Source organism: Aplidium turbinatum, chromosome 17 (genome assembly GCF_918807975.1).
Source record: "Aplidium turbinatum chromosome 17, kaAplTurb1.1, whole genome shotgun sequence".
In the NCBI taxonomy this organism is placed as follows: Eukaryota; Metazoa; Chordata; class Ascidiacea; order Aplousobranchia; family Polyclinidae; genus Aplidium; species Aplidium turbinatum.
In genome coordinates, this window is record NC_137488.1 from 17,389,594 (window position 1) to 17,448,206 (window position 58,613).

At 37.7% G+C, this 58,613-nt stretch overlaps 1 protein-coding gene across 4 annotated transcripts; it reads right to left on the reverse strand.

Moving 5' to 3' along the window:
* Positions 1-11,452: 11,452 nt before the first annotated feature.
* Positions 11,453-53,993, reverse strand: LOC145786729 (membrane-bound glycerophospholipid O-acyltransferase 1-like). Of its 4 annotated transcripts, none has more exons than XM_082598455.1 (15): positions 53,866-53,993; positions 51,456-51,601; positions 51,111-51,188; positions 24,339-24,443; positions 24,107-24,162; positions 23,205-23,253; positions 22,931-23,051; positions 22,597-22,629; positions 21,716-21,803; positions 20,985-21,086; positions 20,418-20,521; positions 17,201-17,265; positions 16,710-16,845; positions 15,005-15,156; positions 11,453-14,521 (listed from the first exon to the last, which is right to left on the reverse strand). In XM_082598455.1, exons 1-15 carry the CDS (start codon positions 53,935-53,937, stop codon positions 14,326-14,328), a joined length of 1,503 nt encoding a protein of 500 aa, XP_082454581.1. In that variant the 5' UTR covers positions 53,938-53,993; the 3' UTR covers positions 11,453-14,325. The 4 variants fall into 4 exon arrangements, 2 of the variants coding, with proteins under 2 accessions (XP_082454581.1, XP_082454582.1); XR_014291308.1 differs by lacking the exon at positions 11,453-14,521 and adding an exon at positions 16,054-16,132 and having other exon boundaries at positions 15,100-15,156; XR_014291307.1 differs by lacking the exons at positions 11,453-14,521; positions 15,005-15,156 and adding exons at positions 15,403-15,598; positions 16,024-16,132.
* Between the last annotated feature and the right edge of the window lie 4,620 nt (positions 53,994-58,613).

The following is a 58,613-nucleotide window of genomic DNA, read 5'->3' on the forward strand; positions in this document are numbered from 1 at the left end:
TTAGAAGATAGTGTACACGCTCTGGATAACGCATCTGGAACTAGATTGCTCTTACCGGGTCGATGCAAGATGTCGTAATCGAAATTTCCCAATTCGGCACGCCAGAGCTGGATTTTGTTGTTTTTAATTTTACCTAGTCGTTTGGGGTCAAACATGAAGGAAACGGCCCTTTGATCTGTCAGAAGTGTAAACTTGCGGCCATGTAATAAATGGCTCCACTTTCTAACCGCATCCATGATAGCCGAAGCTTCTTTTTCTACAGTTGAATAGTTTGCTTCGCAACGAGAAAATGTTCTAGAGTGAAAGGCAACAGGTTGCCCTCCCTGATTTAAAGTGGCAGCTAAGGTATGCTCCGAAGCGTCGCACTCCACTACAAATGGAATTCCTTCTTTGACACTGGTGAGGCAAGCAGATGCAAGACTCTCACGTAAAGTTTCGAAGCTTTTAATGGCGTCAGAGGGTAGAGGAAAAGAAGATGATAGATTGGATTGTACTAAAGGTCTAACCTTTTCAGAGAAATCGGGTACCCATTTGGCATAGTAAGAAAACATTCCCAAAACCCGTTGTAATTCTGGTTTAGATTTCGGCAAGATAAGTTCGAGCAAGGGTTTAAGGCGTTCGGGGTCAGGTTTGATTTTACGGTGTGAAAGTCTATAACCCAGTAAGTCAATCTCATTACGAGCAAAAACACATTTCGATTCATTAAAAGTTAAGCCCTCGGCTTTAGCTGCAGCAAACAAGGCGTTTAATTTCGCGTCATGATCTGCTCGATCATTGCCACACACAGTTATATTATCAAGATAGGCATAGGTGTCAGTCAAATTATGCTTTTCGATCAGTTTGTCAACAATTCGTTGAAAAAACGACACACCGTTAGTAACACCAAATGGTAAACGCGTGAATTGAAATAATTTTCCTTCGGCTTCAAAAGCCGTAAATGGGCGGTCAGCAGGACAAAGCGAAATTTGATAATAAGCAGATTTTAAATCTAAAGTGCTAAACACAGATCCTTCTGCGATTTTCGCAATTTGATCACTTATTTTAGGAAGCGGATAAGCATCAAGTAACGTAAATCTATTTATAGTTTGTGAATAGTCAACAACCATTCTTGGTTTATGTCGTCCATCTCTTGCAACCAGCACTTGCGCTCGCCAAGGTGAATAAGAAGGTTCGATTATTTTCTCGGACAAAAGTTTGCTTACCTCCTCCCGGATGAATTTACGATCTTCTTGATTGAAATTCCGAGACTTAGTAGCGATGGGCTTGGAGTTAGGTTCCAAACTTTGGAATAAACGAGGAGATTCCATGGTTGAGGCAGATACTCCGCAGTAAGAGTCTCCGATCACTAACTTTCTTTGTGATCCATCAAGCTTGAACACAACTTCTTCATGCTGGTTCAGAAAACCTTGGCCTAGTATGATGTCGGCACAAAGTTTTGGTACTACTCCAAAGACGACGTTGGCATACTTTCTCTCTTGAAGTTTGACGTCAGTACACACTTTCCCCAGCACTTGTGCAGTGAGTTGGTCCGAAGCCATTGAAACTTTAGATGGCTTGCCTTGAGGTTGCAGTTTAATAAATTTTGCAGCTTTGGCACTCATGAAGTTGTCGGATGCACCTGTGTCCAGCAAGCAATCAAAATCCACCCCTTTAATTTGTGTACGTAGTGTGGTTTTGTTTAAGCATTCTGGGACTGTACCAAGAACAGAATACAAGTGAGATTTTTCAACATCATCATGGGCTGTGTTGTCATCGTCAAGTGGGGACTTCTGGCCTGCAAATGGTATTGCAGCTGCTTTCCGAAGGTTGTTTTGGCAAACACCTTGAAAATGACCGATCTTGCCACAAGCATTGCAAAGCTTGTCTTTCGCTGGACAGAAGTATCTGCCACCTGCATGGAGATTACCTCCACAAAAAAACACTTGCGCTTTGTGCATCGGTTAGAAACTGTAGGTTTCATTGTTGTCGTTTTCACATCGCTGCTAGATTGCTTAGAAATGGATGAAGCACGCTGGGGTGAATTAGTTAAATAAGAATTTGAGTGTTTTTTGGCTTGGTCCAGCATTTGAGCTTTTCTAATGGCAGTTGGTAAATCCAATTTTTGCTCTTCAAGTAATCTCTGTCGAATTGTATTGGAGTTGATGCCATTAATAAAAGCATCTCTTGTAATTTCGTCTTTGTAGGTCTCGGCGTCTACGTTTTCGAATTCGCATTCTCTTGCTAGTTGACGTAATGCGTGAATGTATTCATCGATGGTCTCTTCAGGATTTTGAACTCTGGTCATTAATAAATGTCTAGCAAACACAACATTTTTCTTTTTATGATAAGCATTGTCGAGCGCTGTCCTTGCTGCGGCGTAGATCCCTGCATCTGCGATGAAGGCGTAGGTTCTGTGTGAGAGTGAGTTTGCTAGTAACCCCAGCTTGTCGATGTTTTCTTGATTTCCTTCGTTTCTTTCAACCGCAGTTAGAAAAGTTTCAAAAGTTTTTTTCCAGTGATCGTATATTTTCTTTGCTTCGGGATCCTCTGGAAGGATCTCCAGCCTGTTGGGTCGCAGCAATTTGTCCATTAATACAAGTGAATAAAATTGAGATGAAACATTTAATAACCAATTGAGGCTTTTATTCACTGAAATATAGAAATACAAAACAATAAGAACTAAAGACAAACTGATAGCAATAGGTAACGTAGTAGGCATACAACACAAACTTCTACTGTAACATATAGTTTCAAACATAAGACTGCGACGCTCTGGCAAAGCAGTTGAAAGGAAAGGTTGCTTGCGGTGCCAGAGGCATCGCGCTTCTTAATCAAGCAGCAGATGGCATAACTACCAAACACAAATTGCAGACGTTGTCAAGACGTAAATACCGCATTAACTTAAACTTTACTATTTTGTACCAATTCTCAGCAATTCATTTTTTACAATAAAAATACCAAACCAACACAAATTAAAAGAGTAGGTCTTGGTTTATTCATATGTTAACTTTTACATTTATATCTAATCCACAAAACGAGCAATCGTTGTTCAAACGTAACCGCTCGACGAAGCTTTTTTCCAATGCATTTTTCAAGGCGATTCGATCGTGGTTCAGTATAAGTCGCCCACAGTTTCATGTGATCGATGAATACTGCCTCCACCAAATATGCTGTAACTTTCTCATTTCTGCTCGGATTTTAACAATTTTCCTATCGTTGGAAAGCATGATGCCTCACCTACCCGAATGGATTAATTGCCAGTCTCAAGTATGCATTATATTTATGTAGCGCTAACTTAAACTTTACTATTTTGTACCAATTCTTAGCAATTCATTTTTTACAATAAAAATACCAAACCAACACAAATGTCTTCTTTTATTCATCTGTTAACTTTCACGTTTATATCTAAGCCACAAAACGAGCAATCGTTATTCAAACGTAACCGCTCGATGAAGCTTTTTTGACAATTTTACTGACGTTGGAAAACACGATACTGCATCTACCCGAATCAATTAAGTCTCTATGTTTTCTTGTTGCTACTTCCTGGCTGAGATGTTTGGTATTGGCAAAACTCGCTGTTTTAATGCAGTTTTGTTTAAAATTAGGCAATTTTTTTTTAGTCTGAAAGCATCATTCTCAATATCGTGACGTCACACGCGTGCCAAAGGGGGGGGGGGGTTGTAACCTCCAAACCCCCCCCCCCCCCCTTGGCTACGCCACTGGTTGTGATGTAATAAAAGCGTGGGCAAAGTGGCTACTGTGGCTGCTAGGCTAGTTCCTTTTATTATGTACAGTAGAACTTGCATATAATGGACACGTATAGAACGGATAACCGTATAGGCCTACAATGGACTAATTCTCCAGTTCCTTTGAGGAAAACAATGTAAAATACCTCGTTCATAACGGATATCGCATATAACGGACGAATTTCGCTGGTCCCGACTGGTCCGTTAAATGCGAGTTCTAGTGTAGTCATCTGCGGCCATTTTACCTTGACTTCGTCAATACTAGTGACACTTCGCTTATAGTGACACTTTTTCCGCGGTTCCTTCAGGTGTCACTATAGGCGAATTCTACTGTATATCAATAATCGCCTATAAGCAATTTGTGTTGAAAGTGTTGCCACTAAAAATTGCGGAGAAAGGATCGAGTTCACTTTGAACAGTGATACCTATCTCACAAACGGATACGTTTGTTGATCTGCTCTAAAATGATTGGATTTGCTTTCAAAAAGACAACTAGAGAATAGTGGCGTCGCACAGGTAAGTTTGAGAGTTTGCGCCCCTCCAATAAAGTCAGCATTAAACGAATTGTGTCATTTTGTTGTTCTAAAAATAATGTTCCTGTCGCTTTTTTCGATCCCAATCACAGCATAAGCACAGTACCAACTACACAATACGCACAACTCAGGGTTTGGAGGCGGAGCCCCCTGCTGCTGAGAAATGCTTTTAGCGTCTTTGATCAATAACCTTTTTATCGAAAAATGTCACTTGATAAGGGCCCCCACTTTCAGCTCAGCCCAGGGCCCTATAAACCCTTAATCCGGCCCTGGTGACGTCACACGCGTGCCAAAAGGGGGGTTGCAAAGACTTTGTAAATTTTGATGCTGAGGCAACTGCATCATGCCAATTTGGGCAGTTTCATAAATAGACTATGATCAGATAATTTCATATTTTTTGTTGCCCAAATCTAAACGATACAGTTATGTAAATGTGAAAAATTAATGAATTTGTTCATTTTGGGGAAACTGCCTCACGCTAATTTGGGCAGTTGCATAAATAGACTAATCAGTTTCATCAAATAATTTCATGTTTTCAGCTGCCCAAATCAACACGATGCATTTGTGAAAATTAATAAAATTAGCTATGTAGCAAATTTTGCGTTTCAATTTGGGCAGTTTCACAAAAGTATTAGAGACATATTTTGGTGGTGTTACAGACGGTTGTTCGCCTGGTCAAACGTCATGTAGAAACCGTTCGGGTCTACTGAATATTACGTCATGGAAATTCCTAAAACATGAGCCAAAATTGCACCATCGTCCGTAAGACTCGTGTCAGACCGGTTTAAACCTGTTTCAGTTTGAGACCTGTTTGGACATGAAATATTGCGTCACGAACTGCTCTCGTGCCTTTGAGTTATCACAAATTTTTCTGATTCATTCTCGAAGTTGTTTGTTGGAAGTCGGTCGCACATTTAACTGGTTTATTTGGTGCTTGCTAGCTGGACAAACTCTCCGTCTTTTATCCAAGTAATCTGTATTGTAGTGACAGTTTTTAGGTGTACGGCGTTGCACCAGTCATTTCGATAGCCGCGGGCTAATTTTACTGAAATACACTTTTGAATAGACGTTTCGAAAGTGTGTTTATTTTTGGGTCATTGCATGCAGACGAACGGATTTGGGAATCTTACGTTACAATTTTCCCACGAAGAGATTATGGTTTACCGCTGTGACCATAAAAAATAAAAGACGAGTTCTTGTCAGTTGGTAGGTCAAGAAGAAATTAAAGCAAGAAAAATAAAAAAACGATTTGTTAGCTGGTAGGCCAAGAAGCACTTGAAGGCATAAAAATAAACGACGTGTTTGTTGTCAGCTAGTGCAGAAGAACTACTTAGAAGTACAAGAAATAATAAAAGAAGATTTGTTGGTTGGTAGTCTACACTCTTACAGAAGCAAAGAAAAGACAATTCTTCTCAGTTTGGTACAGAAGAAAAATAACTTTGACATTCATTGGCAAGAAAGAAGATTAAAAGACAATCCATCTGTGCTTGTAGATTCAAGTGGAAGAATCCAAGCAAGTTTTGTGGACTTTAGGACTTCATACTCGTACAGCTACGGTATCGTGCATTTAAATTCTTTTTTGTATTTTTTACGGTCTTGGCAGTTAAGTTTTTTATAACTACTGTAGCCTAATAATTTTGTGTGTTTGTATAACTTCATTTTTTTAATTGTTAATTTAGCCCCAACATTTAATATGTCTACACTCGGTGGCGACAAGGACTCGACCGCCGTAGACTCGACTGAGTTTAAGCCTGATGATGTTCTTTGCGGTCGGGCAGGCCATTCTGGGGAGGGACCCAATAACGATGAGGCTAAGTCAGTTCGAGAGGCCCGGCATCTTAGACGGGATATTTTGACCCAAATTGGGGAACTTTCTGTAGCCCTAGGTTCTTTGAGTGATAAGCAGGAACTGTTAATTTTTAGATCTAAGTTATCTACTTTAGAAGAGGAATTGCTGCATTTCCATGCTCTTTTGACTAAAATCTTTAACTCTGCAATCTTGGCAGAACTTCGTGATAGGGTAGATCCCGAATTTAACTCGTTAAAAAATAACTTTGAACAAAAAGAAAGTGAGTTCTCAGATATGTTGGATGCTGACATACATCCTGAGGATAGCGCCTCAAATGTAAGCACTAGGATGTCTGAGAGCTCGTCACGGATAGTTACACAAATTAACCTACAGTTAAAACGAGAGGAGCTCCAGATACAAGCTGAGGCTGCTGCGAGAGCTGCAGAGGCTGCCGCGAGAGCTGAGGCCGAAGCGAGAGCAGCTGAGGCCGCCGCGAAAGCCGAAGCTAGAGCTGCTGAGTTCGCACTCAAAGACGCTCAGTTGAGAGCTGAACAACGAAAAGAGGTAGTTTTAGCTGAATATCGATCAGAGGCGGGCTCCCGGCGTAGCTCTAAGAAGAGCTCTTCTAGGCATTCCAGAAATGAACATCAATCGCAGTTTAATTTACATAACCTTTTCCAAACGCCCGTTCAACCTGTGAGTGGACCAGGGCAATCCACACGTTTTCCAGCTGTTTCAGGAGGTCTTGGCTAAGGGTCTTCCGAATGCTGTAGAGCCAAGGTCTGTGAATTACAACCGAACTCCTCCCCCAGAGCGTGCAGGTCACGGGGCCGCCATTAGCAGTAATGCTTTGCCCCCTTCAAAGTTTTCTGCGCCGCTAGTTGTGGATCGCCCAGCTACACGTAATTTGGGTGGTTGTGAGAGGCGTATCGCGTCTCCTGATTTTAACGTGTGTGAGGATCGTGATCGGGCTGTGCATGTGACTGAGCCCACTCAGCCCCTTAAGGGATATAGCTTGTCTTCTCCCGCTAAATCGAGTTCTCAACAGCAGGATTGCTTTTTTGAATACCAAAATAGTAGGACGTTTTTCGATAAGGCGGCCTTGATTGGTTACGATGGTAATAATATGCCATTTATCTTCTTTAAAAATCGTGTTACGGCCTTAATGGCAGCTTCGCCCTTTAAGGGGACTCGTTTGACTTTGTTACAAGCAGCTTGTGTTAGGACAGCTGCGCAAACGATTGCTAATTTGGTTTCTGACACCCCTGGCTTGTCAGAGGAAGACAGGATAGAAATGTCGTTAGCTCGCTTGTCCCAGCGTTTTGGGGTTCGTGGAGGTCTTTTTGCAGAACCGGAAAGTAGAAAGTATCGCTATGGTAGCAAATTGACTTCGACCTCTTCCAGTGATCTGAAAGAGTTTAAAGATGAATTGTCGCAGTGTTTGCTTTATGCGCAAGCTTATGGTCAGCGTGATAAATTAGAAGGACGTTTTGTTTTGGATTTGGCTAAGCGACTCCCGTTTGACGCTAAGCAGCGTTATCTTGACTTTTTAGGTGATCAGTATGGTGGCACTGATGAGCCTACTTTTCAGAGTTTGTTTGAATTTGTAGTACGGGAGGAAACGCGTAAGTCGACTGATTTTAGCATTATGCTTATGGGCGATTCTGGTGAGTCGCAGCATTTTAAGAAGTTTGGCAAAGGAAAATTGCCTTCATGTCCGGTTAGGCAGACGTCCGTAAAACCCCACGATGATGTGATTTCAGGGAGTTTGCAGTACTCGACTGTTGTTGGCGCACCGCGCGGTGGTGAAGCCAGACGTAAAAACCTACCGGCATGCATTTGTTGTTCGTCACGTGGTCAAGTTGAATATCATTTTTTGTCTAATTGTAAAGAATTTTTGCGCTTGACACCTAAAGATCGGAGAGATGTCATTGTGAAAGCTGGAAAAAAGAGCGTGTTGGCGCAAACAATTCAAGCATTTGCCAGTTCAGTTCAGAAATAAAAACAACTGAACTGGCAAATGCTTGAATTGTTTGCGCCAGCATATAGTTAGGGATTGCGTTCATGCAAATAACTGTCGTAAGTGTGGGCCTAACAACGATAGGAAACACTATGTTCTTCTGCATGATTTTTATGTGACGTCACGTGATTCTCTGGATTCGGTTGGGAAAGATGATGCTCGTGCCAGAGTTCCTGTGCGTAATGTTAAGATTGGAAATGTTAAAGCAGCCTTTAACCGCGTTACTGCTGCTCGTGTTTTGAATCCAATGACTGGCAAATCGAAGTTGGTGTATTGTCAGCATGATCCTGGTTCGCAGTTGACGTTTGTTTCGAGTGATTTGGTGTGTGAACTTGATCTTAAACCGTACGATAAAGCGTCGTTTAAAATGGATACCCTGGCTGGTCAGAAAGCTACTTGTGCTGACCTTGTCAAACTCAACATCCAGTCGTTAGAGACAGATGAACTGTTTTGTGATATAACCTCGGTGGTTAACCCAGCTTGGGCTGATGATGTTAAAACTTTACCGCATAAACAAGATTTAAATGGTTTCCGTCATTTTCATGACGTGAATATGTTTCATTTGAATGATTGTAGTACTGTAGATGTACTGATTGGCAACGACAACGCTTATTTGATGTGTGCAAAAAAAGAGCGTGTTGGTGAAAATCGTAGTGAACCACATGCTTTGCTCACTCCTCTCGGCTGGTTGGCTTGTGGTGGTAAGTCACCCTTAGATGAAAGCGTTGCTAAAGTGTGCAGAGTGCAGACGTCTTCAGAGTCGGATGTCATCTCTGGCTTTCAGCGTAAAATTGAGTCTCGTGATATGGAAATAGCAGACCTGAATAAAGTCATTCAGGATTTGACGTTGCAAAATGAAACCTGTGAATTGTCTCGCAATGATAATTTGGCTAGAGAACTTGTCGAACCGAATATTGAGTTGAAAGATGGTCGATTTGAGATACCTGTTCCGTTGAAGGAAGATATTGATCTACCTAACAATTTTGTGTTGGCGTCAGATAGAGCTGCTGCTTTAAGAAAGAAAGCTTTAAAACAACCTGAACTTCGTGATTTCCTTACTGACACCATGAAAGATCTTAAATCAAATGGCTATATTGAGCGTACTGGTGAAGCAGGAAATGTCAAGGGATTTGAATGGTATTTACCATACTTTGTTACGTCACAATTAAAAAAGCGCATTGTTTACGATGGCAAGTCTGAATTTCGAGGAACTTGTGTTAATGATGTAATGTTTTCGGGTCCTGACTTGTTAAACCCTCTGGTAGATGTCTTGGCTAGATTTCGGCTTGGTAGATTTGGTCTCATGGCTGATGTGACTAGATGCTTCTTTCAAATAAAGTTACCCGAGTTGATAGAATCAGCTGAATTTCACAACGCCCTGAGACAGAGAGAGATAAACTGGGAATTTTTACCTCCGTATGCTCCGGCGCAAGGTGGCGCCTGGGAGGCAATGGTTAAACAATTTAAAATCGCATTTTTTCACATTTTGGACTCTTCAATTCGTAAGCCCAAATTTATTGAACTGCTTACATACACAGGCAGTGCCGTTCGGATCGTGAACGAACGCCCTTTGGTACCTTTGAGTGACGACCCTAGGGATTTTACTGTCATCACCCCTGCCTCACTTTTGACCCCATACTTAGACCCATACTGTGCTGTTGGGCAACCACATGATCGTGACCAATTAAGAAGGGATTATCGGTTCAATTTGTCACTTTCTCAGCAGTTTTGGAGTAAATGGATCGATTTTTACTTGCCAGGTCTTCAGGGCCGGAAAAAATGGCTAAAAATGGCCGAGAATTTGGAGCCTGGTCAACTTGTAGTGGTAGGTTCTCTCCAGGACATTGGTAAACGTGGGAAGTATCAACTTGGGAGGGTGCATGAGGTAGTTCCACAAATTAGGAAAGGGAAGCCTGTGGTTCGTAGAGCTAAAGTTGCCGTCTGCAACTATGATGAGAGTACGGGAAAGTGAAAGTTGACTATGTGTTGAGGGATATTTCGTGCCTCGCCCCCGTAAAGAACACCTAAGTGTTAGGGTTTGAGCCTGGTTTTGTCTGCGGTGGCCGACACTTGTCTGAGCCCAGAACAATCGGTTATTATCGCAACCATGGTATATAGCGTCATTTTTTTGCGTGTACCTAATACCTATGGTACCAATTTCATGTATCGTCGTGTTTATTCTTATTGCTGTTCATTCTTTGCATGCCCTTTGTATTTGCGTATTAACTTAAACGTGAGTGATTCAAACAATTTGTGTATCATGTGTTTTTATTCATTGGCTCACAATTGTCGTCAATTCTTTTTTAGTTATGCCATGTCAGACTGTCATAACTAGGGGTCGCTATGTTACAGACGGTTGTTCGCCTGGTCAAACGTCATGTAGAAACCGTTCGGGTCTACTGAATATTACGTCATGGAAATTCCTAAAACATGAGCCAAAATTGCACCATCGTCCGTAAGACTCGTGTCAGACCGGTTTAAACCTGTTTCAGTTTGAGACCTGTTTGGACATGAAATATTGCGTCACGAACTGCTCTCGTGCCTTTGAGTTATCACAAATTTTTCTGATTCATTCTCGAAGTTGTTTGTTGGAAGTCGGTCGCACATTTAACTGGTTTATTTGGTGCTTGCTAGCTGGACAAACTCTCCGTCTTTTATCCAAGTAATCTGTATTGTAGTGACAGTTTTTAGGTGTACGGCGTTGCACCAGTCATTTCGATAGCCGCGGGCTAATTTTACTGGAATACACTTTTGAATAGACGTTTCGAAAGTGTGTTTATTTTTGGGTCATTGCATGCAGACGAACGGATTTGGGAATCTTACGTTACAATTTTCCCACGAAGAGATTATGGTTTACCGCTGTGACCAGGTGGCTGCCCAAATTGGCATGATGCAGTTGGTTAAATGCATTTCGTACTACAGTTTGATCACCATGCAATACAATACATCAATACAGGTGTGCCAAATGAAAAGTTTGCGGCACATTTCTTGTGCAAATAAGAGGCTGTAGCCTACCGTACTTAGTTTGATAGGTAAAAGATATTAATTTATAGTTTTTCTTAATTCATGCAATTTTGTAGCTTTTCATATAGCAATTTTTGCCGTAATAATTGCAAGATTTTGGCCGAATTCGCGACGTTTTGAAACAACAGGGGGGCGGCTGCCCCCACTGCCCCCCTGGCTCGTACGGCTATTGTGTACCGTACTTTGATTTAGTCGCAGTTGGTTATATTTGGGCAAAAATTCTTTTGCACCCCCAAAAAATATGCTTCCCGTACACCTATGCACACAGCAATCTGAAAGAACAGGAAAAAAACTTGAAGGCGAAACAAAACTGTCAATAATTTTACAACGCCTGAGCTGAGACTATTTTCATAATACACGATTACACACAATACATAAGTCGTCTTTGAGAACATGAGGTTGCGTAACATACACAGTTGAATACACAGAAGTCATGATGGAAACGAACACAATCTTTTGCTTCATTGCAAAGTTTAGAAATCAAAACCGATTAAAATAATTATCACCAATCAAAATAATGTCATGCGTTGCTACAAATGGCGCTTTAGAAGTGCGAAGGTGAACCTTCGTTCAAAAACAATACACACAAACTTGCAAGCTAGATTAACATCAGTTAGGCAAAACACGTGTTGGGATGAAACTGTACATTACCAAACAGCAGGGACGTTGTACTATTATCGTGACGTCATAGAAAAGCACGACGCGTCAGAAATCGAAGTTTTAGTTTCAACATTCTGCAAAGGTTGCTACGGCGGGGAAAGGTGGTCGTAGACCCAATCAGTTTTTTTTATATTGATTCAACGTCTGTAAACGTGAAACCAATGCACTGATTTGCTGCCTGGGAAATGATCTCAGTAATCGTTCACAAACTGACTGTCGCACAATAGGCAAAGTTGCGGCTGCACGTTGTACAGGGTGACCCAAAAAGATTCGTACCCATGAAAATTTCAATTGTGACTTGGATTGAAAAGCTATTTATTTCAAATTACAACCACACATTATTCAGTTTATGGAAGACCATTGACCAGAGTTTTAGCTTTTTCTGTCAATTTTTAGTCAATTTATGGCTTTCCCAAGATGTGTTCCAAATGTGAAAAAATCGAATAAAACATGGATACGAATCTTTTTGGGTCACCCTGTATATGGCTAATTTTCGTTTCGCTTGATTTAACAACGGAAAAGGGAACACACAAGGCAAAGGAAATGAATGCAGCGCAGACTACGCAAACAATATTGGTATCGCTTAGTCAGCTAACTGTAATGAAATAACAATAAAGCAACAAATTACAGACGTTTTAATGCTGCGTTGTTTTCGTTCGAAGATTAAAATTCTACAACGCAAGATGCTTCTGATGATGGCCTTCTTTAAAACCATTATTTTTCTGTAAAATACGTCACTAAACATACTTGCAACATAAAATCACCAAACTACTAAAAACGTCAACATACAATTCAACTGCAACAGTACAGTACCAATAAAGGTGTTTAAAATCAATGTTCTCAAAACTTATCGATCTCAAGAGGGTCTAGATACGTTTTTATCAACCCTGTAGTTATACGGGTCTGCTACTATTCGGTGAGTCCGCTTCGGTGAGTCCGATTCGGTTAGTCCGATTCGGTGAGTTCCTAACCTCTAACCCTAACCCTTAACCCCTAACCCTAAAACGGCAATGATAATTAGGCTACGGTACCCGACAATTTAAAAAAAAAAAATTGAAAACATCCCCCGTTAAGGAATCGGACTCACCGAATCGGACTCACCGAATCGGACTCACCGAAACGGGCCATTCCGTAGTTATACAGTAGTACAAAGCAAAAATACGCATGTTCATAATAGTCATTTCAGTGGTGACAGAAAACATAATTGGCAGATGGTCGATAAACATCGAAAGATAGTAATTAATCAGAACATGGTTAGAATTCAAACAATCAATTTTATTTTTGTTCAGTTGAAACCCCGAGTTAAAAGTGAAAGCACAAATTATTTCGATGTGAGGATGTCACAAGATTGTGTTTACGGAATGAGATAAACAAGTATTTCTGATGTCTGAGAACGTTGAAAAGATGTAGGTTGTTTGGTTTGTTGGTTGTTTAATGAATGAAGAAAATGTGTTGCAGAATTGAAACTTGTTACCTCAGCACAACAAATGTATCAACATGGGTGATACAACGTCCAATAACTACTCTTTAACCTTTTGATTTGAATAAAAAAACTGCCCTGCGAGAACCGAAAATAAATCAAGACGGTATCTTATCAACGAAAAGACTTTTTTACACCAAAACAGCAGACAATTAAATCTCAATCTGCAGTACTAGTACTCGTACATATTTATATTGGAAAGGCAAATGTGAAGAAAAAAAAACTTGCATTTTTGCACGTAACAGTGCAATCGGTATCTAAAACCAGGGCTGTGGCGTCCGAAAGATTTAGCGGTTCTGAAGTTGGTTTAAAAAACAAGCTTAAGGAAGGTACTTACATCATAGTAGAGTGTTGTGCTCTACAATACATTGCCCGGTTAATAGTTTCGTGTAACTCGTTCCCATTTGGTCGTCAAAAATACCTTATTGTTCACAAATTCGTTTATCCAAATACTTCGCTAACCCACAGTAACAAACCAAGTTGTCAGGATAGGGCGAGTCCGATTGTATTTCATCATTATTTGATCAGCCACTCAGCACAGACGTCAAGGGCAAGTATAGTAAAACATCTTGATTCGATACTTTTGTACGATAAATGTTAGATTAACATCAAAAGGTTGATTATGATACGTTGGAAGATCATGATTTCAAAGCAAAAAAAAAACGGTAACCTAGAGAGTAAAAAACGACTGATTTACGGTTGTCTAGGAAGTTCCCAGTGAACGAAGGCAGGTTAACGTGTGTAATGTGTACTCTGTAAGTGTCATTTTGCTTATGATTGCATTGTAAACACACCTTGTAACTTGAAGTATTTCTGCATAATTCGATGGTGAACGACATTTGAAAACGCATAGAAATTGTAAAACCAATCGTAGTTTGAACAGAAACCTATTGTGATCTGTCAGTGCTACTGGGAAACTGGGCAAAAACGTGGCGTAAAAAACTGATTGCAAAATGTATGGACGACAGCTGTCAAGTTTTACAAGATTTTGCATTGGGAAAAAGGATGTGGTGTACCTTCAATAATTCCTGCATGGATGAAAACAGCACAGTGCCATGTCGCGCAAGCTTAATATAGTCAGTATTATACTGTGATTAGCGGTGTCGCACTGTACTTTGATTGCCTCGTAAGGATTTCTTATAAAATTCTGTGATTCCTTCATGCTTTCCTTTAGCTTCGGCCACATTGTTCGCTTCGGGTTGTTTCAAGGGAGCGGATTTTTCTGAACTTCGGCTTGGAACAAGAAAGTACAGTAGGATTGGAACAACATGCCCCACAAACCACACAGACCTGGAAGGGAAAATGGTGGCACTGGTTATAGCTGAATTATCACTTGATTGAATAAATGTGCTTTCAAACACTGCAAATCAAAATCAGCCAATGTTCTAAAAATTAGAGTCGCAAAACAAAAAAGTAAGTAACAACGTCGATTGTCGGTGTTGGCAGTGGAATGGTATCGGTAACATGTAAAGTTAGATACTCCGTGACAGTCACGTTCATGCAATGCTAAATAGTCTTTTTTGAACGTATGTGCAAATAAAACACATTTGTCAAGACAAAAACGAGTGTTCAAAACGACAAGGTACGAAAGAAGATGAAATATTTATTGCACTGGCATGTGCAAACTGGCAAATATATCCTTTTTACATCGTTTCAACATTGGCAACTATGCATGGATGAATAATGCCTTGCAAAAAAGACAATGATAACTACAGACGTTGAATCAATGTAAAAATGACGGCTTTTGCTGTCTTGGAAAAGGAATTGGCTTACTTGTAAAGCCGCATGGAACCAGTCCACTCCAGAAGAATGAACGATATGCTAGCGTATGACACAGCCAGCTGGGTAACCACCAAAGTGAAGATCTCGTAGAAATAGCGCTTGGTTGTTGATGTTTGGAAGAATGGTCGGATGGCGCGACGGACCTGGTAAGCAAAGCAATTACTTTTTTCCCTTTATTTTAACCTGGCGAAAGAGACGTTCACACAAGGGAAAGGTGTTTGATTAAACTACTGTACGTTTGTTCATGAGTCGTGCAATATTGTAAACAATACAAACATTCAAAGAATGAAAAGACACAACCAGCTGCGGAGTTTTAGCTCTTTCCGCCTTGAAAAAGCGTTCGTACATCCTTCCTGTCAAACACGACGGAAATCAGTCACCAAGCCGCATATGGTTCTGAAGACAGCAATGCAAGCAACTGAGGCCACCAAATACCGTTCGATATCTATTTCAAGAAACACTGCAAGTAATCCTCGTTCTAATTAACAGAGTGGTCGGCTCCAGCTCGTGTCCGAACATTGATTTGGTCTTCAAATCGAATTTGGTTCTGGATGGTGATGTCGCATGTGGCTTTGGAGGGCCAGTCTATGAATTAACACAGCACAAAGCTAGTAACAAGCCCTTCCTACCACAGCACGAGGTTCAGTAATTACCTCGGGAATCGTTACCTTGGAGAGCAAGTCTTGCAGTTTTTATATCGTTTCATCATCTGACGACGTAGATAGTGAATTAGGTATGTAGCGCATAACTGCATATCGCAAAAAAAAAACAAATAAAAAAACAAACTACATGACCATATCAATAATTAATTCAACTGACAATGATTCGAGATACTGGGAAATTATGCAACTTGATGCTCAGATAGCCCGGGGTGTTTGAGATGATATTGATAGAAGTCTTACGCTTTTCACACCCGTCAAAAACTACAGGTCGTCCAATACATTCGGGTTTAACTATACTTCAATTGCTTTTGAAATAAAAACAGAATTGACACTGTTTGCAATATGTACCCTGTTTAAACAGTTTTGCATGTGACGTACAATTAGAAATCTGGAGTTGTTGCTTTCCCAGTTGTTGCTGCCAGTTGCTGGAACTGTTTGCCTATTTGTGTGAAAGAAGCTGAAAATTTAAATGAATTCAAAGCTCGCTTGAAAACGTTCTATTTCAATGAACATTATGACTGAAAGTACCGTATTAATTATCACAATTGTCATGTACAGCGCCCAGGAGCATAGTTTGACTGTGAATGTGGCGCTATATAAATATTGTTATTATTATTATTATTAAATCACAGCTAGCTACACAAGCCAACTTGTCTAGCAACAACATTATCGTTTGGCAAAACCGGATTTAATAGCCACAAAACAAATTGAACGTTGCATTGACAAGCAAGAACAGTAATTGTCCCGTAACAGAAGTCATTTTCATAATATTTTAGAAATTTTAAAGCATAAACAAAAGCCAACTAAAGTTGGCACTCACAAAACAACAAGGATAAAAACGGTAATCACAGAAACCAACAAAACAGTACTTAATCAAATAAATATGCAGACTAACGTCATTTCAACGCACAAGGTGGTTGGTGTTCACTCAAATGTAAACCATACAAAATTTACCCCTTTCACATTAATTTATCGTCCGTAGACGTTGAATCAATGTCAAAAAGACGTATTTTGCGAGCTGGATGAGAACTTACTTTCCGCTGAGCGACAGTGAACAAATGAAGTGTAAGGAACATGATGTAATATCCGGGGAAAAATCCATGCCATACGGCGGACAGCATAAAGCTGGCTAAAGTGCGGTACTTTGGATCAAGACGGTCATATGACACACTGCAAATAAAATCACACTCATCTAAGCATGAGCCTCGGAATGATATAGCTTTCGCACAGTTTGTCTCTTACCTCAGTTTAATAAAAGTTAAACATTAAATAAGACGACAGGTTAAAAAACGTTTTGGTTCCATGAAAACTAAGTTTGTTCACCTGCCATTACTTCGAATTAAACACTCACTTTTTCCAAAATATTTTTTGTACCAAGTTTCTTTTGGAACCTCATATTAATTTTGATAAATTGTGATAAATTTTGTAAAAAGAAAATTGCTCCTAAAGTCCATGTAAGCAAAGTAAAAGGTAAATTCATTCGTCAAAGTAGCGTAATGCAAATCCACCAGGTCGAGTAGCTTACTGTCGTATCCACTGCATACTCATGATGTTCCAATTGTCGAGGTAGAGTTTCAATCCAGTTGCAAACTGTAAAAGTCAAAGATGTCCAGCTAAAAATGACATCGCTACAATACCACAGCGACATATCGCTATCAAACTTGAATAAACGCCAAAGATAATTGTGAACCTTTAGAGAGTCAGGTAAATGGAAGTATCAGGTTCAAAAAGGGACCAATATACTAGTGCATTATTAGGTAGTATTTATTCAGACTGTGAAAAACCCTGACTAAAGTGGTATTAAACCTTCTTGAAACGACATATACGTACAAACAAGAAACCACACGGCATTTAACATAATCCATTAAAATTGAACATAAACTATAAACTACAAACGTTTTCGGCCATACACACGATAGCCCTTATCAAGTAACAAAAAAAAATAACTGCTTATCATATCTACAATGAAAATGAATAAATGATCTAAACACTGAATTGAAAAACGAAATGCAAAATGAAACGGCAGAGCATAGGAGAAAGGCACATCACATGGCGCTTAAATTACGAGAGGCAAAGACGCATCAAGAAAAGACGTTGAGTAAATAAGAAGCGCCTGAGGCAAACAACTGTGTATTGAGGCGAGGATTGTATGATTTTATTAGCAAAGCCTCGTGGATTTTAGTGTCGAATTCGGTGAAACATTTACGCACAATTCTAAACGACTCCAAGGATGGTTTGTTATTAGAACATGTCTGGCAATCGAATATGTGATCTTTAATGGCACTTTGCTTGTTCAAATTAGTTAAATCTAAGTGCTCCCTCACTCTCGTGGCCAAATGCCGCGTAGACATACCGATGTATGTACAATTCGCGTCATGCGAACAAGTGAACTTGTACACGACATTTGAACACAAGTAGGAGGGAGTCCTAGATTTAAGCTGAAAATAATAACCAACTTTACATGTTTTATACACGAGAATAATATCACTGTTGAACTTCCATTTAATAAAACTAGACATATTATTCACAAAACATTTGGATTCTTTACCAATAAAAGGGACAGTGAGAATGTTTTTTAATTCACGTTCACGCTCCTCCGTCTGAGAGTCAGTAGAAATAGACTGAACTCGATGCAAAATACCTAAAATTAATGTTTTAACTTTAAACGTTTTATACACAGGAACAATATCCAATCCACCCATACTAATAAAATCATGCATTCCTCGCCTCAATACGCAGTTGTTTGCCTCAGGCGCTTCTTATTTACTCAACGTCTTTTCTTGATGCGTCATATGATGCGTCTTTGCCTCTCGTAATTTAAGCGCCATGTGATGTGCCTTTCTCCTATGCTCTGCCGTTTCATTTTGCATTTCGTTTTTCAATTCAGTGTTTAGATCAGTTATTCATTTTAATTGTAGATATGATAAGCAGTTATTTTTTTTGTTACTTGATCAGGGCTAACGTGTGTATGGCCGAAAACGTTTGTAGTTTATAGTTTATGTTCAATTTTAATGGATTATGTTAAATGCCGTGTGGTTTCTTGGTTGTATATGTCTGGTTGAAGAAAGTGATCTCTTTACCAAAATTGTATTCTTGAAACGAATATTCTATATGTAATAAGATAAACAGTTCAAAAGTGACAAAATGACAGCAAATAGCAACATCAAAGCGTAATCTGACGTCGCATACATTTAGGTCGGGCAATTGTTTTGCTAGGATAGCGTTGCTACGAAAACGATGAACATAAAAGACAATTTCGGCGTGCAAACAAGTAATCATTTCAGTGGCTTAAGCTAACAATGGGTTGGCTTGGCCGCTTTAAGCAAAATGCTGGACAATTACCAAGCATGCATATCAGTCCTTTTTACATTGATTTAACGTCAGAAGACGTTGAGTCGATGTAAAAAAGCTCTACTGTATATACTCATGGCATCAATCGAATCTTGACTGATACAACTGAAAAACGAATGCTCAAGTAAATGATCCCAGACAGCAATCTCCGTCATTTTTGCATTGATTCTAGGGATGGGCAAAATAGAATAATTAGCTATTCTAGAATATTCTAGAATACTGAAACCGAATATAGAATACAGATATGTATTCTAGAATAATTGACAGTTTTTACCATCGACACATTTTAATGATTTTTATGACTTTACAAAAACAATGAACATCACAAAAATTGCTTATCGCAGTGTAACTTTCACCAGTCAAACGAGATCTCAACTTGGTGGCAGTTAAACCTGCACTTGAAAAACATCTCTCTGAAGAAGCAGATGTAGCAGGTACACAAAAATATTTTGAAACTAACTGACAGAAACAAGAAAATTGGTTTTTGTTTTGCTTTCCATCAAACAAGGGCGTTTTGAAGAGATGTAGTGAATGCTTTCAACAACGTGAGATATGTATCTATTTCTGAAGCAGGGGAAGCCAAATTTGCTGATTCATCTTCACTACTGCAAGCAGCATCTTCAATCCCACAGCTCAACAAGTCGTCCATGTCAATGTACTGGCATGTACGGTATTACAGGCCCGTAGCCAGCCGGGGGGCCTCGCCCCTCCACCTAAAAATTGTTGCCCCCCTGGCAAAATCCCAACATTCTCGAGCAACAGCTACAATTATAATGATTTTGTCCATTTAAATTTTTTCGGCCCCCCCCCTTGCTCTGCGGCAGTACAGTAAAAGGCTAAGACAAAGCCCCCGTACGTACTTCAGCAGGGAGGGTCGCTAATTCGCACACCCTGTGGTCGACGTTGCCCTGCATACGAGAGTGGGAGCCCACGATGTTAGCGAAGGCAAGTCGACTGTTGTATTCTACCAGAAACAACTTAGGTTTGTGGTACCGAAATAGAGAAAAATCCTAAAAAGCGGATTAAGCTGTTTCGTACTACACTTCCGCAAGACTGTGAGGACTACAAAGCGCTTGACAAGAAAGATCTCTTTAATGCGAACAATGAAACTCGTGCGTTTTCCGACGCCGCATCGCACTGAATCGATAAACAATTCTACTTTCGCTGCAGCGAATTCGTTGCGATCAAACGGACTATTACGAAGTGGATCGTTAAAGCGGTTTCAATTATCCGATTTCATATGCATTTTGAAACCGGTTAGACTCTACAACCGGTTATTCTATATTCGGTATTCTATTTTGCCCATCCCTAAATTTGATTCCACGTCTGCAGACGTGGAATCAATGTAAAAATGACGGATTTTGTTGTCTGGGATGAAGCAGTTCCCAAACCTCAATGTTGAGGACATTGACGTTGGAGACCATGTCCCAGCGAGGACTACCATCAGCATTGCGTCCATTATATCCAATCCCTGCAGCGTTGTGGGTGGCATCAGCTGTTGACGTTAAACTTGGTGATTTATGAGGCAATGCAACATGTTATTGGTGCCAAAAGATGAAAGTACCTTCGCTTTGCCATTCAACCCAAAAGCGTAGTAGAGGATAAAAGATTAAAAACATTATGAGGAAATATTTTGACGATATTTATGAAATCTGACACACTTTTGAGCAGCTAAATGTGCAGGATTGTTCTATGTTTTGCAGGGAACAAGTCCTATTAGGATCGATTCAACAACGTCTGTAGACGCTGAATGAACGTAAAAAGACTGAATGGCTGCCTGTATTGTGTTTACACACGGAGAGAGAAACCGTGCATCCTCAGCAGTATAATGACTGGGCATTGTTTACGTTACTGTACAATTAATTGAAAGGAGACTGTAAACAGTGCACATCACACAATCAACCACCGTTCATGTAAAACCAAAACAATCTCTTCAAAAATGATACAAAGATTCCCACCAAACAACCAGGCTCCATAAAACTTAGTCCGGGCAACCAGCAAGGACAGGTAGAGGTAGCAGATCCGGTACCAGATAGAAGAACTTGCAATGAAAGTTCCATCTGTTGTAGGTTAATACAGTCAGCATGGTGGTGAAACAAACAATTTGTAAAACATTCTCTAACAGCAAAATCCGTCTCTTTTAGATTGATTCAACGTCTGCAGACGTTGAATCAATGCAAAGAAGATCTGATTTGCTGTCTGGGATGTATGTCACTTACATGTGATATGTGGAATTTAAGTAGAACACATTAAAAGACACTTAAAAATTATCGCAACATCAGTTATTATAACCGTCGAGAATGAACGTAACGGTTTCAATAAGACCACTTCTCATGGCCTTTCAACTGCTCCATGATAACAATGTAATGGTCTTGGACCTTTTTTGAAAGGTTGCGTCTCTATTGTTCTGGATTTATTTTTCTCTCGCTCAAAAAAAACAACACTCTCAAATGTCCATAACCATACGATAGTTGCTACTATTTTTCCTCGAAACCTAACGGTTCGTCTCACCATTGTTGGGATCTTTAAAGTTTTTATTCAAATGGAATATGTAGTGTGTGTATGACTGCTTTCATAACTTGCCCGAAACAAACCACTGATTTGGCAAATTGGCATGCGAGAAAAAAACGAAATGGAAGATTGAACACTAAAAAAATGGCGATTGTCAAGGGAAACAAACATCTCGTACCAATGTTTCTGCGACCAGGCAGAAATTTTGATCCGAGCCAGTAGACGGATATGCACAGCATAGCAGAGGCAGCCTTCGATAAAACAACCTGCACAAAATGTATTTCAGCAATGTTGACAGAGAACGATTCAAGTTGTCAACTATACTACCCCAGACAGCAAAACCTGCCATTTTTATGACAGATTTTACAGTCTGGGAAAGTTACAGATTTTGCTGTCTGGGACAGTTCAACCACTGAGATGGCATCGCAAGGACGACAAATATTGCATGACATTGAGGTTCGCAGACCTCATAAGAGCATGCGACAACAAAAACAAACATTTTCTAGCAGTTGCAATCCCGCGAAATATGATGTAAAGCTGGAAACGTGCGACTGTGAGTGAAAACAGTTTTTTTTTGGTTTACTTTCTGTTTATCAAACGAACAGTGCTGCCACTGCAAGTAAAGAAAAAATCCTGATGTACTTATTAAACTTTTCATCATTTATGAAAACTTCTTTAGGATGGTAAGCGGTTGGGCAATACACGTAAAAAAATGTAGTTTTATCGTCGCTCCCGCCACAATTATTCATCAATATCATTTTTTTTAACAATGTTTGAACCCAGCTAAAAATTTCGCAGACGTTGAATAAATGCGAAAATAAATTGACTCTCGCTGTGAAGCAGCAGAAATATTCCAGAAAACAAAATCCATCATTTTTGCATTGATTCAACGTCTGCTCAATGTAAAATGACGGATTTTGCAGCCTGGGATGATGTAATTGGCTAATCACATCATTGTTTATGACTGAGTAAAGGAAGTTTAAAATAGGTCGTCCTTCCAATGCACGAAAACAACAACAAACAAACGACAGCAAAACATAAGCGGCTTGGAAGACGTACCTTAAGTGGGGGACGGGATGAAAGAGTTTGATCCTATCACAAAATAATTATACATAATTATGATATATTAATATATAAAAAATTTCTATCATCACAAAAATAATACAAAACAACTACACATGAAAATGAGTTGATCAAGTTAGCCAATTGAAAATGACATAACAACTGCGTCGTTTTATATATTTTTTTATTGGGTGCTTTTCACTAGAACACCGGGTACAGACAAGTATTGTTATTATATAAATATTATTCCTCCAACACTTGATAGTAGTTCGTGGTGCTTGCCGCACGTGCATCGTGATCGACAGCTAAAGAAAAAGGTAGTTAAACTCACTTCTTTGGTTGACTTCCTGGTCAAATACGGCATGATGTCATTGTAGAATGCAAAGGGCCCACACATTATTCCCAACAGGCTGAACATGTAGGCAAAGTATTCAGAAAACGTTGGAGCCTTCCTGTGGATAAAGTACGGCATGATCGAAATAGCTTTGACGCAATAGAGATTAATAGTTAGCACAAAAAGATTAACAAACAAGACCAAGCGCACAGAATTGCATGATTGGGTTTTTTTATTGGTAAAAGCATAATTTTTGAGCGAAAAACTTCACCTGATAGCATGCTTCATTCGGAGATTGTTGAGCTCCTTCTCTCCGAGACCTAAGCAAGATACGTTAAATTACACCAAGTACTTCACAATTAACGGAGGAAAATTAGTTTGCAAATGGCGAGAATGAAATATCAGATCTTATCATAGTTGTTATTCTTATTTATCTTTGTAACCTCACTCGTACGACAACTGTCATCCTTATTCCTTAGTTGATGTAAAGAATCTTAATGCGTTGACTGAGCGACGGAGGGGTGAGTTCTACACGTGCACCAAAAGGGCGTCAGTTCGATACTTGTCCAGAGTACACAGCTGTGACTTGGCAAGCGCTTAAAGACATACCAAATTGGCTTCCTTGCCTTCACATAACATATGAAAACATTAATCTTCGATACAGCCTAACATGGCCAACAAAAACGCTTCTGTGTGACATTTCCTTTTAGCTAGTTGTTGCTGAGTGGGAGCACTATAAAGTGTTCGCAGTAATTTAAACTTGGAAAAATGGACGCCCGACAGCAATTTTTACATCGTTTTATTGACGGCAGCTGTTAAAACGTTATAAAATACCAATTTTCTGGGAAGGCCGTGCTAAATTGACTATCTGACCGACAAAACAGTGAAACATAACAATGCCAGTTCCAGCGTAACCCAATCAGTGAGCAAAACTTGTCTTCCACAAAGAGATGCTAGGTAAGACGTGATAGACTGTGAATTAAAGTGCTCAATTTCTTGCATTTATAAATAGATGAGAAAAATCACGAAGCCCTTATGCCAGTGATTCTCCGACAATCGTGCGCGATGCATCAGTTTGGGGCGCGGTTGGATGACGTCAAAATAAAAAAGGCGATTCTGTTCACGAACTTCTTCAGTGCTTTGGCTGCCTGACAAATGGGTATGTTGTCTTACCATCTTTCAAGCTGAAAGCGAGCGAAGTGATCCTTTGTGTGATGATCATTATCGGTCTGCAAATGTATATTTAAAAAAAACTAGCAAATTTATAGATAAACCAGAGAAAAATCAGGATAAAGAATAACATTTACAGCACTTTACTTGTTGATTGAAAATTTATCACCAACGATGTTACCACAATGCTTCTTGAAAGTGTATTTTGTTTAACACAAAATCATAAACAACCTACCCAGTAAAATCAACGGAATTCTTTTCACCCACAGAATTGAATTCAATATAAACCACACGAATCTTGCACATGGCAAGGAAAGACATTGAGAAGACAAAGATGAATCTAAAAAGAGCTAGATTTAATTCATTTTGTACATTTATCAATAGGCCTTAGCCACTAAGCAACTAATATCCATTGACTCAATGAGGTATGGCTTTCTGCCGTTTCTGGTTTCACAAAAATATTATTGAATTTGTACTGGCATGGTCACTAAATCGTCTACAAAGCACAAAAAGGCAGTTGTTTCAATTCACAAATACTGTAAATGGACATAAAGCCTATCCAATTGGCTACTTAGTGCTTACTCGTATTTGGTGTGAGTCATCAAATTGTCAAAAGATGTATGGAACTATACTTTCTGATAATTCATTATAAGTGACTTGTTGTTCAATTACTTCAGCTGATTTCCACCACAAGAGTTCCATGTAAGACATGGCATTGAACGAAAACTGATGCACCAAGTGGGGTTAAACCTAGACTATTTCCGATTTGTAATAATATACAGTGGCGGCTCGTCTATAGAAACTGCAGAACTGCAGCACCCCCTGCACATTTCAGATTTTTTTTTTTTTATTAATTTTACGTTTTTTTTTATTTTCTTTATAGATCCTACCGACTAGAAGTTTCATAATTTCTGAATTTTAAAAATTATTATGATTTTTCAAGTTTTATATAAGGAAGCTCTGAACTGCAAGCTCTGCAGTTGCGATTTTATAAAACAAGAACAAACAGGAATAGTGACGTCATATTTGGCTGAGGTTGCTTTGAAACTGCACAACTCCGAACTGCAAATTTTGCAGTTGCCTGTCAGGCTAGCTATTGTTGCAAGTATACTTCATCGTTTTCAAGCAAAATGTTAGGTGGCTGCGACTGATGCTGTTGCATGGTTAGAGTAATGTGCTTTGCTTTCTGCACTAAAAGATAAAGCTTAGACTAGGTTATCATTATCGTTCTTACTTAATTAAATTTAAGCTAGGTTCATTGTTTATTTGCGATAGTAGTTAAGGTAAAAAATCTAGAGGTGTAACTGTAAAAACAACGCAAATTCTTAATTGGCTAGATTTTGTATAAGCATTTTGCTGAGCAGGGTCTGCTATATTTACATAATTCCACATCGCATTGTTATTTTCAGGCTGTGTGTTGATGGTTTATAAGTACTAGTCTACTTGTGCAGCAAGTTGTAGACTGGTAGAAGGATAGGTTATGACATGGGAGGCTGCAACGTGGTGCTGTCAATGTGAACTTTCATATACGAACAGTTAATAAAGTTCATGAACATTTGGAACCCTTAAAATTCTGCCTTGATGAAATACAGTCTACATCAACTACTGATCATACCATTTCAGAAGCAACAGGTATTTTGCATTAACTTACCAATGAAAAATTGCTCTGTTGGTTGCAGCTGTTTCATCAAATAATGCCTCATGTTGAAGTGATTTTCAACTAAATGCAATCTCGAGATATTGATGTGTTGAAAGTACATGAATATGTAAGCAATTTCAAAAGTGCAATTTCTGTGATAAGAAACTCAAAAGTACTGTGAGAATTCTTCAAAAACACTTATGGCTGAAGCGAAGGAGGTGTGTGACTGCATATGCGTTGACATAATGGCTAGATATTCCTTCACCAAACAATTAGTAGCTGCAAAATTGTTCAACAAGAGAAGCTTCAATAGCTTTAAGAATAAACTGCCCATACATGAGGTGGCAGTAACTGTTGAAGCATATCCCATCATCATACAAAAAGAAAAGTTTGAAACTGAACTTGCAGTATTCTGCAGCAGGTTGAACATGCATGAATATTCCGCGTTATTTGAATTGTTGACATTTATTCAGAAAAGTAATTTAAATGATGCTCTCAGTGAAATTTCCAAACTGGTAAAAATCCTCCTGACCATTCCTATGACCACAGCAGAGCCTGAACGCTGCTTTTCAACATTAAAAAGAATCAAAAATTTTCTGAGGAGTACCATCAATCAAGAAAGGCTCTAATCACTAAATGCTCTTGCCATCATTTCAACGGAGAAAAAAATTTTCGTCTCCCAGACATTAACGACAAAGTCATTTACCTTTTTGCTCAAAAGAAAACAAGAAGACTGGATTTTGTCTATAAATAAGCTTGGTTCCAGTTGATATGGAGCAGTTTATTTGTAAGTAACTTATGTTTTGCAGTTTATCCCACTGTTTACCTAAGTTGTATCCACCCTAGTTATAGTGCATGTGCAGCATGCACTGTAGGAACTTTGTGTCTTTTGTTTATTTGTTATTCATAGTGGTGAAATAACCCATCATAATAAAGTTTATCAGACAATCCACAAGAAATCTTGTATTTCAGCAAAAGAAAATCTTTGCTGGATCATCCATGGCCTTGACTGAGTAACTCACTACTCAGCGGAGAGCTCAACTCGTCAATGATGCAAAACACCAATTTGGGAAAAGAAATGTCTGGACAATCAATGGCAACAGTTTTGTATTTATTTATTCACAGACACACATAATCAAATCTTCAGAAGACATCGTAAAGTTAAGTATGTACTGATTAATTAATCTTTTAATGTTTCAGGTTAGGCCTATTAATAGCCTATCTAATTTGTTAAAACTGGTAACTATTTACAAAACAGTGCATATATGTATATTATATATATATATGAAGAGCTTGTTTCCTAAACCGCTTGCATCCACTTTCGGTGATTTCGAGAAAACCACGAAAAACGTTTATGACAGTTTCGCTTGGTAAATGTAATGCGCTTTTGATTTCTAACGATGTATAACTACCTACTGAATTGAGCCATGACGTTTGTCCAGATCTAAGGAATATTAAAGGGCTTAGAATCGCCTTTTTATAAAATTAGAAATGTGGATATAAGCGGTTTTGGAAATAAACTGGAGAATAAAAATTGCCAGAATGAAAGAAACCAATTTTTGAAACCAGTTTTCCAAGCTGACCACCACTAATTCATCACCACAATCCAAATCCACTTTAAACAAAGCAAAAAAACACAGTTACAAAGCTCAAGTAGGCTACTAAGCACCGTTGGTAACTGCAACAATAGGCTACAAGCCTACAACAGTGCTTATCAGTGTTGCCAGATAGTAGATGCTTCAAACTACCAAACACATTTCAAATTTTGCCAAACTGACCAGAGACTGACTGTCAACTCACCAAAAATGTTGGCCAAAATTCTGCCAACTCAAAATTTTACTGCCAAACAACGTAAAATTCTGCCAAATCTTGAATTTGGTAGTGAAATTTGCCAAATGGTAACACTGCTGCTTATCACGAAACGATGACGAAAACGGTTTAACAATCAGCGATATGTCATGTGATACAATGGCTTAATATGATTGGTTAATTGTGGATACAAGTGGTTTTGGAAACAAAGTGTGATGGTGCGTAAGCGGTTTTGGAAGAAAACGCAATTTTTAGCGTCGAATTTGAAGCAGAAAGAGAAGGTTTTGGAAACAAAGGAATGGATAGTAGGTACCTATGGTAATACTCTACCTAATGACACTTTAAACTCAATTTTGGTAAAAGTGGCGCCTAAGCGGTTTTGGAACTGGGCTCTTCATATGATACTGCAAATAATTTTAACCAATGTATATTGTATAGGCTAGATTGTCACTCTCATGTTGGACACTTCCTTGTTACTTGTAAATTAGGAGAAAAAGTCTGCTTTAAATTCATCGTATTTTTTGTCCCAACAATGATAGTTGTAGCAAGATCCCGATATCAATTGAGCAATTGTGTTCAAACTGGAAATTGGTGTTTTCGTGTTTAAATTTCACAACAATTTACTACCAGATTCAGTGGCGCGGGAACTATTCTTCTCTAGGGGGGGGGCTGAAGCTGCCGTAGTGTTGTGAGCTTCTGGGAGGCTTCGCCCCCCAGAACCCCCTTATGTGGGAAAACATTTAAAACTGGTAGTAGGTATTATCGGTGCCCTCCTGTGTGCAATAAGACGCCAAAAACACGCACATTGAAGGTTGTAAGAAACGAAGAACGGCAACAACAAAAGCAGCTGTTCAGAAAATTAAAATGAAAACGAACAAATTAGAAAGTGATATGAAAACAACAGTTTGTAGAAATGAGTTCTCACACACTTCCGAAGATTGCTTTTCGCTCAGGTTTTTCTCTATGAGCTGTGTCATGAGTTTTTTGACATCGACAGTGTTCAAAATGTTTTGGTAGACATGCATCAACGCAAGGCGAGTAGGCTAAGTATTTTTTGTGTCACTGAGCTTCTCAACCAGGTTTTCAGGCGCCATAGAGCAGAAAAAGAACGTTCTGATGATGCAGATGAAACCGGGAGGCAAAGGCAGAGCTCCACAACTTTTCACGTTTCTTTGAAAAGATCTAGTCTTCGAGGGTTTAGTTGCGATAGTATCTCAGCAACCTTTTTAACGGAGTTTGCGGTTTTTCCACTTACAACATCGCTAAGCAAGGTAGGCCTAAGTTCCGTTTTAGGCGATCTTTTCTGATGGCATCGAGTAAGCTGATCTCAGTATCAGATCCTTCCTCACCGTTTGCACAGCTCAGAAGGGTCTTCTCTCTGTTGGCTGCTGTAAGTAGATCAGCCTGGTCGAATCTTTGATCAAGCTCAGCTTGAACAAAATCAAGGGCTTTGATGTATTGCCGTTTCCACGCTTCTTCTCCCGCAGACGACAAACCATCCGATTCCTCTGTGTTTCGAAATCTTACTAGAGTTTTTCTCACTTGGGGATTTTTGGGCGTCTTTAGGTGATTGGCAGACACAAAGACGTTCGCTGCTTCCACAAGCATGGAAACGGATTAACCTTTTCTGAGATTTTTGATCCGTTTGTGGAAAATGGTGATGATCCAAAGATGAAGAAGCAGAGATCTTCTTGTTTTGGAGCTGTCTTGCGACGGCTTCTGCAAACTAGAAAACTTCACTGCTGCAGGTAATCGCAAAATAAAGCCACATCATGCGTGCTTATTTTACCAAGCTGAATATTTTTGCACGTGCGTCTCCTTTCATTGCACTACTGTATCTTCTGTCATGTAGGTCAGACATTGCAACCAGTGGTGCCGAAGTAGGGGGGATGGGGGGGATATATCCCCCCCAATATTTTGGCAGCATCCCCCCAATAATTTAGAAAAAATATTTGCTATGAAGTTGTACTTCGATTTAGTTGTTTGCAAGCATCTTGCATTGCTGTTGTTTTTCTTTTATTGATGTATGATCACAGTTCCAAACTGTCTTGGGTTTGACGGCAGACAATGAAGGACCTTCATTGAAAGTATTAAGGACGAGTTGGACCAGGCCACCGGCCACGGCACTGCAGTAATGCTTATGAGGGGACTCATTGTTTTAATCTCCTGTGCAGGCCTTGTGTCTCTGGTATGCAATGGATTAATCTCCTGCGTTTAATCGCAGCTCCTAACTATAGTGTCTGCTATTCTGATCTAAAAGAGCTTACCAGGCATTGTCCGAGTTGGAAAAACCTCTCTATTCTCAAATACTTCAGCTGATTAAGATCCTCTTAGTTTGCCCGGTAAGCTCTGCTGCTTGTAAGAGGTCATTTTCCAATCTTCGTACATTGAAAACCTGGCTGAGAAATACTTTGGGACAGGAGAGGTTGAATGCTAGTATTATTTGCAACATTCATCAAAATATTTTTAATGACATCAGCATAAATGACATTGCTAATGAGGTTTCAATGTGCACTACCGTAAGACGCAACATGTTCGGTTGTAACAAGTTCTTGTTAAGTGTTTGAAAGTTATTATTTTTGTCATAAATTTGCAGGTGTTTTTCTGTAGCTTCGATTGTTTTCAGTATCCTGACTAGTGACTTTGTCTTATAGTGCACCATGGCCACCTGGAGATGCGGCCTGATTTGTCACATTTTGCAGATTTTGATTACAGCTACTGCTGGTGCTTGACTGACATTTTTTGAGATGTTTTTACTTTTTGCGGTTTCCCAATGACATAAAACTTTTTTGTTGCCTTGGGGAAGCAATAGCAAATGAGAAAAAGTAAGTTGAAAAACGCAAAATCAGACTGCTATTGAAAATTAACAGTCTGACTAAAATCTTCGAAATCAAATTTTCTTTGTTTTTCAATATGTGAGGATGTTAAAACCTATTGTGTCATCTGGGAAAAAGAATAAAGAAAGCGTAAAAATCTAATTTTTAGAAAAATGTATTTAAACGTTCGCCCAAAGTTAGAAAAACCTGGAAATTTCTGCAAAATGTGACAAATCAGGCCGTATCTTTAGGTGGCCATGAGTGCACTAAGTGTAGTGATTCTAGTGAAGGAGAGGACAAGAAGAAAAGCAGCCTATAACTTCTGTTCTCTTTTTTTAAAAACTAAGTATTCATTGGAAGGTCATAAGATCGAATCCTGTTGGAGGTACCAATTTTTCTTTGACTGCTGCAAGAATAAGAAACAACCATTCACAAGCGCATTGATAGCATTTTTATCTCCATGATTTCTTATCTGTATATTATGCTGTTAACAGCTAATTTACTGAGGTCCGGTGATTGTTTAATAAACTTAATACCGGTACCACTAAAAAATTGTGTACAAAAATTTGCATCCCCCCAATGTTCAAAAATCGTCTAAAATTTGATAAATTGTTGAATTATCCCCCCAATCCTCAACTAACTTCGGCACCACTGAGGCACTGATTGCAACAATGCAACAGCCAAACAGGGTAGGGTAGCACTTAACAACATGATCGAGAGCAGAAGAACGAACGCACCAACAAGTAGGAAACAAACCCAGCAAATTGCAGGCAACTTCATCGGAACCAAAAAGCGACATGAACAAGGATTTACGTTTAGACCAGAGGTGACGAACCTGCGGCCCGCATGCGGCCCGTCAAAGAATTTTGTGCGGCCCGCAAAAACAATTTGACAATCGCTCATGCATTAAAGACAAAAGACATCTTAAAGCTGTTTTATGCCTTCACTGGTACACCTTTCCTTTGTGTCATTGCATTAATCACCAGCAAAGCCTTTACGCAAAATCTGTGAAGTTTGATCATGTGATATCGGTATGAAAATTAAAATCTTAGTAGCCTATGCAGCTGAGAGTTTCCACTTTGTCTGTTCGACCTAATATTGAATGCTTAGTCAAGCAAAAAACTTTCCAAAAATCCCACTAAACTTTCCAAAAATCCCACCCAAGCAAAAAACTTTTCCAAAAATTTCCTGAAAATATGTTATGTACCTACCTTAAATTTTCAGAATTTTCTAGGGGGGCTGAAGCAATTTTAAAAAATTCCAGGGGGGGGCTGAATTAGCTCTAGGGGGGGCTGAAGCCCCTTGAGCACCCCTACTTCCTGCGCCCTTGACCAGATTGCTTCTCCAACCATTTTAAATATGTCAAAGAGGTTCACAGCCTGTGTACAAGAAACCATGATAATGATTCTCTAAACATTCCATACTTCTCAAAAACGCTTGTAACTCAGCATTCAATAGAATTCATAGGTGCAAAAACATGGAACGAATTTCCTTCTTCAATTAGAAAGAGTGATACAAAGTCACTTTTTGTCCACAAACTAAAGCAACATTTAAACAAACAAAACGGATACGCAATAGAAAGACAGACGTAGAAAGGCTGTTTTTGCATTCATATGAAGATTCCAGTTGAAATCCGAAATACTTTACAAAAGATTAAGCCTACCTAACAATAATGTTGACTGCTTGTGCTGTACTTTTATGTTTGTAGATATTAACAGCAAACGCAACACTCCATAACTAACACGACACCAAAGGAGATGAGAGCTTCATCAACACAATCAGGACATCATCATCTACCAGCTCATCCATTCCATCACCTACCAGGACAAGAAACAATAACTTAACCCTTTTTCCTGTGACGTATTTTGGCCAGTTGACTTGCGGACGGGGGGTCGGTTCGACACTATCACTTTGAGCTCGTGTAACTCAAAAACTACGCAAGATAGATCAATCAAATTTTCACATGGTGTAGATAATTTATCTGACAACATAACATCAAAACTCTTTTGCAATTTGTTCAACAGCGCAACTTGAAAAATCAAATAATTTGATGGTTGGTCATATTTTTTTTATTTAACTTGAGAAATTGCTTCTTAATTAACTTATAATTGAGTGTGACGGGTTAATTCCATTGTGTAGATTTTAATCTCTTACGCGGAGACGTCGTCCACGCTTCAATGAAATCGTAATTGGCGTCCGACTCGCGTTTGCTTGTTGTTTTGCCGAAGGCATTGCAAAAAAAATTTGCTTTGTTGCAACATTTGCAGAGAATGAGACATAATCACCGCAAAAAAACTATTTCAAGTTCTTTTTGAGCCACATGTTTATAGTCTACACTTTTTCAAACGTACTGTCATTACTTGATATTGAAACTAAATCAAGCAAATTTTTTTCACATTCACACTGTCGAATTTGGTTATGTATGATCAAGAAACACTTTGCATTTCACAGCACATCTCAGGAAGCTATTTATTCGTTTTTAACATTATTTCAACGTCTAAAGAGGTTGAATCAATGTAAAAAGTGTCTGATTAGCTGTCTGGGTAGCGATTGAATACAGAAAAGTAAGGTAGCCTAGTGGTGTCACGTGGTATTTGAACAACAACCTATCCAAAGGTAGTGACTTCCTTCGATAGGAGCTTGTTCCATTTTAGGCCATCATGCACTCCAAAAACAAAGAGCGTCTAAAACTCCTGACTGATAAACTATGTCACGATGCATTCCAAAGTGATATGTTTCAATACTTTCCAGCAATGATCACTTTGAATGAAACAATTTTGCAACCAGTTGTGACAAAATGTAGTGATAATAATCGTTTAGTCAAATCGTGTTGGTAGGTTATAGAAGAGGTCGTTTGCCAAATGGAACTCCCGTTCTGCGTAACAATATTTTAAAAATGCACGTTTGTGTCAAAATGATTGAAGTGTTTTTTTTTCATGTTGTTAACTAAATTTGCAAAATAACGTTTTCTACATTTTTTTTCTAATTTGTTGGACATGCATTTTGTGTCAAGTTATTTATTACGCATTAGAAGATTTCTTTCTGTTCAAATTTTGAAATAGCATTTTAGATGCAGTTTGCGGTTGATGGTGTTACTGCAAAAGCAATCTTTTGTAATTGACACACATCCAAAAACAAAAGACGCATAAACTACTGCTGGCTGATAGACCACGTCACAATACATCATAATGATGTTTTTCCGAACCGAAGACCCAGAAAACCAATTTCGTCGTATATTAGTTTAGACGTCTGCAGACGTTGAACCAATGACAAAAAGTGATTTGCTGATTTGAAACAAAGTGAGTGCTGTTTCCAATGTGCAAACATTTTGATAAAAAGTAATCAAGTTTTGGCCACAGCTTTCTGGTCCATTTAGGCTACTATGGTCAATCAACTCACGTTGCAAATAACTTGTTTTGTGTAAGGTCTTGCTTGTGAAAAAATTGAAGTAAAAACACAAAAATGAAGTAAGCTATATTTACATAGTGTTATATTCTTGAATGAACCATAGTTTTTAAAAAAAATAGTTTGAACAGGTTTCATCTGCTAGAAACTATAATTGATATCATTGCGAAGGATCAAATAGCTGCGAAAATCACTTCAAGCAATTCTTTGGGGTGACTTTCATTATGCAAACCAAGGTGAACCTCAATACACATATTTTTATGCCAAACGATAAAAATCGTTCTTTCTTTTTTTCAAGGATAAGGAAAACAATCCGTATAAAATATAATTCAATTCAATATATTTTCCTTATTTTGTCAGATATGCATTTTGTGTAACAATGCTTTAGAAAAATTGCTGAGTATGGTATAGCGGTTGAGATGCAGTCAGAGAATACAACTCTATGGTTGATGGCGTTATTACAAAAGCCAATCTTTTGTCAGGGAAATGTATTCGAAAACAAAAAGGCACAAAAGCGCTGACTGATAGATTACGTTACGATACGTTACAAAAACGAGGCATTGATTTCAGATTCTTTCAACCCAACAAACAACTTTGCTCCAAATGACACAAACGTCCAAATTTATGGAGAAAAAGATATAGGCCTACACCGTTTTGTGAAAATAAGCTTTTGTAGACCAACATTTGAATGAAAAGTTTGACATTATTGAGTTGGTCCTAATAGTGTTTCTGCTGAGATATATCAAAACGTTTCAATCCTCGTATAAAAAAATAATTTTGTAATCTCTCAAGCAACTGCAAAATTACCATTTAGGTAAAGATTTAGTGATGATAAAATATGCACAATGCTTGTCAAAGCACAATAATTTAGCTGCGCGTGTTTTTCCACAAAAGCCAAGCAGTTTAGATAGTCTGTGTCAAGTTCTTTTCAGCATCCATCAATCTCTCGTTTTCATAAAACATTTTCACAACATCCATAAATATTCATGTGAATATAAGTGTACAGGTACATGCAAAAGTTTATTGGCGGGTCAAGAACGCACTCCTTGCTTTCGGACAAGAAATCAAGAAATATACCACATTAGTCTGTTTGTTTTATGAGATAAACAGAGTTTTGTCAAGAATTGTCCTACTGCTTCTTGTTATAAGTTAGAAACAAAATGTATTGGCCATAGAAAACAACGTAAAATTACATTTTTTTCAGCATAGCTTATCGGGTGCTCTCTTATAATTTCAAAGAAACTCAGATGTAATTAAAAGATTAATCAAAGCAACTCAAAACTCGAGTTTGCAAACAAAAGGCGGAATCATTACGGTTGAATGCTTTACAACAGGGGTGTGCAACCTTTATTACAGGAGGGCCATATATAAATATCTGGGTGAAACCGCGGGCCACACGTTTATTTAACATATGTTTTCTAGTAGTTGCAGGCACAAAAAAGTAGTTTTTTTGTTATTCATGTTAATCTTATGGCATTATTAGAGGTTATCTCCTTGCAGAAATAATAAGTTAAGACACATAAATTTCTAAAGAAAACTGCTATTCAAATTTATTGTCACACCGACTACGAGTTCAGTGAGAAATTTGCAGCTGGTTTCTTTTCCGGACGACCTTTTCCAAATTTAATTTAATGGAAGTGCTCGCAATTCGAAGTCCATTTTCCAGGTGTTCGCCTGTCAGAACGGATCGATGGGGATATTTTATGACTCCCATTTTAGAAAAAATCTGTTTGCACAAATACGTTTAGCCAAAAAGAGCCATTTTTGAAGTCATGTTTTTTTCAAATGTGGAAAGTCATCTTGGTTGAGATGTTTTCGGTAAAATCAAAAAATTTATGACTTCTTTCCGCAGTTCGTAAAATCGTTGCAACATGCAGCCCTTGCTTAACCAACGCACCTCGGAAAAGTAAAGTAGATCTTTATGTGTCGTGTTGAGATTATCCAGAAACTTTTGAAACTGACGATGGTTGAGCCCTCGTGCTCGAATGAAATTACTGCCTTAACAACCGAACTCAAGACGTGTTTGAACTGCAAGGATTTTGCGCACAGGTTTTGCTGGTGAATGATACAATGAAAAATTGCTATGTCATCATCGATTTTTCTCTTCCTCAAGGTAGACTTCAAGAGACCTATGAATCCAATGCCAGTTCCGGACATGGATCGAGCACCATCAGTTGCGATTCCGCATAAGCTGGACAAGTCCAGTTCGAAGTTGTCAAAAGCATCAATTCAGTAAAAATGTCAACACCAGGAAGTTATCGTGCCTTTCATTGACTGTAATGACAGAAGCTCTTCCGTTTCGTTTGAGTCTTTGTCCACTCCTTTTCAAATATGGCCAACTGTGCTAAGTCCTTCTGGTCCGTAGCCTACTTTCATCGATCGCAAAGCTCCATGAAACAAAGTTCTTCACCTTATTGAGAGTGAGAGTGTCACTAATATCACAAGCAAGATCATCGATAGCCTACGCCTCGCTATCGTCCACCATTTTCTTGAACGCACTCTTCATTTTAGAGCACATTTCTTCTGCGACATAGATAAGACGCTGCTTCACAAAATTACTGTCAGAATACGGTTTTATAGTTTGAGCTATTCTCTGTGCAATTCTGTGCCCCTGATCTACTGACGTTCCAAATAATTAAATACAATCGGATGAGCGGTGGCCAGTGGGAGATCTCTAAAATAGTTAACAGAAGGTGCGAAATGTACAATAATCCACTCTATAATGAATTGCTCGCACGTACCAGACTAAACTAAATTATAAACACGTTTCGCGGGCCGCACACAATTCAAAATTGCCACATCTTTGCGGGCCGCACAATTTTTCTTCGCGGGCCACATTTGGCCCGCGGGCCGTACGTTGCACACCCCTGCTTTACAACAAAGCCAACTCATGACATATCTGCGTCGCAAACCACGCACTGCGGCGCTCAGTAATCCTATTAATCCGTATCATTTGAAAACAAAAGGGCTAGCTAGTAGCTTGCTAAAATATCAGAGTATGTTATGAAAATCATGTAATATCTTTAAAACTATAGACAATAGCAACGTCATTTAAAGTGGAATAAATACTTGAATAATTTTTAGGAAAAGTCAAGAAATTTCAAAGCTGTGAATCGCGCAGTTCTTTAATGGTATTGCTTTGAAAAGTACCAAGTCCCCACCGACCCCCCCCACAGGAAATAGGGTTAAACTGGATCTCAAACCTCAATCGTCGTAGGCTACTGTGTGGTGTGCAGTTTGACCATAGAAAGAGCTCAACATCTGCTCTCCTGGGCCACATCGAAACGGGCTTTTGCCTGAGGATGGGTTTCTTTTATGTTCGGTTTTCTTTCTCCATCTTATTATTATTATGATTACTGCTCAGTGCTCATCCACATCAATATTGGAACTGACAAATTCAATCCACAACACTTTTCATTAGGATGTCATTCATTACTACATTTGTGCTTGTTTATGTTTTATTTTTTACTGTTTGTTTTTTTTGGGTTTTGTGGCCGTGCTGACTGAACATAGCCTACTACATGATTTTCTATTCAGGCACGTTTTAAACCTTTCAAAGTTTTGCCACCTTTTCCCATTCATTAACGTGCTGGTAGGCCTATATCGACTATTGTAGTTAGTAGTATCTTTTTGGTCTCGGACGCGTCAATGACAAAAAATAAAATGATTGACTGATATTCATATTATGAGCAAAATGTTCTCATCTATTACTTCAGATTTTCTATTTTGCACCAATTTGTAAGAAAAAGCAATTGGTTTATTTCAAATTTCTAAAAGTCCACATTTTCAACTGCTCAAAATTTTTATTTTTTGTCCTGAAAACACCAGGAATGGCATTTTAGAGCAGATAAAAGTGCAAAATTTTCTGGGGGGGCATGCCCCCAGACCTCCCTAGGAAGCTCGCGCCTTTGGCGCTCGTCTGTTCGTGTCACATTATGATGACATACTTGCCATCTAAATTTGCAGCACCCCCATCACCAAACGCCACGAGCCGCCACTTATAATATATATAATATATAAAACAATGAAAACTATTAATACTACAAAAAGTGCTCAATGCTAAGCAATAAGACAAAGCAGAGCAAATTAAATCAAATATAGTTATTACTATCCGAAGCCTTTACAAATTGTTTCACCTAACGGATCATCAGAAGGTCTGAAAAAACATGCAAACAGCAATGAATCGATAATTCTGAAAAGATATTAAATATTACAACTGTAATTTAATCTGCCAAAAAAATCTCTAAACCTGTAATTCCTGAGAAGATATTAAATATTACAACTGTTATTTAATCTGCAAAAAAAACCTCTAAACCTGAATTCCTGAAAAGATATTAAATATTATAACTGTAATCCAATCTGCAGAAAAAAACCCTCAGAATTACTGACGGCTACCTCCATCCGTTACGACAATTTTTTTGCGTAATTTATCCGGCCCTAAAGTTGATCGTTTGAGGAAAAATGTTATTCAAGTATTTAAACAACATGGCTTAAATATTACTATGGATACTGGACTAATTGAAACTGATTTTCTTGACGTCACTTTGAATTTGCTATCTGGTAAATTCTGGCCTTAATGAAAACCCAATAATGATCCAATTTACATCCATGCCCACTTGCCCAGTCTAATCACCCACCCAATATTAAGAGACAAATCCCGACTATGATTGCAAAGCGATTGTCCGCCACATCATTTGGCCAAAATGAATTTGATAAGACCGCATCTGTTTATAATGATGCTCTTTTGAAAAGTGGTTTTGCGGAGAGAGTTGCTACAACCCTGCTAATAACTTGCAAACATCTAGGAAAAGGAGTCGAAAAATTTTATGGTTTAATCCTCCTTACAGCTTGCAGGTTGATAGCAATATTGGTAAGGAATTTTTCAAACTTGTTTCCATACACTTTCCGCCCCATCATAGATTGCACAAAATATTCAACCGTAATACTATTAAGCTGAGCTACAGTTGTACTCCGAATGTTGCAAGTATTATATCCTCCCACAATAAAGCAATATTGCAGGCTGATAATGAACCATCGCAGCCTGGTTGCAATTGTAGGGTAAAGCCAGATTGTCCTTTGAATGGGCAATGCTTGCAGATGGCTGTTGTTTACAAAGCCACCATTGATAACGGCCCGAAGGTTCTTAATTACATTGGTTGTTGTGAAACTACTTTTAAAAAACGTTTTTCCAACCATAAATGTTCCTTCATGGACAGGTCTAAACGAAACAGCACCAAACTATCTAAGGCAGTTTGGGACCTTAAGGACAAGGGTGTTGATCCTAAAATAACTTGGTCCATCCACAGCTGTGCTCGGCATTATAGTGGAGGTGGTCGTAACAATTGTGGCCTATGTTTGGCTGAAAAGCTGGCCATTCTGAAGGCTGATAGTGGCTACCTTTTGAACAAGCGTTCTGAACTGGTCGGCAAATGTCGTCATAGAAACAAATTTAAACTCAAGTACTTCAAAATAAAATAAATTCCTTTTGATTTTTACAGGTTTTTTTTAAAAAAATTTCATTTGATTTTTACAGGCTATAAATCTCATTTAATTTTTACAGGTTTAAAAACAGATTTTATTTCATTTGTTCAGGTCACTACAGGTTACATCATCACAATTCCTTGGGATTTTCACAGGTTATAATTTTGAAAAAATTAAATTTCATTTGATTTTTACAGGTTATAAATCTCATTTAATTTTTACAGGTTTAAAAACAATTTTCATTAATTTTGTTCAGGTTACTACAGGTTGCGCTGATCATCACAAATGCATTTTGCTTCTTTGTGATGTCATAGATGTTGCCATCATGTTGCTTGGTTTCCATTTGGACAAATTGATTGAAACTTTGTCGTAACGGATGGAGGTAGCCGTCAGTAATTTGAGGGTTTTTTTTCTGCAGATTGGATTACAGTTATAATATTTAATATGTTTTCAGGAATTCAGGTTTAGAGGGTTTTTTTGCAGATTAAATTACAGTTGTAATATTTAATATCTTCTCAGGAATTACAGGTTTAGAGATTTTTTTGGCAGATTAAATTACAGTTGTTATATTTAATATCTTTTTAGAATTATCGATTCATTGCTGTTTGCATGTTTTTTCAGACCTTCTGATGATCCGTTAGGTGAAACAATATGTAAAGGCTTCATATAGTAATAACTATATTTGACTTATATATATATATATATATATATATACTTATACATAAAAAAACAATGAAAACTATTAATACTACAAAAAGTGCTCAATGCCAAGCAAAAAGGCAAAGCAGAGCGAATTAAATCAAATGTAGTTATTACTATCTGAAGCCTTTACAAATTGTTTCACCTAACGGATCATCAGAAGGTCTGCAAAAAACATGTAAACAGTAAAGAATCGATAATTCTGAAAAGATATTAAATATTACAACTGTAAATTAATCTGCCAAAAAAAATCTCTAAACCTGTACTTCCTGAGGAGATATTAAATATTACAACTGTAATTTAATCTGCAAAAAAACCTCTAAACCTGAATTCCTGAAAAGATATTAAATATTATAACCGTAATCCAATCTGTAGAAAAAAACTCCAGAATTACTAAGGACAGCCTCCATCCGCCACGATAAAGTTTCAATCAATTTGTCCCAATGGAAACCAAGCAACAATGATGGCAACATCTATGACATCACAAAGAAGCAAAATGCTTGTTATGATCGGCGAATCCTGTAGTAATCTGAACAGAATGAACAAAAATTGTTTTTAAACCTGTAAAAATTAAATGAGTTTTACAACCTGTAAAAATCAAATGAAATTCCATTTTTTCAAAATTATAACCTGTAAAAATCCCAAGGAATTGTGATGATGTAACCTGTAGTGTCCTGAACAAATGAAATAAAATCCGTTTATAAATCTGTAAAAATTAAATGAGATTTATAGCCTGTAAAAATCAAATGAAATTTTAAAAACCTGTGAAAATCAAAAGGAATTTATTTTATTTTGAAGTACTTGAGTTTAAATTTGTTTCTATGACGACATTTGCCGACCAGTTCCGAACGCTTGTTCAAAAGGTGGCCACTATCAGCCTTCAGAATGGCCAGCTTTTCAGCCAAACATAGGCCACAATTGTTACGACCACCACCACTATAAGGCCGAGCACAGCTGTGGATGGACCAAGTTATTTTAGGATCAACACCCTTGTCCTTAAGGTCCCAAACTGCCTTAGATAGTTCGGTACTGTTTCGTTTAGACCTATCCATGAAGGTACATTTATGGTTGGAAAAACGTTTTTTAAAAGTAGTTTCGCAACAACCAATGGAATTAAGAACCTTCGGGCTGTTATCAATGGTAGCTTTGTAAACAATGGCCTTCTGCAAGCATTGCCCATTCAAAGGACATTCTGGCCTCACCCTACAATTGCAACCAGGCTGCGATGGTATATTATCAGCCTGCAATATTGCTTTATTGTGGGAGGATATGACGCTTGCAACATTCGGAGTACAACTGTAGCTCAGCTTAATAGTATTACGGTTGAATATTTTGTGCAATCTATGATGGGGTGGAAAGTGTATGGAAACAAGTTTGAAAAATTCCTTACCAATATTGCTATCAACCTGCAAGCTGAAAGGAGGGTTAAACCATAAAATTTTCCGGCTCCTTTTCCTAGATGTTCGTAAGTTATTAGCAGGGTTGTAGCAAACTCTCTCCGCAAAACCACTTTTCAAAAGGGCATCGTTATAAACAGATGCAGTCTTATCAAATTCATTTTGGCCAAATGATGTGGCGGACAATCGCTTTGAAATCATAGTCGGGATTTGTCTCTTAATGTTGGGTGGGTGATTGGACTGGGCATGGATGTAAATTGGATCATTATTGGGTTTTCTATAAGGCCAGAATTTACCAGATAGCAAATTCAAAGTGACGTCAAGAAAATCAGTTTCAATTAGACCAGTATCCACAGTAATATTTAAGCCATGTAGTTTAAATAATTGAATGACATTCTTTCTCAAACGATCAATCTTAGGGCTGGATAAATTACGCAAAATAGCCAGACCATCATCACGATATAAGCCAAGCATGTCTCTGTCAACAATAGCAGAAAGTTCGTTCAAAAGAAACAAGCCGACCAACTCACAAATCTCAGCACCATCAAATGAGCCCATTGTAACGTCAAACAAACCATCTTTCTTAGCCCAAGTTTCACCACCATCAAAAAGCAACGATTTCCTAGCATGGAAAATTGTTTGTATGATACAATCGTCCAAATCCATAAATGGTTTGGCAAACTCAATTGCTTTACACAAAAGTTCCTCCGTAATGGATGGATAAAAATCAACAATGTCAAATTTCATAAAGGTGCATTGACGTTTAGATGGAATAGCCTTAAACCAGGATAACACAGAGTCTGTGTTTTTCCATTGATTCAGTCGTGATGCATTACGAATGGTTACGTTAATAGAGTCCAAGTATTGTTTACTTATACGGCCAATCTGGGACTTGGAAGGGTTAATCAACCTGCATTTAGGGTTCGATGTAAAATTTGGTTTATGATCTTTTAGCGTAATAAACGCTGGGTTGCTTGACACTTTTTCAACCCGATCATCAACCTTTAACGCCTTGGCAATCTTTTTAGCCTCAGTATTGATCGTGTCACTGATAGCAGGATTCACCTTTTTGTATTTTGCCGATACATTATCATTAAGCAATTTTTTATAATCCTGGGTTTTAACTTTGTATAAGTTAGTAGTTTTATCTGCTGATATCAACAGATCCGTAGAGTTAATAATATTCTTAATGTCATTAGTTAGTTTTCTCTGAAAAGAATTGTAAATGGGTTTGAACTTAATATTACGAACCATCTCGTATAAACCATTCTCAAATGGTATCAAAGCACCATGCTGTGGAGGTGTTCTCTCAGTCGTAAAGCCAAAGTTATTAAAATGCTCAGACTGAGAAACATCCTGCTGGTTAAGATCGAAAAAATAGGCCTTCCAACGTAAACGTTTAATAAAATTTTCAATCTTACCTAACATCGTCTTCAAATATCGATCTTTACTTGGAATAGCAATGTTTTTTAAAGAATAACCGTAGTTAATCTTTTCCAAATTCATAATAACTGGATAGTAGCATCAAACGAAAGTGCTCAACTAGATCAGTGCTAGGAGCAATATTAAAACAATGAAAACTATTAATACTACAAAAAGTGCTCAATGCCAAGCAAAAAGGCAAAGCATGGTGCTTTGATACCATTTGAGAATGGTTTATACGAGATGGTTCGTAATATTAAGTTCAAACCCATTTACAATTCTTTTCAGGGAAAACTAACTAATGACATTAAGAATATTATTAACTCTACGGATCTGTTGATATCAGCAGATAAAACTACTAACTTATACAAAGTTAAAACCCAGGATTATAAAAAATTGCTTAATGATAATGTATCGGCAAAATACAAAAAGGTGAATCCTGCTATCAGTGACACGATCAATACTGAGGCTAAAAAGATTGCCAAGGCGTTAAAGGTTGATGATCGGGTTGAAAAAGTATCAAGCAACCCAGCGTTTATTACGCTAAAAGATCATAAACCAAATTTTACATCGAACCCTAAATGCAGGTTGATTAACCCTTCCAAGTCCCAGATTGGCCGTATAAGTAAACAATACTTGGACTCTATTAACGTAACCATTCGTAATGCATCACGACTGAATCAATGGAAAAACACAGACTCTGTGTTATCCTGGTTTAAGGCTATTCCATCTAAACGTCAATGCACCTTTATGAAATTTGACATTGTTGATTTTTATCCATCCATTACGGAGGAACTTTTGTGTAAAGCAATTGAGTTTGCCAAACCATTTATGGATTTGGACGATTGTATCATACAAACAATTTTCCATGCTAGGAAATCGTTGCTTTTTGATGGTGGTGAAACTTGGGCTAAGAAAGATGGTTTGTTTGACGTTACAATGGGCTCATTTGATGGTGCTGAGATTTGTGAGTTGGTCGGCTTGTTTCTTTTGAACGAACTTTCTGCTATTGTTGACAGAGACATGCTTGGCTTATATCGTGATGATGGTCTGGCTATTTTGCGTAATTTATCCGGCCCTAAGATTGATCGTTTGAGAAAGAATGTCATTCAATTATTTAAACTACATGGCTTAAATATTACTGTGGATACTGGTCTAATTGAAACTGATTTTCTTGACGTCACTTTGAATTTGCTATCTGGTAAATTCTGGCCTTATAGAAAACCCAATAATGATCCAATTTACATCCATGCCCAGTCCAATCACCCACCCAACATTAAGAGACAAATCCCGACTATGATTTCAAAGCGATTGTCCGCCACATCATTTGGCCAAAATGAATTTGATAAGACTGCATCTGTTTATAACGATGCCCTTTTGAAAAGTGGTTTTGCGGAGAGAGTTTGCTACAACCCTGCTAATAACTTACGAACATCTAGGAAAAGGAGCCGGAAAATTTTATGGTTTAACCCTCCTTTCAGCTTGCAGGTTGATAGCAATATTGGTAAGGAATTTTTCAAACTTGTTTCCATACACTTTCCGCCCCATCATAGATTGCACAAAATATTCAACCGTAATACTATTAAGCTGAGCTACAGTTGTACTCCGAATGTTGCAAGCGTCATATCCTCCCACAATAAAGCAATATTGCAGGCTGATAATATACCATCGCAGCCTGGTTGCAATTGTAGGGTGAGGCCAGAATGTCCTTTGAATGGGCAATGCTTGCAGAAGGCCATTGTTTACAAAGCTACCATTGATAACAGCCCGAAGGTTCTTAATTACATTGGTTGTTGCGAAACTACTTTTAAAAAACGTTTTTCCAACCATAAATGTACCTTCATGGATAGGTCTAAACGAAACAGTACCGAACTATCTAAGGCAGTTTGGGACCTTAAGGACAAGGGTGTTGATCCTAAAATAACTTGGTCCATCCACAGCTGTGCTCGGCCTTATAGTGGTGGTGGTCGTAACAATTGTGGCCTATGTTTGGCTGAAAAGCTGGCCATTCTGAAGGCTGATAGTGGCCACCTTTTGAACAAGCGTTCGGAACTGGTCGGCAAATGTCGTCATAGAAACAAATTTAAACTCAAGTACTTCAAAATAAAATAAATTCCTTTTGATTTTCACAGGTTTTTAAAATTTCATTTGATTTTTACAGGCTATAAATCTCATTTAATTTTTACAGGTTTATAAACAGATTTTATTTCATTTGTTCAGGACACTACAGGTTACATCATCACAATTCCTTGGGATTTTTACAGGTTATAATTTTGAAAAAATGGAATTTCATTTGATTTTTACAGGTTATAATTTTGAAAAAATGGAATTTCATTTGATTTTTACAGGTTGTAAAACTCATTTAATTTTTACAGGTTTAAAAACAATTTTTGTTCATTCTGTTCAGATTACTACAGGATTCGCCGATCATAACAAGCATTTTGCTTCTTTGTGATGTCATAGATGTTGCCATCATTGTTGCTTGGTTTCCATTGGGACAAATTGATTGAAACTTTATCGTGGCGGATGGAGGCTGTCCTTAGTAATTCTGGAGTTTTTTTCTACAGATTGGATTACGGTTATAATATTTAATATCTTTTCAGGAATTTAGGTTTAGAGGTTTTTTTGCAGATTAAATTACAGTTGTAATATTTAATATCTCCTCAGGAAGTACAGGTTTAGAGATTTTTTTTGGCAGATTAATTTACAGTTGTAATATTTAATATCTTTTCAGAATTATCGATTCTTTACTGTTTACATGTTTTTTGCAGACCTTCTGGGCAGTTCCATGATAAGGACAACCAACCCATCAAAACATATTTTTTATTTGATAACAATAAAAATGGTATCATTGGAAAGCTTATTCTTTCTAGTTTTCAGAAAATAAAAATATTTGGCCCCCACCCAAAATGGTTGGAAGTTATGCCTCAGTAAGCGAACATTACTTCAAATGTCAAAAATATCATGAAAAATACTCATATACTGAATTGTGAAGCTTCTGATTGATATTTCAAGAAACTTTGTCAATACTGCAGTTGTACAATCAGAAATGAGTGTAAGATTGATCTCTAAAAAAAAATTTTTTTTAACAAGATGTAATGTTGGACTTATAGCATGTAGGACTTCGACCTGGGGGTCCTGTACGTCCGTCACAAATTTTTTCCTTTATTTTATTTAAAAAAATTATCAGATGAATTAAAATTTTGAAACTTCATTTCTTCTTTTAGTTCCTAAATACCAACCTACAACCCAAATGGTTTTCTAAAATTTTTTGTTTAACTAAGTAAAAATGCGTGACGGATGTACACTGTAATGGAATTTCCATCATGTACGTCCGTCACGTACGTCCATCACAGGTTTTTATACTGTTTAACTAACTTTAACTTAGTCATTTTGTGGTGCTTAATGCAGGGATCATGCTTATGTTGTCCCTATATTCATGCTGTCACTGATTTAAAAAGTTATTATACCAGGTACGGTATCACAAATCTTAGTTATTTTTGGGCAGTTCCATTGTGACGGACGTACCATTCAGAGAGTTATAACAGTCTATAATTGTTGATAAAATAGAAATCTAGGCAATTCTACTACATAGCAAGAAAGGGTACCTACCACTATAAAATCACCCCAAAAATTATTTCCTGGCTGCTTCCTTTAAAATAGATACAGCTCGTTTATCATGCATGACAGACGTATGCAGAGAAACAAGAAATAATAAGTATGATACCTTTCGTAAGATGCAAAATGCTCTGAATTGTACACAGGTAACTACAATTTTTTAACCTGATTAGTTTAATGAATGAATCAACTAACTCACAAAAGTTGTTGCACAAACTTATATACCTATTTGTTATTATACCTTCCAACTAAGGAGAATCTAATGAAGACATAAACGAAGCAGAAGAAAGTGTTTGCTATCAAAAAAGTGATTGGGTACTTGTTGAATATGATCTTAGTGAATTTTACCCTGGTGAAGTTCAACAAGTAGTCGGCACAAACTACGAAATTTAGGTGATGCCCACAAGTGGCAGTGTGTGGCGATGGCCTCACCTGAGGACAAAATTGTTTACACTGACGAAAAAGTTGCAAAGAAATTGAATCAACCTGAGGTGGTTGGATACCGTAGACAATTTAAATTTAAAGGGGTTTGAAGTTTAGAGACGTTGACTAAACTGCAAACTAGTTCTTTTGAAAATTCTTTAGTAGGATTCATTTTGTATCATTATTGTTTGTTTTTTTGTTTGTTTATGGTTGTTAAACTGTTAGTTTTTCTATGCACAACTGCACGCACATGATATGTTATTTAGCCTGTGCTTTAACTGGGATTCCGTCTGGGCTTCACTAATTTTTCTGAAAATGTGTTAAAGTTTTCTTACTGCAGTATTCAGCGTACTATGGAAATGAGCACTGTGTTTTGTAGCATTGTAATCTTGTATGTGCATGTAGATACGCTTGTTATGTGGATCTATTGTATACCGGTATTGGCTACCATCTGAATTTTAACACTTGTACAATGTAGGGGAAGGGAAGGTAATTTGATACACTTTTAACATTTTTGCCTGTTAACTGAAAATTACGTGACACAAACTATTGATTTCAAGTTGAAATGAAAGTCTGATCCCTTACACACTTTTTAAAAACATTTTCACTTTTTTATTTTTGTTACTTTTTTTTTAATTGAAATTTTAAAAACGTCACTCAAATGTATCAATTTACCTTCCATGGAAGGTAAATTGATACACCGGGAAGGTAATTTGATACAGTAAAACTAACACAAAAATCCCTTTTGACAGCAAAGCAATAATGAAAATATAATATGTGGTTGGCGTGCTTGGGTGCAAGGATGACTGTTGAGGCCTATTTGTGCAGCGAAGCTTCTGCAGCGGGATGGACATGGGAAGAATGATTGGCTGGAGTTCTTATTCAAGAGGCGTGCCTTACGCTGTTCTCGTTTTTTGACAGCAGATAGCGTGTAAGCCTACAAAAGCTTATAATAGTTGTTTCCCAAAGTAGCAGGTCTAGTTAATAAAGAACAACTTATTTAAATCAACTAGATCAATGACAACATTTATTACAGTCACAAAAAAGAATTTAATGTGCTGTATCAATTTACCTTCCCCGCATGTATCAATTTACCTTTTTCAAAAAAAGTTATAAAATTTTGATTTTTGTATGCTTGGATGCACATTGCAGACAAAACGTGACATGCTCTTGAAGCCTTATCAATGTACTGTCAAATGAGTTTGGTTTCATCTTTCAGGAACTTTTCTTTAATTTTCCAGATGGAAATAATCGTGAGTTAAAAAATTTACGAAAAAACTCAAAAAACACACTTTTACTATTTTATGCCACAAAAGCACGAATTAGCTGCATGGTGCAATTTTGTAGGCATTATTTTCACAGATCGTCCACCTAATAACAATATTTTTGACTAATATTTTTTGTATATTTCTGTAGGGGTGGTGTATCAAATTACCTTCCGTATCAAATTACCTTCCCTTCCCCTACATCAGTCACAATAATTGGAAATTACTGCGCTGATAACAATTGATATTCACTGCCAAAATTCAAATTAAGCTGTTTTCTATAACTATGTGTGTATGCCTGTACGGCACTACAGCAACAACACAAGTGATTCTACTGGGAATGAAAAATAAACCATTTATATAAAAATTAGTTCATTTTAATATTGGACGAAAGAGCTCAGTTTTCCACTATACTTGTAATTACTTGTATATAGTCTCAATTAAAACATATTGGCAATTATAGCCCATCCATTAACTTTAGAACTATGTAGGCCTATGCGATTTTTCACTTCTTTATAGTAGACTTCTTGCACCTTTCTTGCTTAAAATTCAGAGTCGTACGTCCGTCACGAAAATTTTGTACGTCCGTCACGTTACATTCTGGGGCATAGTGTATTCAATTCATACAATAAATTTGTGCAACAACTTTTGTGAGTTAGTTTATTCATTCATTAAACTAATCAAGTTAAAAAATTGCAGTTACCCGTGTACAATTCAGAGCGTTTCGTATCTTACGAAAGGTACTTATGATTTCTTGTTTCTCTGCATACGTCCGTCACGCATGATAAACGAGCTGTATCTATTTTACAGAAAGCAGCTAGGAAATAATTTTTGGGGTGATTTCATAGTGGTGGGGTACCCTTTCATGCTATGTAGTAGAATTGCCTAGATTTCCATTTCATCAACAATTATAGACTGCTATAACTCTCTGAATGGTACGTCCGTCACGATGGAACTGCCCTTCTGATGATCCGTTAGGTGAAACAATTTGTAAAGGCTTCAGATAGTAATAACTACATTTGATTTATATATATACAGGGCTGCGATTTTTGCCTTTTTCGGTGACGAGGTCACTCGACACGCGCCATCACTATTCGACAAACGCCGTGCCTTACGAAAAAAAAAACGAAAAAAAAAAGGAAAATAAAAAGGCAAAAAAAAACTGAGAGAGAACTAAACGTCGTCAGGTCGAGGAACAATCGGGGGGGGGGGGCATCACGTGATGCAATCATAAGAGTGCTGACTTACGTAAACTTTCTTGCGCCAGGTACTTCAAAGCAAGGTCTAAATGTGACGCTTCACACGAGAAACTCCCAAGGCGTCAGCGCCGCCATTTTGAACACTGCGGGAGAATGCTTTGATCGAAGTTCCAACGCCTGGCATCAAACATTTCGCCACACACGTTTTGTGCTATTCGACACAACGGGTTTCTTTTATAGATAAAATAACCGAAGTAGGCTACTTTAATTGTCAACGTGTTTGCAAGTTTGTATTTATGTCTTACTTATGCACTTGTTTCAAGCTTGCAGAAATGTTTTGCAATGTGTATAAGAAATAGCAGACAGATAAACACGGTTGCAACTTGACTTCCATCCACTAAAAGGTTTTCTGTGATTACGTAATGGGCGATTTTGCATTCACAAAAGCACACAACCCAGCTGGCAAAACCCGTCGTTTTTACATTGATTCAACGTCTGCAGACGTTGAATCGAAAAATATACTAGAGTAGTCTATCACGAGTCACGACCGCACTGTTTGATTTGTAGTGATGTACTGTACCAAAAGTAGCGATACGCACGCTGTTACGTTAAATAACTCAGGGGGAAAAGTAAGTTAATTTTGGGTTGATTCAACATTCGAGTCCGCACAAATCTATTTAATTTTCCTGGCGGGTTACATTGCGTACCCAGACAGCAAAAATCATCATTTTTACATTGATTCAACGTTTACAGACGTGAAGTCAATGCAAAAATAACGAATTTTGCTGCCTGCGTAACAATGCCCAAGAATAAATTTACGTTTGTTTTACATTAATTCGACATCTAGCGACTTTGAATTATCATAAAATAATGTTAATTGTTCAACCAAGTACCGGTGACAAATTAATATCTCACTGCGAGATGATTGCCTCGATTTACGTTTACACTAACATAATTTCGGCACAACTGGGATACTGCGAGCAAACACGAGTCTGTTTGATAAAGAACTAGCTGTCAGAATCGGAATCATAAGACGCTGTATGGGAGGATGAAGCTGTCGCATCGTCACTGGAATACTTGAAGACGCAAAACTGCCCGTTCATGAACGCGCAATGCCATATGATCAGAAGCATTATTTTTCTTTTCTGCCGAAGAACCGTTTATCTAATTTCGTATTACTTTTTTAACTTGACCCCGTAGCTTTTCTAATTCCGATTTGTTTCCGTCATAAAATTCTTTACAAATTTTGCAAAATACCACACTAACTTTTCCTTCTGTTTGATAATCTATAGCAGGTAAATTCCACTTTTTAACTGTATTTTCTTTCACGATGATTTATATTCGCAAAGACACCGGTAAACAATAAGCATTCGATGAAAGAATAACATTTGCGTAACAATTAAGCCAGTATTCATAAAGTGGCAAACTTTTTACAGTTCACAAGAGCATTGTCATCACATAAAATAGCTTGCGTGATGTTCTGGGCTACCGCCGTGTGACACGCGATGAAGAAGCGCATAAAATTTCGTTTGATTAAACATTAAAGCATACGGCAATTGTCGCAGCAATCTAAGGTGTGTTGATTTGGCGACGGCAATGTTTTTGCCGTCGTAGATGGAATCACTCAACCAGCGTGCGATTAAAAACTTAAAGTAAGTGACTCTGATACCACACAACTTGTGCGGTAACTCGTGGCCAAACGCTTATAATCTGACTCTTGTGACGTCATATTACTATTCGACAAACAAGCGTAGAATTTTTGGTCGTTCGACAAAAAAGAAAAAATCGCAGCCCTGTATATATACTTATATATATATGCGTCTGTTCAATTTACCTAGTAGACGATTGTACAGGTAACATGCGCATTGCTGCATAGCATATGACCACTTCCACGATCGGGAGGAAGACAAACCTGAACAAAAACAATGCAACATGATTCACAAGTTACAATTTTTTGTCTCTGCACTGTTCACAAAATGCAACATTTGCTGAACACACAATGAGAAAGTCACATGACACGGAAGTTTGAAGAATTCTCGTTTTACCTTGCTGTCTCCAGATTAATTCAGCCAAGGTAATGTATGATAAATATATACAGTATATGATTATTGATTATTTTCCTATTAGTATTCTTAAATCATTAAATGTTGTAAAGTATTGAAGAATTGAAAATACATACCATCCCCATATAAAATAGTATAGCCAGATTCCAGCACCACCAAGCAGATAAAGTTGAATGTCAATAGACACATTCGAACATTGCAACTTGTTTTTAAAGAAGTATGCTCCAGCCAAGGAAATGTACATTCCCACAAAGAATGAAAGCTATAATGATAAAATAAACAATATTTGCAAATTTGATGAAAACAAAGTCCAGAGGTAAAAATTCTTGACGTCAAGATACCTGGAAGTATGCAGTGGAAATTGTTAATAGTTAACAGTATAACACATTGAAAATGCTAAGAATAATGCAAAAAAAAAGGCATTATACTCTGCTCAAAGTTAAAAGTTCTCCACTTTATTAAAATACCCTACTATGTCAATGATGTTGCTGATAACTGTTTTGTTACAAAAGTATATACTGCACATTATTTACAACTCCCTAACCGGTCACCACTTATTGTGAATGATAAGAGTTATTTTTTAAAGAATTGGAACATTTCAAAATGAAAACACAAATGTCAACAATGTTTACAAGCAACTGCTTGATGTTAAATGGCTAACCACCAGATGGAAATTTTCTAAAAATTAAAATTTTCTTAGTTTTCATTGCCAAACATGTTATGACTCGTTGTTAACTGGAGGGCAGTGGAGGAAAAGAAAATATTATTTAAATAAAAACTTGAGTCAGACTGGAAGCACGATCAAGGAAATCTTAGAAACATTGTAAAATATGATAAATCAAGTCACGTTTCCAGGTAGCCATGGTAACGTACCACATCCAAATGACCTGAGATTAAAGGGAGCTCTTAGGAAACTATTTTTTTTTGTAAGTTTGCAGTGAATTTATTATACCGGTATGTTAAATTTAATAAATGATAGTAGGCTACTTGGGACCCCTGGCATGGGGTGGTACACGAAATCTGGGCAAGCCCAACTGGGCAAAACACACTAGGGCGAGACCATGTGGACGATGACCCAAGTGGGTGACGGTAGCATAAGTTTAGCCATTCGGAACGGTGGTGACATATATAATCTATCTAGTTGCTTTACGGCATCGTGGTTCATCATGAAGCTTAAGAGAAACCTCTCAGAAAAGAGACAAACAAAAGGCCAAAAAGTGGTTGACGTCAGTTATGAATGCTCCCTAACCATTATCGAAACTTGTCAGTCGCAATACCGATGGTGCATTCTGTTGAAACATTTTTCGGTATATGAGACATTTGGCAGAATCAGACAGCAACCACTGCGAAGTTCTGATTCCGTGTGACTTCAAGTCTTAAAATGTAATGACTGTCAGTCACAATGTGTTCTTCTTCTTTAACACAATGTGTTCTGAAAACTGCTGATGCATCTACGCAGCGTCTAGAGCATCTCGATTAAAAATATCAGTTTTGTCCGCCCCAATAGCTCAGTTGGTTTGCGCGTGACTTCTAGAACGAAGAAGCTTCAAGATCAAGCGGTGCTGGTTCAACTCTCGGGGTGTGCGCTTGAGCAACGCAATCTAAGGACTGCTCTCCATTCAGCGGTATCTAATGTATGGAATTGTTCTCCGGCAACAAGACTTCAACAATCAGAAACTTCACTCTGCCAATCTCGGTGACCGGGCCTGCATCAGTGATTCAAAGCCTCTACAAGTATGCAGAACTGCCAGGATCAATCTCTGCAAGAAGCTTTCCCAGTCCGAGGATAAAGATTCAATCAATCAATCAGTTGACGTTTAGTAGCAGAGGACACAGCTTGTTGTACTAACCACACGCAAATCAGTAGCTATTACCGGTACTGCAGTAAATGATTTTATTTTAAGTGCCCAAGCTAAAATTATGACTCAAGCTAAAATTATGCCCAAGCAAAGAAGTCCCACATAGTCTGTGGTGGATCCTGTCCATTGCCAATAAATCAGCCAACTGAAAGAAACTTAATCAAAAACTTATCTGAACAAATTCACTTGTAGTTGTATGTATAATATATATATTATTTGTAGTACTAGTAGCCTAACTGCTCAAAATGCTTAAAAAAAATAAAACAATAAAATGAGTTCACCAGTCAACACTAGTGTTATCATCAACCCCCTTGTCTATTGAAGCTTAAATCATTTTAAAAAGTCTGGTACATTATTATGATGTGAATCATACAACAATGCTTAAACCTGTAGATAAAACCAATAGCCTACTTAAAATGTGAATAGAAGAACACACTTTAAGGATACAAATTTATGTGCAATGTGCGATTTATGTGCATTTTTGTTTAAATGTTTGGGTGGCAGCTGACTTTGATGACCTTTTGGTCTTTCGCTGCCATCCTTGTTGGGCGAATTATTTGTGTTTATTGTGTTTTTGCTTTTTGTGTCTTTCTTTTTCGCCAACAAAACAAAAAATAAACTGAACTGCAGTGGTTAGAATTAAGCGTTTACAAGGTTCAAATAATACCTGTTCTGGCTCTATTGTTTGACCAAAGACAACATGCAAAATCCAAGAAACTGCTTCCAAAATAAGATTCATGCTTCTTCACATTCAAGTACTATAGACATTCAATTTGCATATTATTTTTTACCTTAATCATTGAAATCAAAACAGCATAAATGCAATATTAAGACCATGGTAGCCCAACTTGTTGTTTGATATCACAGTATATACCGTACAAGTTTGGTACAAGTTCATGTCTAACTGGTAAATCCGCTCTGAATGTTTTATTTCTCACAGTTTTGCTGTGCATTGTAGTTGCATAGCAAAACTTTAATCCGGTGTTCTCAATGCGGGAGAAAGATAGTGATTCTATATGTTTTCTATACCGTACTATTGTAATTTGAAGATGGTGATTGACTCTATGCCTGTCCTCTTCACATACCGTACCCCTAACACACAACCTAGACACATTTGCACAACACCTTAACTTGAAAAGTGAGCAGAATGAACATCTAGTCCACGTTAGGTCTGAGCTGCAGACAAGTGTCTTACAACAACCATTGGTCAAAACGGTAAACCATAATCTCTTCGTGGGAAAATTGTAACATAAGATTCCCGGATCCGTTCGTCTGCATGCAATGACCGAAAGAAACACTCCTTTGAAAACGTCTATTCAAAAAGTGTATTTCTGTAAAAATAGCCCAAGGCTGTCGAAATTGGAACGCAACACCGGCGTACGCCACTAAAACTTGTCACTACAGAACAGATTACGGTGCTGGTTAAGCATCGGCCGCCTTGGTTAGTGACGTCATGAAAATGTGTGACGTCATGTAAAAAAACGCAACTTCTTTTAGGAACGGAGTGCGGGAGAAAGATTTCAAGTTAGATTTCAGTTTTCAAGTTATGCAAGACAACAACCTACAGAAAAGAAAAAGAAACGTGGTGGATTAATATCCTCAACACCACTGAACCATTTGGTTTAAATAGGAAAGACTAATTACACTTTTAATCAACGTACTTCCTTCTTACTTTTTGTTGCTTTCCCCCTCCTTGCGATTTTTTAATTAAATATAATTTTTGTATGCTACAATTCACTTTATGACATCATTATTCCATTGCATTTTTATGTTACTTTTTTACGTTGCTAAGCTGGTACAGTAGAAGAAAGATTGGTATTACAACAGCATTTAAATTGTCAACGGGAAGCTTCAAGTCAGCTTAAAATTATTTCAAACCTAGACTTTGTTTACATTTAATTTAAATTATTATTTATTTATGGTTCAAACGTTACCTTTTGAAGTGTTACCTTGTACTTTATAATTTTTTACATATTCTTTTTTCAATGCTAATTTATTTGTGCTTTTATAGAGTACTGATGAAGCCGCCTTTACGGCGGCAAAAGCTCTACCAATAAGTTTTTGTAGTTACCAAACCTGGTTGATTTTTTATTGATTCTTTTAGGAAGGGTGCAAAACGCGGAATAGAAGAAAAAGCGGAATGGCTATTGATTTTTAAATATTTGTAGGGAATAGTGCCTCCAGCTTCTGGTTATGGTGCCTCCAGCTTTCTCATTTCAGCCGCCACCTGTTTGCTGTGATCGGTGAATAGTGCCTCCACCAAATATGCTGTAGCTTTCTCATTTCTGCTCGGATTTTAACAATTTTCCTATCGTTGGAAAGCATGATACCTCATCTACCCGAATGGATTAATTGCCAGTCTAAAGTAGGCATTATATTTATGCAGCGCTAACTTAAACTTTACTATTTTGTACCAATTCTCAGCAATTTATTTTTTACAATAAAAATATCAAACCAACACAAATTAAAAGAGTATGTCTTGGTTTATTCATATGTTAACTTTCACATTTATATCTAATCCACAAAACGAACAATCGTTGTTCAAACGTAACCGCTCGACGAAGCTTTTTTCCAATGCATTTTTCAAGGCGATTCGATCGTGGTTCAGTATAAGCCGCCCACAGTTTGATGTGATCAGTGAATACTGCCTCCACCAAATATGCTGTAGCTTTCTCATTTCTGCTCGGATTTTAACAATTTTACTATCGTTGGATGGCATTATGCTTCATCTACCCGAATGGATTAATTGCCAGTCTAAAGTATGCATTATATTTATGTAGCGTTAACTTAAACTTTACTATTTTGTACCAATTCTCAGCAATTCATTTTTTACAATAAAAATACCAAACCAACACAAATTAAAAGAGTATGTCTTGGTTTATTCATATGTTAACTTTTACATTTATATCGAATCCACAAAACGAGCAATCGTTGTTCAAACGTAACCGCTCGACGAAGCTTTTTTCCAATGCATTTTTCAAGGCGATTCGATTGTGGTTCAGTATAAGTCGCCCACAGTTTCATGTGATCGATGAATACTGCCTCCACCAAATATGCTGTAGCTTTCTCATTTCTGCTCGGATTTTAACAATATTCCTATCGTTGGAAAGCATGATGCCTCATCTACCCGAATGGATTAATTGCCAGTCTAAAGTAGGCATTATATTTATGCAGCGCTAACTTAAACTTTACTATTTTGTACCAATTCTCAGCAATTCATTTTTTACAATAAAAATATCAAACCAACACAAATTAAAAGAGTATGTCTTGGTTTATTCATATGTTAACTTTCACATTTATATCTAATCCACAAAACGAACAATCGTTGTTCAAACATAACCGCTCGACGAAGCTTTTTTCCAATGCATTTTTCAAGGCGATTCGATTGTGGTTCAGTATAAGCCGCCCACAGTTTGCTGTGATCAGTGAATACTGCCAGGGTTGGGACTATCGATTACGAATCGATATTCGATAGCGTTATTCTTTACTTTGTCACTATCGAATCCGTGTTTTCTTTTCTTTTTCAAATAAGTATCGATTAGCTGCTATTCTTTACTTTTTTGTGTGTTGAATCCGATATTCGATATTCGGTAGTTTTCTGTAAAGTTTACAAATAAACAACGTAAAATATTAACCGAATTCCACAATTTTATTAAGGCAGAGTTTGAAATTCTATTGAAAGGAGAAGCAAAATTTTTTTTTGCGGGGAAACCCTGGTTGATCGCTGGTTGGTCGATTTAAACTGTGTTTGTGACTCTTCTCAGAAGGATCATTATTGCATGACTGCATCTAAAATTATGTTTTGTTACTCGTAGTCCTTTGAGTGGGAAGTATTATTTACTTCTTTGAATTTTTTCAATTTGTTACTGCCTTGAGCATTCAGAAAAAGTGGTGGAATAATTGTTTTTTTTTCACAATATCGATTACTAAGCTACATTCTTTATTCTTTACTTTATTTTCTAGTATCGAAATCGGTTAATTCTTTACTTTTTTTGGCACTATCGAATATCGGAATATTCTTTACTTTTTCACTATCGACTCCCATCCCTGAATACTGCCTCCACCAAATATGCTGTAGCTTTCTCATTTTTGCTCGGATTTTAACAATTTTACTATCGTTGGATGGCATTATGCTTCATCTACCCGAATGGTTTAATTGCCAGTCTAAAGTATGCATTATATTTATGTAGCGTTAACTTAAACTTTACTATTTTGTACCAATTCTCAGCAATTTATTTTTTACAATAAAAATACCAAACCAACACAAATTAAAAGAGTATGTCTTGGTTTATTTATATGTTAACCTTCACATTTATATCTAATCCACAAAACGAACAATCGTTGTTCAAACGTAACCGCTCGACGAAGCTTTTTACCAAAACAATGCAAACACAAAGCGATCAATTTCGAGTGTTCATTATAAGCCGCCCACAGTTTGCTGTGATCAGTGAATAGTGCCTCCACCAAATATGCTGTAGCTTTCTCATTTCTGCTCGGATTCTAACAATTTTCCTATCGTTGGATGACATGATGCTTCATCTACTTACCCGAATGGATTAATTGCCAGTCTAAAGTAGGGATTATATTTATGTAGCGCTAACTTAAACTTTACTATTTTGTACCAATTCTCAGTACCGGTAATTCATTTTTTACAATAAAAATACCAAACCAACACAAATTAAAAGAGTATGTCTTGGTTTATTCATATGTTAACTTTTACATTTATATCTAATCCACAAAACGAGCAATCGTTGTTCAAACGTAACCGCTCGACGAAGCTTTTTTCCAATGCATTTTTCAAGGCGATTCGATCGTGGTTCAGTATAAGTCGCCCACAGTTTCATGTGATCGATGAATACTGCCTCCACCAAATATGCTGTAACTTTCTCATTTCTGCTCGGATTTTAACAATTTTCCTATCGTTGGAAAGCATGATGCCTCACCTACCCGAATGGATTAATTGCCAGTCTCAAGTATGCATTATATTTATGTAGCGTTAACTTAAACTTTACTATTTTGTACCAATTCTCAGCAATTCATTTTTTACAATAAAAATACCAAACCAACACAAATGTCTTCTTTTATTCATCTGTTAACTTTCACGTTTATATCTAAGCCACAAAACGAGCAATCGTTATTCAAACGTAACCGCTCGATGAAGCTTTTTTGACAATTTTACTGACGTTGGAAAGTACGATACTGCATCTACCCGAATCAATTAAGTCTCCATGTTTTCTTGTTGCTACTTCCTGGCTGAGATGTTTGGTATTGGCAAAACTCGCTGTTTTAATGCAGTTTTGTTTAAAATTAGGCAATTTTTTTTTAGACTGAAAGCATCATTCTCAATATCGTGACGTCACACGCGTGCCAAAAGGGGGGGGTTGTAACCTCCAACCCCCCCCCCCTGGCTACGCC

Excerpts from the sequence above, each read along its gene's own strand:
- LOC145786729 (XM_082598455.1), bottom strand. The coding sequence starts at position 53,937 with ATGAATCTTATTTTGGAAGCAGTTTCTTGGATTTTGCATGTTGTCTTT. Across the intron at positions 21,804-22,596 it reads CATCCCGTCCCCCACTTAAG|GTTGTTTTATCGAAGGCTGC; the intron begins GTACGTCTTCCA and ends CATTTTGTGCAG. Across the intron at positions 15,157-16,709 it reads TCACTGTCGCTCAGCGGAAA|GTCCGTCGCGCCATCCGACC; the intron begins GTAAGTTCTCAT and ends TTTGCTTACCAG.